The sequence below is a fragment of the Coregonus lavaretus genome, assembly GCF_964263955.1.
Source record: "Coregonus lavaretus genome assembly, chromosome: 36".
Classification (NCBI taxonomy): domain Eukaryota; kingdom Metazoa; phylum Chordata; class Actinopteri; order Salmoniformes; family Salmonidae; genus Coregonus; species Coregonus lavaretus.
Window position 1 is genome coordinate 10,491,571 of NC_140023.1, and position 68,994 is coordinate 10,560,564.

The 68,994-nt window shown below is 41.3% G+C and overlaps 3 protein-coding genes across 8 annotated transcripts in view; 1 reads left to right on the forward strand and 2 right to left on the reverse strand.

Annotated features, from left to right (window-relative positions):
• LOC311110687 (transcription factor COE3-like) overlaps positions 1–15,882 on the reverse strand; it is a gene marked incomplete at both ends in the record, with an annotated part of 79,594 nt that extends 63,712 nt beyond the window's left edge. For all 6 annotated transcript variants that reach the window (XM_084153227.1, XM_084153226.1, XM_084153224.1 and 3 more), the window contains 6 exons: positions 10,981–11,049; positions 12,895–12,968; positions 14,677–14,732; positions 15,013–15,076; positions 15,340–15,496; positions 15,752–15,882. In XM_084153227.1, coding sequence (XP_084009353.1) covers positions 10,981–11,049; positions 12,895–12,968; positions 14,677–14,732; positions 15,013–15,076; positions 15,340–15,496; positions 15,752–15,882 — 551 coding nt within the window. The remainder of the gene's footprint in view (positions 1–10,980; positions 11,050–12,894; positions 12,969–14,676; positions 14,733–15,012; positions 15,077–15,339; positions 15,497–15,751) is intronic.
• A 29,852-nt stretch (positions 15,883–45,734) lies between these two features.
• On the forward strand, positions 45,735–50,634 carry LOC311110753 (serine/threonine-protein phosphatase 2A 55 kDa regulatory subunit B delta isoform-like). The gene is made up of 10 exons (XM_084153314.1): positions 45,735–45,899; positions 46,054–46,128; positions 46,954–47,051; positions 47,223–47,388; positions 47,472–47,584; positions 47,700–47,877; positions 48,121–48,285; positions 48,413–48,582; positions 48,728–48,819; positions 48,961–50,634. Exons 1-10 carry the CDS (start codon positions 45,893–45,895, stop codon positions 49,238–49,240), a joined length of 1,344 nt encoding a protein of 447 aa, XP_084009440.1. The 5' UTR covers positions 45,735–45,892; the 3' UTR covers positions 49,241–50,634.
• A 990-nt stretch (positions 50,635–51,624) lies between these two features.
• Positions 51,625–60,264, reverse strand: LOC311110754 (BCL2/adenovirus E1B 19 kDa protein-interacting protein 3-like). The gene is made up of 6 exons (XM_084153315.1): positions 59,896–60,264; positions 59,364–59,523; positions 58,606–58,666; positions 58,309–58,415; positions 52,623–52,772; positions 51,625–52,307 (listed from the first exon to the last, which is right to left on the reverse strand). Exons 1-6 carry the CDS (start codon positions 59,936–59,938, stop codon positions 52,265–52,267), a joined length of 564 nt encoding a protein of 187 aa, XP_084009441.1. The 5' UTR covers positions 59,939–60,264; the 3' UTR covers positions 51,625–52,264.
• Between the last annotated feature and the right edge of the window lie 8,730 nt (positions 60,265–68,994).

A 68,994-nucleotide genomic window follows, 5' to 3' on the forward strand; every position in this document is an offset into this window, starting at 1 on the left:
TTTCACTCTCCACTGGATACAATGAGATTGTTTTGTCAGGCCAGGTAGACCCTATTCGAATCGACAAGCCATTTCAATAACATAACAAAACATAACAGAGGCATTGAATAAAACATTATCGGTAGCAGAGGTGGCACCACAGGTCCCAGAGTGATGTGGCGTAGTTTTTCCTGATCTGGTAACCTAACCAGGTAAAACTTCTGACCTTATACAGTACTACGTGATTCATCTGTTGTAAACAGTTCTAATATGGGCTATGATGTGACCAGAGTTTTTCTAATCATAGTCACATGTTTTTTTGATTAAACTATTGGAAAACTCCTGAACTTGTGGAGGATGAAAAACCTGTCAAACTGCAGTAAACTTGTACTTGTTCATATGAATTATATTTTAATAAAGAAGGGGGTTTTCTATGCATAGAGAAAGCAACATGATTGGACAATAAAACTCACAGGGATGAGCTTGCTTTATGCAGGTTTACATCGTGTAGTCCTGCCCTATGCAACTGTAGGCCTAATTAAACATTTACTCAGTCTGTCAGCTATTGTGTTTATTGATTAATTCCAGTTAATGATTTTGGATTTGAAAAGTCTAGGTAGCCTAGTCAGCCCAAGTTTGAATGTAAACCTAATTTTATCTCATTCACATTTTCTCACAAACAAATGGGCTATAAATACACAACGTTACTGCTTCGTTTACCCTAGCCAGAGGGACAGGGTGTATAGTAGGCTAGACTATACAGCTGCTATTGACAGTAGCCTACAGTTGATCAGACTGAAAAAGTCTAATTTCCATGCCATCCAGCATGTCAGATCTCTATTGTTTAGATGTATAGGCTGCTACATTTAAGGAAGAGTTTTTGCTTATATCTGTCGGGAGTGATGTGTTATCACGCTTGCTAAATAAATACCAAAAGAAAGTGGTGCCCGGCCTTCACGACCTGCGATTTCCGTTAATCTGATTGGTCAAGACATGCAAAGAGCAGCAGCACTCCGATCTGAAGGACAGATAAATTGTGTGCGAGTTGAAAAATTATGAGGCAAATCTGTCTAAAAAACAGCACTTTGCCCCTCTTTTTAATGCTTTGTGTCAATATATTTTATTAAACTAAATCAAAAGTGCTGTGGCCAATCCCGTCTCACCACACGTTTCCCCGCTCGGTAGTCTATAACAATAGGGGAGTTCTTATATTGAATAGGTTTAGATCTTACAAGGATCCTCTTTGTGTCAGGGTCTATCAGTTCACTTATGAAGGCGCCAAAAGCAGAAGATATGGTCAACAGACTGATAAAGATTACACTCAGGTCAGCCAGTCAGTAATCCCCACAATGATTTGTGAAAACAAAGCCCACAGGTCTATAGCATATACCTCATCACATCAGAGTGATCTGCACGTGCATAGGGGCCGAACATAATACGGTGCGACTTAAACCATACAATGAGCAGAGAAAATAAATATGCTAAGAGCACGACGGTGGACTGGCAAGGCCTCTCGGACTATGTCATCACTCCCTCCGGTCTGTGCAACGCTCCCCATCCAAAGGAAGGGCCAGTGATTATGAGGGCTCAGCTTCCCTCTAAGAAAGCAAACCGGAGCTGCAGTCCAAACAAGGCCAGCGGTGAGGGAGCCGAGCAATGCCAGGCAGCTCGGGTTTAGCGTCGCCTCCGACCTGGCTGGCCCGGTCCCTGCATTAACCCTCAGTCAGCCTCTCCAGGACAAACAAACAACCAGCACTTACACAGGGACAACCAGGGGAGAGATGGTGCCACAATCACTGAGGAGGGAACTCTATTGGATTTGCTTTATCACACAATGTAATGAGTTCCAGACTGGCTGGACCAGGGATGGTAAAATGTGCCATCCTGTCCTGTTGGTCCGGCCTGAGTTTAGCCCCAAACAGATGGGGAGGTATCCCAAAAATGTGCGCTCCCTCAGGGGACATGTGGTTTTCCCCATCATTATATAACTGTAAACTCCTGGATGTCAGAGATTGGGGATAATTTCTTTCAGATGTCCATGGGCCTGCGCCGGGACTCGGACCCGCTGGATGGGAATAGTTATTTTACAGAGGGTCGGGTGGGAGGACTATGACATGGTCTGGAGCTACTAACGCTGCTCTATACTCAACACTGGGCTCTAATAGTGAGGGTGTGGGAGGGGCATGTCTGTGTGTGAGAGTGGGATAACGGGAGAGGCCAATTCATATCAAGCCACAGGAAGTCTTGTCATTGTATTAACATGCAGGAATCAATCTGAAGTGCACATGGCTGAACCCACGCTTAAAGCATTCCATTTCGATTTCAGACAGATTTGACATGACAGTTATACTTCCCCACTGAAATAAAGATCTATGCTAATTCAGAAACGGGGCAGGACTTCTTCAATAAATGACTCCTAATAGAAGTGTTATCCCATTAAACAATTGCCATTGGTTTGTTTCACATGACTAGAGTGGATCGTCGTCTCTCATGACTGGAATGGATCATTGTTTCACATGACTGGAGTGGATAATTGTTTCTGTTGCAGCACTTGATGGTGTACACTAACCATGTTGTCATGGTTTCAAATCAAGAATACATTTTCCTTTCCTCACATATTTCCTCACATATTTATATGGCTCTGGTCCCTGCATGGTAAAGACACAATGCTGTTTTTTCATCCACCGTATCGAATGTGGTGCTGAACAAGCATAGGAGTGTTTTTTATTGTAAATCAATAGTGATCGATCGGCAGCTTGGGTGTTGAATATGGATCAATATTACACCGGGCTGTAGAGGAGATCTGATTTCAATTGGCAAGAGGAGCCAGCAGCAGGTTTCCATCAAGTGGTAATTCAAGACAAGGGAACATAAGACAGATGGATTGATATAGACTAGCCAGGACCTTTCTTGCCACTGAACCAGCACAAGGAAATTTCTGTCATATATCATTAACGCAGTTGGGGCAGGCTGTAAAGGGGGGGGGGGGGGGGGGGGGGGTCAAAAGGACCACACCACTCCACAAGGGAAAGGAGGCTTATTGTAGAATACAATAATATCGGTTAGGAAAATCTAATGTTACGCTTTACAGAAATATAAAAATTATGAGAATCTGACTACGCCACCAAAATAGATGTTGAAGCGTATTGTTTTAAATGCAACAAGATGGTTTTCATTTACAAAGACACATTTTTTACAACAAACTTTTGAACGCATATTGAAATATTTTCATAGCTGTTGTCAAATAATTTCTGTATTGTTTTATTTCAAACAATAACAACTAGCTCCTTAAACAGAATACACATGTTCCCAGACTGAATGGAAGATGTGTATATGTAAAAAGAGGGGGTCATCCTTACATTTATCATATCCACGTGACTCGTGGACAGAGGGCCACAAAAAAAAAACGAGCTATACTTAGAAATAACTTGTCACTTTTAATAAATGACACTGGTTCAGGACTTTCTCTGGGGCTTTTCCCTCAGATCCATCCCAGGCACCCCTGGGGCCATCGTAGCGACCAGAAGACCTGCTCGTTTCCTCGAGGTAACTGATGACCCCATCCCACAATTCCCCATCTTTGTCATGTGACCCCACACCATGGGAGCAGGACCATGTCCAATGCAATCCTCCTCCGACTGCATCCCATCCTAATCTCAGCCATGTCACACTACAAATTGCTACATTCAGAAAATGGAAATAGATTGAGGTGGAGATGGAGGGAGGGATGGAGAGAGAGAGAGAGAGATGGATGGGAGGGGTGGGTGGAGAGAGTGTGCATCGACAACCGGTCCCATTAGAAAAGTAGTGGAGGAAAGAACGACTTGGGAGATCCCAGCGAGGAATCACATCACGGCAAACATATTGATCTGATTTACAAAACCTCCAGCCTAATGCGAAACAAATGGCGTGGGCGTGAACTGGTACTTAACCATAAAACCCAAGCATTACTCCATCTCCGATGAAATACCACATATATCCCTCACCAGGGCCTAATGTGCTGTTTTACGGCCAGCTATGATTGAGGTTCACCCCACAGTTAGTTTGACAATTAGGGGGAACCTAATAAGGATTTAATGGGAGTGAAAACATGCCAAAAGAAAGAAAGGAAATATTTTTTCAAAAGGAAAAAAAGTGTGTAAAAACAGTGTGATGGGTGACCTAAATTTGATTCATAGGATCCGAGGATGTTTGAAAAAGCATTTGCACCATTAACGCATTAAGAAACCAAACGAAGACTAAACAGCTACAGAGTCTAATTATAAAGGACAGCTGTTAAATATTTGAGACAGAGCGACATTTTACTTAGGTTCTATTTAATTTTCAATAAAGTACGATTTTCATTGTGTATTACACTTATAAATTATCTTTCTACAACATCACAATATTTGGTCATTTCCAAATGTTATGCTTGATTGTAATCATCTTTAGGGCAACTTAATGTACAGTGTTACCATGATACTCTACAGAGTTATTGGATGTAATAGGAGACAACGAAACTTGACCGAAGCTGGAAAACACAAACTATCAAAATTGTTACAAAAAATATCACTCATTTTACAAATCAAAAATGTGTGTGTGCTTGCACAGGGGTGCATATGTACACATGCATGTGTGTGTGTGTGTGTGAGGTCCATGTTGCTCTTTGCCCATTCCTTCATCCCATCGCCCCAGCTCTGGCCTTTTTTCTGGCAGCACAGTGAACCAGGGGAGTAAAATGGGGACGAGAGGGGGAGAGAAGGAGAGAATGAGAGGGGGAGATGGGTAGAGAATGAGAGGGGGTGAGGGGAGGAGGGGGAGAGAATGAGAGGGGGTGAGGGGAAGAGAAGGAGAGGGGCCGAGGGGTAGAGAAGGAGAGGGTGAGAGGGACGGAGAGGGGGAGAGAAGGAGAGGGGTAGAGGGGGAGAGAAGGAGAGGGGGAGAGGGGGAGAGGGGGAGAGAATGAGAGGGGGCGAGGGGAAGAGAAGGAGAGGGGGTGAGGGGGAGGGGGAGGGGTGGACAAGGGGGAGGGGTGGAAAAGGGGGAGGGGTTGTCTCCATGGACAGATGGACTGCTCTTTCTCAACACATGTGGAACCATGTTTCGTCTTTCAGTGCAGTCAAGCTGGAGCCGAATCCGTCACTTTGTTGGTCCAGACTAGTTTCTTGTACAGCACACACCTCTCGCTCTCTCTGTCTCACACACTCTCTTTAACACACACACACACACACACACACACATCTCCTGCTCTCTCTGCACAGATGTTAAAGTCATCACCCCTGCTCAGCGCTAGTAAAACATAACACCCCCATCTTCTGTGCTGTTGTCAAGTCTTGCCATTAGCTGATGCCCCTGGGAAATCCTACCCTAGTGAGGTGAGTCTCCCATGGGTACGCCAGGCACCATGTTACCTTCAGACGCCACTCATGTGAACCCAAACATGAGAGCATCATTTGGAAAATATAATTTATACTGTGCGTCTTTGTACAAGTCTTGACATTTACAAACTGTGATAAAACCGACATGAGGGAGGAGGGAATAAGAAACAGAGCAGAATAATTTGAGGTAATGTTTTGCTTAGTGAACAGTATTACCCAATCCTGGATGTTGGAACAGTGGGAAGGAGTTTCTGGCTCCAAGGCTGCACAGAGGGTCTGGGTTTCATTTTTCGGCAAGTGCAGGCCAACAGAGAGCTGCCAAGTACAGGTTTCACTCTCAACACTTCCTGATTTTCCTAATCTGGCTCAAGAGGAGACAGGCTTCACTCAAACATCACTCCAGTCCAGGGTGCGGTGGCCACTTTCTTCTCTCCTTTCTCACAGGGTGTCAAAAAACTCACATCTGTCAAATAAATTACACTGAAAACAGCCGTAAATAAAAAGCGGAGATGGAAATAATGTTGAGGCATGAACATGAAAAGTTTGAGTGTTTGCGGATGTGTGTGTGTGTGTGTACATGCGGATGTGTGTGTGCCTGCATTCATAGTGTGCATGTGTGTGTGGATGTGTGTGTGGATGTTTAGACCCAAAGGCAGCTACTTTAATCGACTGCACAGTTTAGTACGTCAAAACTGTATGCTCACCATCCCCGATCCAAATCCAATTCCTCTACTGAATGATACAAAGAGTCCATGAGAAACACCTCCAGCATTGAACTCAACAACACAACCTGTGCATTGCTCTGCACCTCTGCATTGCATCATTCTCACTTGTGGATGGATGGTGAATTAACACTACATATACGGTGCAATTTTAATTAGCCTCAGCAGATGCAGTGAAAACATGTCATTTACTGTAGGTGGTTCATCAATCAATCAATCATAAACAGACCTCTCTTCACAGGTTATCAAAACACTGCCTCTATGAAGACACACCACTTCTTTTTAATGTGTAATTAAAATGGTCTCTGAAATCGTCTTTGACAGTCCGGGGCTTAGCCAAAAATGTAAATTACATTAAAGGAGACAATTAATATAATTTTGCTTAATGTCCCCTTTTTCTGATTCTCATTTACATAGCGTTTGCAACGCAAAAAGCTGACCTTATAAATACTGGCATTTGTTCATCTTGGGAGTTAATCACGCTTATGCAAAACCCAGATGGGAACACACCACCACATCAATTTTCGTATTTGTTGGTAGAGAGAAGAGAAACCACAAATGAGATGGTCCGACCCAGAGTCTTTTGTTGCTGACAAACAACTCGACAACAAGTGCACTGCACTCCGGGATATGACCTCGTAGGTGTTCCACAAATGAACAATAACGCACAGTAATTTTAAAAGTACAGTGCACTAATGAGCGGCATTAGGCCAAAAGTGTTATTGCATTAACACGTGAACAGGTGCGGAGGCCTTTATAAATGAGCTAAATTAATAAAACCCTCCCACAGCACAACAATGTGTGCTGATGACAACAAAAAAAATAACAAAAAAAAAGTCCATGTCATGAATTATTCAGTGCCTGAGCGGCCTCCAGAGGTCAGTGCTCTTTGACCTTTGTGACAGGAAGTGAAAGGGAGTGCGGTTGAAGCTGGAATAAGCGGAGCTGACATGATTTGGTCTGGTCCGCAGTCCTCCTTTCTGGATGGGAGCGTAAATTGACACGGATGTTAAGCTGTGTGAACATACATTAGATTCAAAATTAATGTATGGGCAGCCTGAGCTCTGAAAACACACTCCCTCCTCTGCTATCCTCACCTAATCTGCTGCATCTCCTCTGTGATACACGCGACCTTTGAACTTTGACATAGAGAATTAGTCATTTTCGCTCCTTTTTTTCCAACAGCATGTTCCTCTTTCTTATTACAAAATCCAGGTGTAAGCCTGGACCATGTATATAATCTTTCACACAGGAGAAGACAAAGTCAATATGCAGGAGAGTGAAGACCGATACCAGGGCAGGAGAGTCATCACAAATTGAATTATGTTTGGCACGCGCTGCTCTACACATACTGTAAATGGGGAAACCAACTAATCAGATATTGGGCACATCATCACTATAACTCTCGAGACTCAAATTACTGCCTGTGTAAACCCACGCCCTCACTCACTTTAAGGCGCCACTAGCTTATAGATGTGACATGCGTTCCACCACTGACTTCATAACGGGAAGATATGATTATAACCATCTGAGAAGTACTGTAGTCATAGCGATAGTGATACAATAAATGCCCAAATTCAATCATTGTCTTTTTGTTTCTGCAAGGGCCAACATAGTTTCCAACATTCTCATTTCCTGATTAAAAGAGAAAAAAAAATATGTATGCATAGACACACAGAACACAATAGACTTTAAATGTACAGTCAGAGCAGAAATAGTCAGCCTTTAGCCAGCAGTTTAGAGATTCCCTTCACACACACACACACACACACACACACAATAGTAACTTTCTTTCCCCAGAAAACAAATATGAATAATGCAATGACATCAAAAGTCACTTGTGAAATATTTAAAGATGCACTATGCAGAAACCTCCATATCCTGGTTGCAAAAATTCTAAAAGGTTTGCCTAATTTCAGTTTATGTGACAAAACAGGCAAGAATAGTGTAGAGAATCATTGTACCATCTAAACTGCTGTGAAATATATTTTCCATAAACAAAAATATTGTATTTTCAGCTGTTTGAAGCTGGTGTACAAAACTGAAAGTAAAAGATGTGAAACAAAACGAGAAGCATAGAAATAGCGCACATAGAACCGATCTATCGCTTCTTAGACTTGCTTTCAATGAGAATGACAGATCTATAACTGACATTTCTATGTGAATATGGTCAGGTCGCCCAAAAAGTTACATATTGCAGCATTAAAGATCCACCAGCATTGAAACTTTGTGACAGCTGTTAGGCTTAAATCTAACTAACTTTTTTAAAGAATTCTTTCCTTTCAAAAAAATTACTGAAAATCTACATCGAACTGGGAGAGAAAATAGGGTAAACAGATGTCTGGCTTGACCACAGGAAAATAGGACACATTTGGAATGATAAGTTTCCCAAACTCAGTCGGATATGCCAGATCCATGGGAACGCCAGTTAATGTCTTGCTAGATGCCAGCTAGCTGTGTGCGCTTTCCCGTCTTACCATCTGGGAAAATGTAACAGCAAGGCAACGCCGTCCATGATTCACTCCAAATCTGTTTCTTAACGGTTGGGCAATGCTACTGTTTCTCTAGGAAATGTGGCAGAGCTGAACTAGATGTTTTATACTGTAATGTAGGCAGATACCTAAGACATGACTGATTTAACAATCAGACCTCTCTCCTGTTTTTCACATTCTAAACTCTCAGCTCTCTTCAATTGAAAGTAATCACTTTTAGCCAGAAGCAACTGCAGCACAGGTGCCACTCACAATTTGCATGAGAAACTGAGAGATGTAACAAGAGAGTCTAACACATTGAGGCTTCATAAAATCTTGCTTATATGTTCACTGAAAATTACTATATCAGGATGATAAACTGGGTGACGTACATGCAGTACAGAACACTTCAGTGATATTGTGTAAACCTCAAAACTCCAGAACTAGCCTTTCTGCAACCCCCCTCTAGTCAGTGTGAAGTCAATGGGAAGTAGTGTGGGTCCGGGAGGGTGAACTGATCTGCTCATAGTTACAGCATGGAGACAATGGGAGGGTCTAATGAGGAACATATGCTTTTGTGATTCAACAGACCGGTTCATTGTGTGAGGAAAGGGATACTCTACTCCCATTCACTCCCGTCACAATGAACATCTGAGCCGGTTGAGTTTACAATATCCATCCGCTTCTCCTTTTTTCCTCTTTGACGTTAATTCTCCATGCATTCATTTTGTCTATTGTACTTATGTTACATGTTTTATCCCACAGAATTAAGAATAATAGAGTGTGAAACTCAACGCAATAAAAGCGGCGAGCAGGGTTGGGTAGGTTTCTTTCTAAATGTAATCTGTTACAGGTACTAGTTACTTGTCAAAAATGTTAATCAGTAACATAATTTTTGGATTAGCCAAACTCAGTAACGTAATCTGATTACTTTCAGTTACTTTTGGATGACTTTCCCTTTAAGAGGCATTAGAAGAAGACTAAAAGGATCCATCAAAGCATTTGGTGTGTCATCATAGTGGTCTCTGACTTGTGGTCAGACTCACTCATGTGGAACAAACTTAAACTTGCACCTTGTTTCAATGCTAAATTGAATGTCATTGAGAAAACAAAAAAGTGCTTTAATGTATTTTTCACAAACATCCTTTCTGAATTTAAAATGAATCCTAGAAGTAATCATCTACTTTTTCAAAAGTGTCTGTAATCTGATTACAATATGTTTTATGGTAACGTAACTGATTACAGTTCCTTTTTTTGTAATCAGTTTACATGTAACTGATTTAATGTAATCAGTTACTCCCCAAAGCTAGCGGCATGGCAGTACTACAAAGCAAACTTAAAAGTAGTGGAAATAAGTGAAATGTTTATCTGTCATACTTTAGGTTTTTGTGTGAACACTGTATCCAATAAATACTAATAAATTACACAATCAGCTTCATAAAAGACATGATGAGAGCCCTTTATAATTATAAGTGTTGCCTTGAGCTGCTCGATATAAATCACATACATAATGGCCACAACATAATGTTACATCCAGTCCTACATAATAGAGGAACACCAGCTCTCTTAGTAGAGAGAGAGAGTTGTCTAGAGAAGCAGTAGCTGTGGTAATCCAGCCAGGCAGGCATTCAGGGCAGCCCCTACTTCCTGATACATGAGAAGCTTCTGGAGTGGCGGCAACAACTGTTCAGCCCTATTTGATTACTAATAAGAGAGTTGTCCCCTCTGTCAGATCCCAGGCATTCTCCGCTAAGCAAACAGTGATTCTGGCTAGTCAAACATTAGCATTGCTGTCTCTCCGCACTCCATGGTGAGAGTTACATGGGCTCAATGCTGAGGATATTCCCTCCTACAGACACGGGGGCACGCACACAAGCACGCATATTCATTTTTCAGCCGTGAGATAGAGGAGTCTGAATAACAGAAATACTTTGTGGAAGGAATGTAAGTAGCCAATATGCAGTTTATGTTCACTGAATATGTTCTCTGAATATCCAAAAACTGTAATATATGTGACATACTGTAATCTAAAGGTTCAGATCAAAGTCACTGGCACAAACTCCTATTATATCACTACAGAGCCCTAACCACCTTTACTCACAATCGTAGCACTGGATAATGACCACTTCAATAGACAAAAAATGGATGAGACAAAAAACATGATAAACCCCTTAGCTAATTAGACGAATACCCTGCATGATGCACCTGTGATTGAACGCCCCTCTCCAGGTGGTGACCGCCCCTCTGAGCACAGGTACCTGGGAAAGACTTCCCTCACCTGCTCACAGAGCAATCAGCCACAGTTCCCGTAGAGTTGACCAGAAGGTTGGAGTCAATCCACCTGGGCACCCAAACACTTGGGAGTTCTAACTCATTCACTACCCAACAGAGCTGAATCTAACACAGATCACAATCAAAGCAGTATGGAGGAGACATGGAGCAGGGGCCTACCTGTCGATGATCACAGGGTCTGACGGAGTCTCGTTCCTGTTGCCACAGCTCTTCTTATCACAACACCGGCTAGGGGAAGAAAGAGTGTGTTTGAGATCACCACAGTGGCTGTTACTGTTTATAAGACCATAGAGTGAACATTAGATCCATAAAAATGTATGCCACCTTCTAAGGTAAAACGTCATTGTGTTAAATTCGAACACAAAAAATAATAGAGAAATAGCGTACACTAAATCTATCCTTTAATGGATGCTGATGGATAATTAAAATGGAAAATTGAGAAAACACATTTTGTGGTACAGCGTTTGCCTTAGCGCTGGAGAAGAGGGAAAGAAAAGTAGAAAGGGGACTGGGCCAGGAGGCAGGGGAGTCACTTTTCACAGCTTCAGCTTTTGTTTACCTCTAATTGCCAAGCTGCTATTTCTGGGGGAGATGCAAGATGCCACCCTCAACCAATATTTCTGCGGGGCATTTATCAATTATGGCCTCAAAAGCACTAATCTATCCTCCACCACATGTTTCCACCATCTTTTCTCTAAACCTACAGTATACCTCCAGTTTTTTGACTGGAGCTTTAATTAAACCTGAAATTAAACACAAATATACCACTGCTTACCATTTGAAATTAAATGAACATGTATACTTGTATAATGGCCACAGGTCTAAATGAGATTGATTAATGCCATATGGCAAGTGAAGACAGACAATGCATTTGAAAAGCTACTGCGAGTCCATTCTATCAGTCAAATCACGTGATGTGCATTTTCCACAACATGCAGACAGGGATAGGTTGAGTGTATTTGATTAATACTGCATATTAGTGCAACAATGTACTTAATGTTTTACCAGAGCGAAAAAGATCAGAAGAATACTCTCATGGAGTAGGCCTATAGGCTACTTATAACCTCATGCCCTCTTTAATGATGATAGCCTCCAGTATGTCTTATTACATTTTGCAGACGCACTTATCCAGAGGGACTTACAGGAGCAATTAGGGTTAAGTGCCTTGCTCAATGGCACAACCACATATTTTTCACCTTGTTGTCTCTGGGATTCGAACCAGCGACATTTTGGTTATTAGCTCAAAGCTCTAGGCTACCTGCCTCCCACTACAGAATGCACTTTCTCTTTGACACTGACAGTAACATTTTATCTAGAGCGCACCATATTCCATGTGTCACAAATAAGTGATGGATGCATGTATAAAATGTTGTATGAGTGATGAGTTTTTTTGTTTGTTTTTAAGGCTAATCATTCTCAGTTCTCGGTCGGTGCACTTGCTCTCAAACAACTTGAACAATGCGCCGGTGAAACAAAAGAAAGGTTAACCGACAGTATCCGAATTCAGTAACTTCTCACAAAGCTCACGCTGAGCTCAACAATAAAAACAAAATACGTTTTTCCTTTTAGTATCAATGACACCGTTGAATAGCAGAGGAACATGAGACCTTGAGATTTGCGTGGTTAAACGACGCTGAAAAGCTCGCTGGTCACTGATGACAGGTGGGATCAACCAAGACCTGACTCCATGATTTGAGGCGCAGACTCACTGGCATCAGACTAATAGATTGACTAAGAGGCCCTGTAGGCTACAACTAGCCGGGTACCAGTCTGTTTGTATTCCACTCCTTGTAGGCTTACTCCGTGTCATATGCCAATACGATAAACAAGTGTGGGGAGAAAATATATAAATGTATAACTGTATACTTCTTCAACATCTTTGAGTTTGTGGAGAAAAAGTCCCGTGTAGCTCAGTTGGTAGAGCATTGCGTTTGCAACGCCAGGGTTGTGGGTTCGATTCCCACGGGGGGCCAGTATGAAAATGTATGCACTCACTAAAAAACTGTAAGTCGCTCTGGATAAGAGCATCTGCTAAATGACTCAAATGTAAAATATAAAAACAACAACACTTACCTGCACATAATTTCGTGTGTAAGAAGACATCTGCACATTTCAGGGTTTTTGTCTTGACCCTCATATATAATTGCCTTTGGAAAAAATAAAGACACAAATGTGTAGCCTACATTAAATATCTGAATACATGAGCAACTGTATATAATCATCTTTACATTAGCCTAAATATAAACGGCATTATGTTTAATAAAATAGAATAATCAAAAATAATTGAGTCCAATATATAACTACGCTATGTTGTTATTGGTGAAAAAAACAAGTGTAATGTTGTACACGTACGAAAATGATAACATGTTACAATGTTTGTCAAATGATAATAGCAGATAATAATACTTATAATAATAATAATAATAATAATAATAATAATAATAATAAGTACTATTATTATTATAACCTAGACATATTTTTGTAATAACAAATTAGCCTATGTGAAGAAGCTTTTTATGGGAAGTTTCAATGAAGTGTCATCAATATGGTTATAATCTGTGGATATTTGGGGGAAAGTGTTAATGGGCAATCTGTTGTTTATTTTGAGCTGCTAACAATGATCTTTCCGTGGATAAAAAGCGGTGTCTGGCAGTACGGTTGAGTAATTTTTAAGCATTGGCTGAAACAGATGGTGTGCAGCTATCAGTTGTGCCGCTCTCGCTCCCTCGGTTCCTCCCTCTCTCTATCTTGAAGAGAGGCACTTTGCTCCCCTTTAGTTAACTAGGCTACCTAGCATATTATACGGCACTGTAACATGCCATATTTTATTTATCATAGCACTTATTTATTAAATGAAGACATTTTGAATGAAAAGTGGGGCTATATGATTAGGAGGAAAGAATACACAATTACACTCTGAAATGTTGACGTTTTATTCTTACTGGGATTGAACCCCACTTTACTTTTTTGATGGCTCTGTTTTTATTTGTTGAGCACCGGGCGATTATCTCTATTGATTTGATTTATGTCGCTATTTGCAGCTGTAGAAACAGAGAAATCCATAAACTGCTTGTTCTGCGTCATTGACTCTGATCATTCGCAGAGGAATTTTCCCTCGGAGTGGTGGAAGCTTTATCGGCTCTATTCCGATGATCTGCTGTAACCCTCGGTAAATTAGTAGTAATAACAACCACCATGGTGGAAAAATATCAGATAAGGCCTCTTACAGATGTGTAATTACCTTAATGTGATGAGATTAGGGGTGTAATTTCGAGAATTCTTATAAGAATGGAAATGTTTCAGCAATACGAGCTATTTCAGAATCTCTTTCCAAACATTAGGCCTAGTTATGTTTAGCCTAATATGGGTCAAGCCTAGCAACATGCCTAAATGTCCCAGATTAGAATAAGGGACTCAACAAGTAAACATGACTGGGCGTACTTGTAACTCCATATCAATAAAATAGCCTACTTTATTATGCAATAGCCTATCATATCTCATATGTAAACAAAACAAGTGTATGTATTATTCTATTGATATACTTTATCCGTATCGGCAGAAGGCACCAGCATTACAAGCCATCAATTTATATTGTATAGGCACACAATTGTAGGCTAAGCTTATGGTAATTTAGTGCTTGATACATTTTTACTTAAGAGTTGCGGAAAAACATGCTATAAGTCTACACGCTATCTATAATGTAATTTCAGTCAATGCATGATTGCATAAAGAAAACACGTTTCATGAATAGGCCTAGCCTATATTATGCATGCGTGAAGAATGCAGGTGAAGTATAGAAGCAATGTCTCTAGTGTAAGCAAGCTGTATGAATATATGAGTAACAGTAGGTTATACCTGCTTCGTCATGGAATCGATTAACCGTATGAAAATATCCTGTTCTGTTCTGACGCCTGGGGGAGAAAAGATACCAAGTTAAGACAGAGGTAGGGCTGTATAGGCTATGTGATGTACATTTGATGACAAAACACAAATTCATTTATTTGTTTTTAACCGAGAGAATTTCTAAAACTATTATCTACATCATACATATTTTTACCTGTAAATAATTATTTAGTAGCAAATCAATTAATTGTAAATTATTATTATTATTATTATTATTATTATTATTATTATTTATAGTCTTTATCTTTTGGGTGATACTGACTTTATGAAAATAATTGTTTCACTCACCATTGCTGTACAACAACTGTACTTTGTAAATGATCCCATTGTTCGTTTTTTCACCGTTTGGTTCCTGAAAACAATCAACAATGAGATGATGGTGAGTTGAAAATAAAGCATCTAACTATCTGATATTTCATCATTTAAAATGTATAATTTGTCAAAAATAAGACTTAGCTCTGACAACCACTCTCCTGTCATCGACGAATGGGGTTTAAAAAATCGATATTGCACGTGACCTGTCTTATTGACCCACATACATCTCTAAATACATAAAGTTAATTTCAAAGTACAGATGATGAAATTCAATAAATTATATTCTCATGAAGCGCTTACTTTATCTTTCTCCACAAAGTCCACATAAGCTGTCCTTTCAATCTCAACGGGTTGACCCTGTCTATCGTACAGTGCCAGGACGAAATGGAAAAAATTGGATTTTCTGAGGTTGGAAGGCGGCTGCTTTTCATAGTGTGCCCGCGCCAAGCCAACACCGCTGCGGGGAGAAAACAAGAGACCATATCGGTTAAGTATCAGACACGGGGGATAGATGATGGAGCTGATGAAAACAGTGAAGATGTGGAATCACGTTTGAGTATGAGAGATTTCTTGATTTGTTACAATAAGGGTAATATGATGTAATGAAAGAGAGGAGAGTCGAAGGGGGGCATTGGGAGACCGTAATTGATACAGGGGAGTGAGGGTCGATATGAGAAATGCATGAGAAAATCAAATGATTTGGCATGCGTACCTTTGGGCGGCTGTATTCGCATCCACCACCCCAGCTGTGTGCATCCATGAGCGGACTGAATTCAGCCCACCCAGCGGTTCCTCCTTCATCGTTGTCCCACCCCGCGATATAGTTTCCTGAATCCCGAACATTTAGAACAATTTACGTGCAAAGAGCCTCCTGTGAAATTGGGTAAATAAACGTCCAAAAGAGTTATCCTTGAGGGTTTACGGGATGTCGTAAGTGCGGTATCAGCCTTGCAAGGGGAAAAAACCCGGTCCACAGGTCTCGCCTCCCTCTTCAGTCCGTCCTGGGTTGCAGCGATGTGAACAATTCTCAAAGTACTCTACTTAGTTCGTGTGGTATCCACAGACTGGAAAAGTGACTTGTTCAACAGACTATGATTTTTTTGTGGCTATTGTTCCTTCTTTTTGTTATGCTTATTGTCAAAAAAAAGTCGATGGTTGTTGTGTGTGTGTGGATGAGGCTCTCAAAGTAGCGACATCCCTAAAGCACCACATCCAAAACCTTCAGAACACTGTTGAATAAACCACTCCTGAAATGGAAAGGTGCAGCTTCACCAAAAGACAAACACACGCAGTAGCTGATCACCGTGGAGGTGTTCCCGGTACGCAGGAGAGGTGGATAAGGGGCCTTTCGCTTCGTGCAGGATGGATGGGAACATGCAAAACTAAGCCCTCTTTCCCCGAGGACTGAAATCTTTCCCGGGAGCCAAAACGCTAAACCCACGGGAGAGGCTCAGTCAGAATATGACGCTCATGGGGCGTAGCTTTTACCATATATGGATCTCTGACGGTTTCTGTCATGCTTTGGCGCTATACTATACGTTTATAGCCTAGAAGCAACCTGAGAACACTCGCTCTACTTTCCTCTTGCAATGTGGTGAGTTGATTTTTTTTCCAATGATATGAATCCAACGAGGTGTGACCATCACACAACATCCATTCACTATATTAAAAAGCTATTCCTGTAATGGTCATTTGTCTATTGTGAACGCTTGCTTAAGTTATGGTACATTATATTTTTCAGAAGATTTGTAATTAAGCATGTTCATGTTTTAATTAGGTTATTTAATTGGGAGTATTATGACACATAAGATTGACATGGCCGGCCGTGAATTCACTAATGTGGGCTAAGCTAACGAAAATATTTAATAGGCCCATATGTTAGGCCTACATAAATCATGTTTTGGATTAAAATATTGAAATTTGTGTCATATTTTTGTTAAATCTCAAATGTAGCCTATCTTTAATCGAAAACGACATCGAATATGAATATCGATAGGAATAAGGCCGAGTAGGTAAACTGAATGTGTTTTAATTAATTCAATTCGATGCAGATATTAAAATATTTGCAACGCCTCGGGATGTCGTTCACTATAATGCAGAGAAAAAGTTTTTAGCAAACAAAATGACAAGAATAATGAAAGTGGATAGTGAGTTTGGAAAATGACCACCACTCATTTAGGTATGTTCCAAATGATATTATGAATCAGGAAAACATAATGACTGCAATTTCATTCCATTTCTATTCCCTGACCTCTAATGTAACCAAGATCCGGATTGTCTTGTATTAAAAATACTCGGGGACAATAAGGTATCGTGTCTTATTTTCATCTCATGACAGTAGACGTCATAAGTAGTATAATGTTTTGATTAATTGGGGGAGAGCCAATGTCCGAGCCATGGCTTCAGAAAACCCTTCACCTTATTGAGGGTGAATATGTGAAGGAGGGGGGAGGGAATGGGGGTAGGAGAGAGGAAGAGATGTATCCTCAGCAATCTATCTGGTGTTGAGGGTTAATAGCTGCTGCCAAAGATAAGTGAATAATAAGCTGTTGCTTTCACCTCTTTCAAGATCTATTGCCACTCCACATAATAAGATATATATCCTTATACATGCGTCAAAATGAAATGTTTTGATAAGCCAAGCAAGTAAATGCCCAATTACCACGTTTTTTTTTTTTTACTGCCATTCTTCTATGAACACATATAAAACAGGCTTGGGAGCAGAACCGAGCAAATGTGTCTGTTCATTTGAGATTGCAAACCTATCTTTCTTTACAGAACTTTGTCCTAGCCATACTGTGTGTTTTTTAACATGGCTTCAGTCGTTTATTAGAACTTAACCCCTAATTACACGCACCAATCCGATTTAAATCTGATTATCAAATTAGGAGCCTTTGAGACAAATCCTCTTAGATCTGATACTGTTGACTGGAGAGGGAAAATGGATCTCCACACCCGTCACGTAGGTAACGATGCTGTCCCGAAAGGGGGCTTTAAACCGTATTTGACAACAAATGCAGCTGCCCCGCTATTTCAGAAGATATTAGAGGAAAATGAATGCAAATCTGTGTTCAGAAGCCATCTGGACGTGGCGAGAGGCAGTCAGCTGCTCCACACACAGGCGAGGAGCCTGAATCCGTCTCGGCTCATTCTCCGGGATCATCTGCATGGTGGGCTTACAGCGTGGAAAATTCGCTCGCCATCATTAAGATAATATTATAGTCACACGTTCCAAAAAAATGATGTTGTTTGTTGATCTCCCATTTCATAACACTGCAAGTTTACGGATGAAGAATCTGATATTTATTTTTGATCTATTATTTCTATCAATCAATTGGTCAACTTGCCACATAGGCTACAACTATTTTCTGCATCGCAAAAAGTTAATTGTGGCATATAGGGGCCTACCACATTGAACGTAAGTGAAGACAAGATTCCTGGATGTGCATAAGTTGTTTTCTCCAAGCATCTTCATCATACACAATGGCCTATATTTTAGATCATATTGAAATTATCTTATTTTTTTATTTTTTATTAGATTACCCAGATATCCCCAAAAGCTAATATGGTGATGAAGCTGAATTTCTTCAGATCATTGGCGCGTGGCTCTTTTGTGCCTTGTGACTAAGACCTCCCGTCTAGAAGGAACGAGTCTCCACAGTATTGATTGTGACGTCTTCTTTTTTGTACGAATTTACCGGGCCAGGCCCTCATGATCTCCGTAAATTTGCATGTAAATGGCGACATCAGCCGATGCGCATGCCACAGGCCAGCGGGCCTCCCAGATGTCATGGCAAAGTCAATCAGACGGCCGCTACCCAGCTGTTCTGAAGACTATGGACTTTAGGACAACTATTATAATCACATTCATTGATTAGTCATCATGATTTAACTTTATTGATTTAACTTTAAGCCACTTTTGTGAACTTTCAGCATTTTTACAATAAAAAATGTATATAGGCCTAATGCACATTTACAAAAGCCATGCACTATTTTGTGATCAAAAAGCCTAGTGTCAAATATAGTAAACAACCCACGTATGAATTTGATTCGAAAGAGAAATATAGTTTAACCAAGATAGCCTATGCATAATAAACTCATTTATTTTACTCAATATTTGTATATTCATCAACTGGTTTCTGAAGGTGAAATAGAAAATTCGTTTCAGAGTTGCAAAGAGTTCACATTTACATCGGCTTGTTTTTTATTGCTTTGTTGGCTAAATAGGTCATACGAATCAAACTCTTTATAGAAATGTCACTTGTAGCATAATTATTTGTCTTAGATTGTGTAGACTTCATGTAGCCTCATCTGTTTAAAAGTCAATCTGATATGACACAAATGAGTAACATAGGCAGATAACATAATAAAAACATAAGTACAATATTATGAAAGACAAGGGAAAATGTACTCATAAGAAAATACACTGAATGGCATAGCGAAAAACGCATTGGGTCTACATCTAAGCCTGCATTTCAGACATTTGAAAACCAAATTCTGAGCAGTTTCCCCCAATTTTTGTAAATAATTAGTTTAGCATAACAACAACAAGTATTGGCTATGCAGCATTTTACAGATAAATTATATGAACATGCACTGAGTGTACAAAACATTAGGAACACCTTCCTAATATTGAGTTGCACCCCCTTTTGCCCTCAGAAAAGCCTCAATTCGTCGGGGCATGGACTCTACAAGGTGTCAAAAGCGTTCCACAGGGATGCTGGCCCATGTTGACTCCAATGCTTCCCACAGTTTTCTCAAGTTGTCTGGATGTCCTTTGGGTGGTGGACCATTGTTGATACACACGGGAAACAGTTGAGCGTGAAAAACCGAGCAGCGTTGCAGTTCTTGACACACTCAAACCAGTGCACCTGACACCTCCTACTAACATACCCCGTTTAAAGGAATTTAAATATTTTGTCCTGCCCATTGGCCCTCTGAATGGCACACAGACACAATCCATGTCTCAATTGTCTCAAGGCTTAAAAAACCTTCTTTAACCTGTTGAAGTGGATTTAACAAGTGACATCAATAAGGGAGCACCTGGATTCACCTGGTCAGTATATGTCATGTTCCTAATGTTTTGTACACTCAGTGTATCTGAAGTCACATGTGGACACGCAAAAGGAGTTGATAGACAGCGCCCCTCGTTGGTTAAAATAGAGATATTCTGTGGATTGGGGGCATCTGTTCTCCTCAGTGATGAAATGAATCGAATATTCATTTTTTACGCCAACAGAATGAGAAGGGTTTGAACCAATGGTCCCGGGCAATTGTATGCAAAGGAAGATGGATTCGATTACATTATTTGTAGGCCTAATAGTTTATCTTCCTTTCTTTGAGTAGCCTCCAAACTATTGCCCTACTGTTTACTACTGAAAAGGGAGGCATCTATAAGGGGAGTTTATTTCGACACAACACCCCAAAATATTTGACAATTTTATTTTACCAAGCGAAAACATGGGCTTTATTCAAGAGCGTAAAATGTGCACTGCAAGTTCGATTGAATCTAAAATCTGAGCAATTTATTGAGACTATTTGAGTGTAAAATCTATTATTATTATTATTATTATTATTATTATATAGCATTTTACAGTGATACAGCGAGTTCATATTTTCGTCACCAACTTGAGTCAGAGTTGTCTTATTAATTGTGTGCAGTGGTGAGTTCTGTCAAGGGCATTGGCCGCGCGCACAATTTGCATTTTCATTCTGCTGGCAATGATGAGAGTTGCTGCACGGTTAGAGCCTCGCGGCGCAGTCTGCGGGCTATTCACATTTAAAAAAAGGCGAGATAAATTAAATAAGAAACCGAGACCACTTCAGGGCTATTAACATCTAAAATATCCCCTGGAAATGGAGGCCAAAAAAACAGCATGACCATTCCCCATTTATACCGTTCTAAAATCCCTTGAAAAATTCCGATCACTAGTATATGCCTAGCCCCTACTTGTGATATTTTCACACAACAAATTGTCACACAAGAAAGTTGTCCTTTCAGTTATTTTGATTTCTTTATTAATAGTAGTGAAGATGATATAGGTACTAGCCTAAATCTGTGTTCAATCATCTGCAATAAACAATGAAAAACTCAAACTTAACCATTTTACATGGCAATTATAACTGCCATTGCCAATCGAGAACATGGACATGCATGCCAGCAAAGCATTTACAGTCCTCGGGCCAAAGAGATGCTGCCATGTATTGGTAGTGTTCCCTCTGAATCTAGAGATCTTTGTTTCGCTCATTGAGCCACTTGATTGACGAGCTGTTCTACGGTGATATTGCCCCACCTACAGGAGTCTGCGAAATTCTCAAGGATTTTAGAGTTTTCAGGGAAGATTCATAAGGCACTCTATGAACGCTCATAATAGGAGGCTATTCTGGTACTCTTTATCACCAGACCAGGGCCTCGTTTCCTAGTTGCGATGTAACTTAAACATCACGATGATTGTACCAGTTGCATCGTTATTTACGAGCCAACGTTTTAAGTGTTTCCCAAACAAGCACATAGAGAGAACGTTCGCTATGTGGGTTGTTAGACCATGTATCGATACTGATAGGATCGAAAGAAAAGCATCGCTGCCCTCGGATCAGCCGCTCTACTCAAATCTTACCTTAACATTATAATTATTTCACAATACTGACGATGGATCAGCTCCTAGAGAGATATTACCACCTATGGCTGCAAATTTTGAGGCGGCTTATTATAATGCTTACCCAATGAATGCACTAAATCACCGATTTGGCACATCATTGAGCACGTTAGGCTACACATCATTAAATATATTGAGACACATTACAGACAGTAGCCTACAAGAAGCAAAATATAACTCAATTGATTGAACATGAGATGTATTTCAATATGAACGAAATAGGCCAATAGCCTAGACATGCTGTTTATATTTTTATGCAGTCATCTCGGTTTTCATTTGAAGCATATTTTTATAAATCGCTTGCTTGTATTAATTGCAAAGACATCGGCAACTTTGTATTTGTAGTCAACTTTGTTGAAGTTATCAGCAGTCACATATAGATGGATAAACCATGTGATTCTAAGTTTAGCAGAGATCTTCTGTGTATAAAGTGACGCGGGAGGGCAAAAAGCACCTAACAACGCCCTTAGCTGTTCTACAAGTGGTCTGAGGCAGGCGTTAGATTAGGTGCGATTTCAAGTGCAATGTTAAATTCGATGGTTTTGGGAAACGGCTCGGAGATTTAAAGATGCTCCTATGGAGGTTTTAAAGATGAATTTAGCCTTAAAATGCTTTTGGGAAACCAGACCCTATAGACTAGACTTGACATAGTAGCTTAATGTAAATCTGGGACACTCAAATTAGTATGATATGTTATATAAGAAAGAAGGTTACTTGGGTGGGTGGGTGTATACTGCAAACATCTAGCAACCGAACTTCTAGCGACCTGCTGTTCAAATCTCATTATGGACAATTTTAGCTAATTAGCAACCACTTACTACATTTTAACTACTTAGCCACTACTTAGCATGTTAGCTAACCCTAACACCTTTAACCTAAATCCTAACCCTAACCCTAACCTTAACCCCTAGCCTAGCTAACATTAGAGAATCCACAAATTAATACATACCATACAAACATAACATATCATACTAATTGGAGTGTCCCGGATTTACATTTACTATGTTACCTCTACCGCTGAGTCCAGGATGCTCTACATGCTTGTTTGGTTAACACTCTTAAAAAGTTAGCTCATAAATAAAGATGCAACTGGTACAATCATCATAATGCTTAAGTTAAAGTGCAATTGGGAAAGGAGGCCCTGGATCACTCATAGATGTGTGAAGGTTTTTAAGAGCAACGTTACTAACTAAGGCTCTGGGAAACAGATCCGCTACTAAAGATACATCGTAAAATGGTTCTACAGATGATCTTAACGCTACGAAGGCTGTGGGAAACGAGGCCCAGGGCCGTGTCGATACTGATAGGATCGAAAGAAAAGCAGCGCTGCTCTCTGATCAGCTTTCTCCATTCAAATCTTACCTTAACATTATAATTATTCCACAATACTGACAACGAATCAGCTCCTAGAGAGATATTACCACATATGGCTGCAAATAGGCTATTGAGTCGGCTTATTATGCTTACCCAATAATAATGCACTAAATCACAGATTGGGCACATTATTGTGCACATGTTGTCACACATCATGAAAGTTACATGTGGTCCTCTGTAGCTCAATTGGTAGAGCATGGCGCTTGTAACGCCAGGGTAGTGGGTTCGATCCCTGGGACCACCCATATGTAAAAATGTATGTACACATGACTGTAAGTCGCTCTGGATAAAAGCGTCTGCTAAATGGCATATTATTACACATTGATGAAAAAAGTACAGACGGTAGCCTACAGGGGCGTTTCTAATATTTGAGGACATTGGGGGCTTAGCCCAAAGCCAGATGGGGATCCCTAGTAGGGGGGTCTAGGCTGGGGGAATCCTCCCCCGTAAAAATACCATTTTAATTTCAACAGCTAAATGCATCAATCTGTTTTTTTTTTAATACATAGATTCATGTGGGTGAACTATCCCTTTAAAATAGGGCTTGAATAAAATCCTGCAGGGGGGTATGTTTCTCAAGTGCAGGGGGTTTGAAAATGTTCATGATATAACAGTTAATTTCTCCAAGTCTCCCCACCTTCAAAAAACATCTAAAGGTGGCTGAGTCTGACTAGTACATAGGCAGATCTGTTGTGTTTATGAGCTATTGAGAGTCCCAGTTGCCATTTCTGCCTAGCAACTTGTTCACACTACTAAAATGAGAAAATAATTTAGTTAATATGCATTTCAATACAGCCTATTCTCGTTTTTATGACTTACAATCAACATGTCCATGACACACACGCCTACCTAGTGAATGCCGACAAAAATGCATAGCCTCTCTTAATTTATTTTCAAAGACACAAGTAGGCATATTAGTTTTCAAATAAGTAGTTGCACCAGCAAAATTGGGAAGAAGTGGAATAATAAAAGTAGTATGAGGAATAACAGTACTGTTCTTGCTGACAAGCACACTGATTTTCCTATAGCCTAATATGATAGCCCATCATAAGGAATAGGAACTGTTCCACTGACTTACATCAGCTAATGTGAAATAAATAAATAAAACAGAATATCTCCTGAAGACAACATTACATAACCTAAATCTACCTAGGACTACACCCTACCCAAATTATGTCTATTTATGTTTTCCCAGTTCCCCCACTAGGATTAAACATATACTCTCTTTCTCCATGTGGCATCTTGAACCAAATTTGTGCCTGTCCAGTTACCAGGTTGTTAACTATTAAGGTAACATGGCTGAACAAGCTTGTTTGTTATTGAACAAATAAGCTAATTAGCAGTCCACCAGTAGCCTAGTTTTAAAATGGCCCTGGACATGGTTTATTTTTCAAATGTTTCCCGCAAATTCACAATAGATAAAAACATCATAGCTCCGGTAAAATTGATTATATCTTTTGAACAGTTTGGGCAAGAGACACACGGTATTCAGTAAAGTAATGGTGAAACCATGATAGTCACAAAGTGGTGGTCAGTTTTTCTCTATGGCATACTGCCAAGCCTGTAAGTGATATGCTGTGATGGGAACTCATATCATATATCATATCATATACAGCCTGCAGTTTCAAAATTCGACCCTCAAAAGTTTCAAGGCTGGACCAAAACAATTCTGGACTCCAGCTCCGGAAGCCTAAGCCTAATTAAGCCACTGGCAGCCTAGTCACAAAATATAACTCAATTGATTGAATATGAAATTGATTTCAATATGATTGAAATAGCCTATATAGGCCCATGAAGCCTATGTATTTTTAATGCAGTCATCTCAGTTTTCATTTGAAGCATAATTTTTTCCTTCACTTGTTTGTAACAATTGTAACAACTTTGTATTTGTAGTCAACTTCGTTCTGAAGTTATTGTCAGTCACAGTCAGAATCAAGATGTTTAGGCTATATTTAGCGATATAGTCTATGAATAAAGTGGAAGGGCAAAAAAGCATCTAACTACACACTTTGTCTGCTCTACAAGTGGTCTGGATCACTCATAGATGTGCAAAGGTTTTTAAGAGCCAGTTACTAACAAAGGCTCTGGGAAACACTTTGGCTACTAAAGATTCATAGTAAGAAGGTTCTAATGATGATCTTAAAACCCTTTCCTGCAGTCAATTACCAAAAGCGCCCCCTTTGGCCTCATGGTGGAATGTTATTAATATTTTTAATAATTTCACAATTAATAAAGATTTTTTTTTTTTACTATGAAAATCCGGTGTTTCTATGTCAAACAGTTTTGTTATATTTCAGTCTTCTGTGATGTAAATAAAGTGTAATATTGGGATGCAAACTCAAAATGTAATACATTTCAACTCTACATCTGACATGGTAAAGGTGTCTTCTTTTTATTAAGCCCTTAACAATGTGTGTGAGGTGTATACTTTTGTTTCAAAGTAGATTTGTTTAAGACTACCAAGAATCACTCTGTGTGACCCTGATTTAGCCCACTGCAGTAAAAGGTTAAAGCCCCCATGCAGTCTTTGTAATTTTATTTTTTAAATCATCACTGTATGTCTAATAAATCACTGTGTGTGTTTATTTAATGAAAATAACTTTATCATGTATTTCTCTGAGCCTCCTTTGGCCCTTGATGCTCAGTCTGATAATGTGGTCATTAGGAAACAAATTTGAAGATTTTTACATACACAGCTCTGATTGGTATATAGGATGGTCTAGAGCAGGGGTGTCAAACTCATTTTAGCTCAGGGGCCACATGGAGGAAAATCTATTCCCAAGTGGGCCGGACCGGTAAAATCATGGTATATATAACTTAAAAACAACAACTTCAGATTGTTTTCTTTGTTTTAATACTATCAACATAAAACATAAAGCTGGAGCCTGAGGACAGTGTGTCCAAAATAGTACAAGCACAACATCACTATTAATCATAAAACACCTGAAGTTTATTTGAAAATTCTAAAGAAAAAGAACACACAAACACACAATGCCTCAGTGATTCACATAACTGTTTCACAGATCACAGAACTATATCAGGGTGTCATTTCTCAGGCAGAAATGTAGATACAAATAATGAAATCCTGTTCCCCAAATAAGTGCAAGAACCACAGAGTCAAGAATAGGTTAAATATACAAATAAAATAAAATCAATTAAAAACAATAGCACATCAACATAAAAACATATAAACATAAAGCTGGAGCCTGAGGACAGTGTGTCCAAAAGCACAACATCACTATTAATCATAAAACACCTCAAGTTATTTGAAATTCTGAGGACAAACAACACACAAACACACAATGCCTCAGTGATTCACATAAGTATATCACAGATCACAGAACTATATCAGGGTGTCTCATGCAGCACTTTAAGTGGGGTTGCATAGTTTATTTGACTCCTGATACCTGGCATCTTTTAGCTTTCACCAGCGCATCAATATCAGGCGTCACATCCTGAGTGGCAGCCAACTTCAGGATGTGATTCAAGTGCTTGTGCGTGAGCCTTGAGTGCAGCTTTGTTTTATTTATGACGTTATCCATCTTTAATGACTTGCAACACAAAGCCTCCTGGTGCAAAATACAGTGAAAAGTCCAAAAATCACGTCCTCCATTTGCAGATTGCACTTTCTCTCTGAACTTTGTCACAACGCCTGGTTTTTTCCCGATAATTGAGGGCGCACCATCTGTAGCCAGGCTGACAGCGCGGGACCAGTCCACTCCGACCCTGTCCAGCGCGCCGACGAGTGCAGTGAAAATATCAGCTGCTGTCGTTGTATCTGTCATCGGCACCAACTCCACAAACTCCTCGGTGACGGTCAATGTGTCATCAACTCCGCGGATGAAAATGGCCAGTTGTGCAACATCTGTAATGTCCGTGCTTTCATCAATTGCAACCGAAAACGCAATAAATGACTTTACTTTTTGCTTCAACTGGCTGTCCAAATCCACTGAAAGGTCGGAAATCCTGTCTGCAACTGTGTTTCTTGTCAGGCTGATATTTGCAAAAGCCTGGTGCTTTTCAGGGCACACAATCTCTGCTGCCTTCATCATGCATGTTTTTACAAATTCACCCTCACTAAATGGTTTTGAAGCCACTGCGATTTCATTAGCAATGAGGTAGCTAGCTTTCACTGCAGCGTCAATGATGTCTCGGCTGTGAGTAAACACAGACTGCTGTTTCTTCAGACCCACCAACAGTTCATTCACCTTCTCTCTTCTCCGCTGTCCTTGAAAGTTGTCATATTTGTCGGCATGAAGACTCACATAGTGGCGACGAAGGTTATATTCTTTCAGCACTGCAACATGCTGTGAACACACCAAACATACAGCTTTCCCATTCAATTCCGTGAATAAATAGAAGGATGCCAATTTTTCTTGGAACACTCTGCACTCTGCGTCCACTTTTCTCTTTTTTGACAGAGACATATTGGGGCAATGAGGGTGCCAAAGCACATAATGTTAAAAGTAGAAGCCGTAATAAATATCGCGGGCAAAACAAAGTAGCTCATCCGGACTGGCTGCACTTGCTTGACCTATTTGCTCTGCCCCGGTATAAACAGTTTGCTTGCTTAACACAATTGCTATTGCGCCATCCAGTGGACACAATTGGAACAGCAGTTTCATTTATTGAAAAATTGCAGCTCATTTTTATACTTTACAAAATCATCTCGCGGGCCGGATTAAACCCGTTTGCGGGCCTGATCCGGCCAGCGGGCCGGACGTTTGACACCCCTGGTCTAGAGCCTACCCTTTACCCAGATGAACAGTCATTGGTCTATTATAATAATCGTGATGTGGGCCAAAAGTTCCATCCCACCTGAACAGGCTGAAATTCCAGGCATTTTGTTCAAACAGCTCTTACACAAAAAGGGCATTATCATAATTTTCACAAGTCTGAGTGTGATTTCGACCTCATAGTGTGGAAATATCAACAAAGACAAAACAGGAAAATCACGTTTTTAACCGCACTAGCCCTTTAACGCTATGAGCCCCACTTGTTTTGAGCCCCACCTGTTTATTTAAAATATATACAGTGGGGAGAACAAGTATTTGATACACTGCCGATTTTGCAGGTTTTCCTACTTACAAAGCATGTAGAGGTCTATAATTTTTATCATAGGTACACTTCAACTGTGAGAGACGGAATCTAAAACAAAAATCCAGAAGATCACATTGTATGATTTTTAAGTAATAATTTGCATTTTATTGCATGACATAAGTATTTGATCACCTACCAACCAGTAAGAATTCCGGCTCTCACAGACCTGTTAGTTTTTCTTTAAGAAGCCCTCCTGTTCTCCACTCATTACCTGTATTAACTGCACCTGTTTGAACTCGTTACCTGTATAAAAGACACCTGTCCACACACTCAATCAAACAGACTCCAACCTCTCCACAATGGCCAAGACCAGAGAGCTGTGTAAGGACATCAGGGATAAAATTGTAGACCTGCACAAGGCTGGGATGTGCTACAGGACAATAGGCAAGCAGCTTGGTGAGAAGGCAACAACTGTTGGCGGAATGAAGGTGAGGGATCAGCCCAGAACTACACGGCAGGACCTGGTCAATGACATGAAGAGAGCTGGGACCACAGTCTCAAAGAAAACCATTAGTAACACACTACGCCGTCATGAATTAAAATCCTTCAGTGCACGCAAGGTCCCCCTGCTCAAGCCAGCGCATGTCCAGGCCCGTCTGAAGTTTGCCAATGACCATCTGGATGATCGAGAGGAGGAATGGGAGAAGGTCATGTGGTCTGATGAGACAAAAATAGAGCTTTTTGGTCTAAACTCCACTCGCCGTCTTTGGAGGAAGAAGAAGGATGAGTACAACCCCAAGAACACCATCCCAACCGTGAAGCATGGAGGTGGAAACATCATTCTTTGGGGATGCTTTTCTGAAAAGGGGACAGGACGACTGCACCGTATTGAGGGGAGGATGGACGGGGCCATGTATCTTGGCCAACAACCTCCTTCCCTCAGTAAGAGCATTGAAGATGGGTCGTGGCTGGGTCTTCCAGCATGACAACGACCCGAAACACACAGCCAGGGCAACTAAGGAGTGGCTCCGTAAGAAGCATCTCAAGGTCCTGGAGTAGCCTAGCCAGTCTCCAGACCTGAACCCAATAGAACATCTTTGGAGGGAGCTGAAAGTCTGTATTGACCAGCGACAGCCCCGAAACCTGAAGGATCTGGAGAAGGTATGGAGGAGTGGGCCAAAATCCCTGCTGCAGTGTGTGCAAACCTGGTCAAGACCTACAGGAAATGTATGATTTCTGTAATTGCAAACAAAGGTTTCTGTACCAAATATTAAGTTCTGCTTTTCTGATGTATCAAATACTTATGTCATGCAATAAAATACAAATGAATTACTTAAAAATCATACAATGTGATTTTCTGGATTTTTGTTTTAGATTCCGTCTCTCACAGTTGAAGTGTACCTATGATAAAAATGACAGACCTCTACATGCTTTGTAAGTAGGAAAACCTGCAAAATTGGCAGTGTATCAAATACTTGTTCTCCCCACTGTATATATATATATTTTTTGGCATTAATACGTATCATATATCAGTTTGAAAACAATGCGCCGTGATTGGCTCAGTGTTCTGTCATTCATGGGGACACTACGTCGCCGCAAAATCTACAAGAGAGCTAGAAAGTTCAAGCCCCCTTGGGTACTTTACATTAGAAGTGCCCATTCAAGAAGGCTCAAGGTCATTGGCCAACGATAAAATGACATAAAATCACATTATATCTACAGTAGCTTTGATTGGACTGATCATGTCAACATCATACTTTCAAAATCTTAGTTGGCAAGCTAGACAAGCAGTCATCATCATGAATCACGTCGACAATCTACTGTCAAATCCTTTTCAATACTTGTCATATGAAGAGAAATCAGTGTTGAACGTATCGGTGTATATGAACGTGTCGGTGCTCATCGGCCATTGGACACAAACATTACACAACAAGTTGGATGGAAATCGCACATTCAACAATGAGTGGTTTGGAAGGAATCAGTGGTTAACTGCAAGCGTGCAAAGCAATCACTATTTTGCTTTCCCTGCCTGCTATTCTGTGGAGAGGGTGTGTGGTCCATGTCTGGGCTTAAGGGTCTCTTTTCCAAGCTTGAAAGGATAAACATTCACACGCAACACACCATGGGCCAGAAAAGGTTGAATGTATTGGCTATGCTGTCAATCCAGCATGACTTCTGCCGCGTTCAAAACAATTGGAAACTTGGAACTAGGAAATCTCAGACTTCAGTGAGTTCAAGACAACTGGGAACTCGGAAAAAAAAGAGCTCCGACTTGGAAAATACGTTTTGAACGGTCATCCAACTCAGAATTCCAAATCGGCCTCTTTCTAGAGCTCCGACCGAAGATCACTGACGTCATGATTCAACCTATTTTCTTTCAGAGTTCCAAGTTGTCTTGAAAGCACCATAAATCCAGAGAATGCCAGACATTGATGACAAAGTTACATGACAAAATTTGCCCACAAGAAGCACCACCTCCAGTTCAAGTGAGCACAGCACAACGGTGAGTCCAAAAATGTATTGTATGCTGCTGCATAAATGATGTAATATGCCAGGGAGATATGTATACAGTAGCTAAGAAAGTAATACTAAGTGTATATTGTGTAGTAAGCTGTTAGTAACCCATGTGCCTCACCCTAATAATTTGGACCCTTTCCCTCTCATAACTTAGCCTACTGTTCTGACTTGGTGGTGCACATGTAGCCTATAGCCTGTTTTAGTGAAATGTCACCATCAAATATTGTAAGAGTTGTCAATGTCTGCTTATATGCCCCCTTTATTTATCCTACGGTTCTGACTTGGTGTACAGGGAGAATACTGTAAGAACGGCACATGTTCTGAATTCTGTTGCTGTACATTTCTAAAGTGCTGAACTAATACTTACATTGACTATGTCTGTCTTAGCTCGCTCATTAATGTCTTAATCGAAATTAAGGATTACCTCTTATCCGCTCATCGTTCCCTTATGCCATAGTTTGGACATCTTAATTGTCAGTAGAAACCACATTTGTTTAAGCAAGTCAGCCATATCAGCTATGTAAAAAAAAAGACAGTAAATGAGGCTGAATGAACTGTTTCGCTGCCAGACAAGCCTCCGCTGATAGCCAGGTTCACTTCTAGTGACCCATACTGTCATCTCCTCTGCACACCCAGTACATTTTCCAAATTGAAATGACTATAAATGTTGTTAGGCCTGTGCAGTGGCGATTTTAGCATGTAAATCTTGGTGGGGCAAAAAACAAAACAATGTATGCCAGTAAAGCCACAACACAACACTATAACGGTAGCAAACGGTGCCCACAAACTGTTATGGCCTACATAAAGCTGTACCAACAGCAGAGCTTTCTTTTCAGCAACATGGAGTGAATCCTGTGTGTGTGTGTGTGTGTGTGTGTGTGTGTGCGCACACGTTTTTGTGTGTGTGAGTGAGTGAATGTTGGACATGCTCACTCAATCAGAGTCACAGTTATGACGGTGGTATGGTAGTCCTGGTGTACAGGCTTGGTGGGCCAATAATTTCCATTCCCAGCATTGTATCCAGACCTCCTTAGGCTTGTTACAACTAACCCTGACCCTTGTAGCCATTAGCTAGCTTCAATTTAGCTACATATTACAACTTTAGCATTGCTAACATATCAAATATACTGTATCTACACACACTGGTTATAAACCTGATATACGTTTGGTGAATCTAACTACAAAGCAGGTGATGTCATCACAAAAACAAATTTGTTTAAAAAAAAAAGTACTTTCTCATCTCAAAATCAGATTTTTGTCAATAAAATCTGCAGTATATCACAAGGTCTTGCTTCTTCGCATGAGGGTTGAGGACTAAACTGAGCATGTGCAGAGTGAGTCACATGATTCTAGCTTGTTCCTTATGGGAGATATAGAGTACCACAGTATGAGTCATAATACCCATAAAACCTAGCAGTCAAACAAGGAAATGGTTCCAATTGTTTTCCCACCATTTATTTTTCCCATAGGGGATTTTAGAAACACTTAAAATTAGAGCTGCGTTTTGTGTAGGCTTACCCTGGTGTGATGTTTTGATAACCGTGTAAATCTCTCTAGGACAAGGTGACTTTTATCAATATATTCGCCTGTATTTACCTCCCCAAAATGAAATGCTAATTAGCTGCTAATGTGGCTATCATAAAGAACTACAAATGCCATGATGATCTGGACGAGACTGCTGAATCGAGGCAAAGGTAAGAATCTCTGGGTTAACGATCTAATGTTAGTAACATTTTGTAATGAATAAATTGGCAAAATGTCTTTAAATTTACAATTCTGTGAGCTGTCTTGTGCAAGTTTTAAATTGACACAATACCTACTAGCAAAGCTGTCAGCTAGAGATGATGTGAAGGAGCTTGCAGGGATTTGTAGGCTTGCATGGTGTCTACTTTGATGCTAATTAGCATTTCCGTACCTGAGAGTAAATAGATCCAAATATATTGATAAAAGTCACCTTGACCAAGAGAGATTTACATGGTTATCAATACGTTATGGCAGGGTAAGCCTACACGAAACACAACCCTTATTTTAAGTGTTTCTAAAATTCCCTATGGGAAAAATGAACGGAGGGAAAACAGTTGGAACCATTTCTCTGTTTGACCGCTAGGTTTTATGGGTATTATGACTACTCCACTGTAGGGCTCTATTGAGAGTGTTACAACTATCCCATATTATGTCTCTGGGAAGCATACTGCATCTGGTGTACATAAAACATAATCTACAGTATAGGTGATCAATTTCAGATACATACTGTACTCACTAGCTCATTTGTTTGGCATTCTCTTTGAACTTGCATAAAGATGATGTCAAATCTAAAACAGGCAAACTCCAACAGTGGGATTTATATGTCAATTCCTGTTGGATTTTATAGTGTTATGACATCAGTGGCGGTCAGTGCTGTTTAAAATGAGGGAGGATTTGTTTTGTTTTTATGAACATGGCCTTATTTCTATTACAGCATATTGGATGACTGTCATTCATATTCCATTCACCCAGCTCAATGTAACATCGATAGGTTTAGGCTACTACATGATGCTAGAATTATTCCTGTATGTCACACTCTGGCTCCGGGACTTGTATTTGAGCCAGGGTGTATTCGTTTTGTTGGGGTTTGTTTTGGTTAGGTTGGGAATAGGGTGTGTTCATTTGGGTGTGTGTGGTTTTGGTTAGTTCTTGTGTAGTCATGTGACTCCCAATCGGAGGTAACGAGTGTCAGCTGTCGGCTCGTTATCTCTGATTGGGAGCCATATTTATCTGTATGTTTTCCTTTGGGTGTTGTGGGTTTTTGTTCCGTTTCGGTCAGTGTAACCGTGGACTTCATGAGTCGTCTTTTGTTTGTAGTTCGAAACTTTAATTAATAAAGTCATGTTTCTTGCACACGCTGCGCCTTGGTCTCCTTCGCTCCTAGACGACCGTGACAGAAAAACCCACCAATCTAGGACCAAGCGGCGTGTCAAGCGGCAACAGGACCAACCTACACAGGATTCATGGACATGGGAGGAGATACTGGATGGAAAGGGTCCTTGGGCACAACCGGGAGAATATCGCCGCCCTCGTGAAGAGCTGGAGGCAGCTAAAGCCGAGAGGAGGCAATATGAGGAGGCAGCACGGAGGCAAGGCTGGAAGCCCGTGAGCACTAGCCAAACATTTCTTGGGGGGGGCCTTAAAGGGAGTGTGGCGAAGTCAGGTAGGAGACCTGCGCCTACTCCCTGTACTTACCGTGGAGAGCGAGAGTACGGGCAGACACCGTGTTACGCAGTAGAGCGCATGGTGTCTCCTGTACGCGTGCATAGCCCGGTTCGGTACATTCCAACTCCACGTATCGGCCGGTCTAGATTGAGCGTTGAGCCGGATGTCATGAAGCCGGCCCAACGCATCAGGCCACCAGTGCGTCTCCTCGGGCCGGCTTACATGGCACCAGCCTTACGCATGGTGTCCCCGGTTCGCCTACATAGCCCGGTGCGGGTTATTCCTCCTTCCCGTACTGGTCGGGCGACGGGGAGCATACAACCAGGTAAGGTTGGGCAGGCTCAGTGCTCAAGGGAGCCAGTAAGCCTGCACGGTCCGGTATTTCCGGCGCCACCTCCCCGCTCCAGCCCAGTACCACCAGTGCCTACACCACGCACCAAGCCTCCTGTGTGTCCCCAGAGTCCTGTGCGTCCTGTTGCTGCTCCCCGCACTAGCCCTGAGATGCGTGTCCTCAGCCCGGGACCACCAGTTCCGGCACCACGCACCAGGCCTATAGTGCGTCTCGGCCGGCCAGAGTCTGCCGTCTGCCCAACGGCGCCTGAACTGCCCGTCTGCCCAACGGCGCTTGAACTGCCCGTCTGCCCAACGGTGCCTGAACTGCCCGTCTGCCCAACGCCGTCTGAACTGTCAGTCTGCCAAGCGCTGCATGAACTGCCCGTCTGTACTGAGCCTGCAAAGCCGCCCGTCTGCCATGAGCCTTCAGAGCCGTCCGCCAGACCGGAGCCGCTAAAGCCTTCCGCCAGACAGGAGCCGCTAGAGCCTTCCTCCAGACAGGATCAGCCAGAGCCTTCCGCCAGACAGGATCAGCCAGAGCCTTCCGCCAGACAGGATCAGCCAGAGCCTTCCGCCAGACAGGACCAGCCAGAGCCGTCAGCCAGCCATGAGCAGCCAGATCCGTCAGCCAGCCATGAGCAGCCAGATCCGTCAGCCAGCCATGAGCAGCCAGATCCGTCAGCCAGCCATGAGCAGCCAGATCCGTCAGCCAGCCATGAGCAGCCAGATCCGTCAGCCAGCCATGAGCAGCCAGATCCGTCAGCCAGCCATGAGCAGCCAGATCCGTCAGCCAGCCATGAGCAGCCAGAGCCAGCCAGCCAGGATCCGCCAGCCAGCCAGGATCCGCCAGAGCCAGCCAGCCAGGATCCGCCATTCAGTCCGGTGCTGCTCCTTAGTCCGGTGCTGCCCCTTAGCTCGGTGCTGCCCCTTAGTCCGGTGCTGCCCCTTAGTCCGGTGCTGCCTCTTAGTCCGGTGCTGCCCCTTAATCCGGTGGGGTTAAGTTGGAGGGTGGTCAGTTGGAGGAGGCTACGAAAGCGGGTAGTGACTATGGTGGGGTGGGGACCACGACCAGAGCCAGAACCACCGCCGAAGAGGTATGCCCACCCAGCCCTCCCTTGGTTAGCCCTAGTTGAGGCGCGGTCGCAGTCCGCGCCTTTAGGGGGGGGTACTGTCACACTCTGGCTCCGGGACTTGTATTTGAGCCAGGGTGTATTCGTTTTGTTGGGGTTTGTTTTGGTTAGGTTGGGAATAGGGTGTGTTCATTTGGGTGTGTGTGGTTTTGGTTAGTTCTTGTGTAGTCATGTGACTCCCAATCGGAGGTAACGAGTGTCAGCTGTCGGCTCGTTATCTCTGATTGGGAGCCATATTTATCTGTATGTTTTCCTTTGGGTGTTGTGGGTTTTTGTTCCGTTTCGGTCAGTGTAACCGTGGACTTCATGAGTCGTCTTTTGTTTGTAGTTCGAAACTTTAATTAATAAAGTCATGTTTCTTGCACACGCTGCGCCTTGGTCTCCTTCGCTCCTAGACGACCGTGACACTGTACCCATCATGAGGTTGCTACAACCTAGCCTATGAATGAAAGTTTACAACCTAGGTGCACATGTCGAGAGAATTTTGAGTAATCAAGGTGACAGACAGTGACACATTCAATACCTCCTTGCACAGTCTTGCCTGCATCGAGCTGATCTAGAGTGTAATCATTAGTCCAACAGTTGCAAACAAGAGTTTCTATTGAATAAATTCAGTTATATTTATCCCCGTTTCGTTTGCTTCCGTTTAAGAAACGTTTTTCAACAGAATCGGCGCAATTAACACCCCTGATCACACGCAAACACAGTTCACTTTCATAGCAGCCACATACAAACAGCTCGTTGTATATATAATTATTCTCGTATCTATCTGCGCACTCTCCTCCTCACCTTTTCCCTTCGCTTGTGAAAAGCTCTCTCTCTCTCTCTCTCTCTCTCTCTCTCTCTCTCTCTCTCTCTCTCTCTCTCTCTCTCATATATATATTTTGGAATTGTTTGAGTCAACTACTCACCACATGTTATGCACTGATAGCTAGCTGTAGCTTATGCTTTCAGTACTAGATTAATTCTCTGATCGTTTATTGGGTGGACAACATGTCAGTTCATGCTGCAAGACCTCTGATAGGTTGGAGGATGCTCTCTGGAAGTTGTCATAATCTCTGTGTAAGTCTATGGAAGGGGGTGAGAACCATGAGCCTCCTAGGATTTGTATTGAAGTCAATGTACCCAGAGGAGGACAGAAGCTAGCTGTCCTCCGGCTACACCATGGTTCAACCCTACAGAGTGCTGCTGAGGCTACTGTAGACCTTCATTGCAAAACAGTGTGTATTAATCAATTATTTTGTGACGTGAATATAGTTAGTATAGTTTTATCTAAAAAGGATAACTTTTTTAATGTTTCACTATTTGTATTTCTATTTTTATGAGATTCACTGAGGAGGATGGTCCTCCCCTTCCTCCTCTGAGGAGCCTCCACTGTATGACATTCAGTATAGTTGTTCACCATCTATTCTTTCTTAATTGTTTTGCACTGACTACCTCGCAATGGCTCTATGCACACTCACTAGACTCTACACACACACACAGCAGTGACTCCACTAGTGACCAGATGGTGTGTGTGTGTGTGCACGTCAGACAGAGATGGAGCATAGTAACATGGAAACTGAGCTCTTTTGCTCTCTCTGTCTCACACACACACACACACACACACACACACACACACACATACACACATGCATATTGACACCACACACACACTCACACAGACACTCACACAGACTCTGTTTATTATATATCCAGATTGCCTAGTCACTTTTACCCCTGCCCATATGTACATACAGTATTACCTCAATTACCATAACTATCTCATACCCCTGCACATTGACTCGGTACTGATACTCCTTGTATATAGCCTGATTGTTGTTTTTATTGTGTTACTATTTCCGGTTGTATTTAGCAAATATTTGTCTTACTTTTTAACTCTGCACTGTTGGGAATGGGCTCGTAAGTAAGCATTAAGGTCTACTACACCTGTTGGTTTCGGCACATTTCACCAATACAATTTGATTTGATTTGATTTTTGATCTGACTAAGAGTGTCCTTTCAATTTTGACTGAGATTCTGAGATTTATTGAATTATTTCACTTTGATAAGAGATAAATCTTGTTCATGCTGATAAAATGTCCTATAGGTCTGGGATACAGAATACAGAAATAGGCCTACACTTTCTAAGGTATATTTGCACTAAAGTAACCATCCCTATAATTCATAAACAGACTTTCCCAAACTCTTTTCATTAATAAATCTAAACTAACCTATGTCTTTTTGTTTGTTGAGTCAATTAGACCATGCCCATTTCAAGCGTATCTTTCTAAAAAATAGAAAGTTATTTCAGAATATTTAGGCAAGTTAGCAGGCTAACTCATTAATCCTGCTTTGTACCCCTCATGTCTGTCTGTCTGTCTTATCTCAAACCACGCGCACACGCACGCACGCACACACACAATCACACACACAAGCACAGGTTGTTTTGGTTGACTATTTTTCTATTATAATATTCATAGCTGTTTCAGCTCAACATCAGCCGTTTTCAAAATGTATGTCACAATACAAAGAATGTGAATGCTGTATCTGGTGCTGTGACATTACATCTTGGATTAAATGGACAGATCTATGTAACATGTGAGGAGAAAGAAACAGTTTCATCACAGAGATCATAAAATGTTGTCGTGAGTAGTCTTTTCTCCCGCACCATAGGAGAGTTCTGCCGCTAAAGGGAAGGATAACAGCATAATGCGCCACGGGTATAAGGTTCCCCTGAGCAACGATGAACGTTTCAACTTGCAGCACATGGGTGTAACTTTAACTGGAATAATGTGGATCAAAGACTGACAAACAAAGTGGGTGGAAATGCTGGAGGAGTGTCTCTGTTCGAGTAAAGGACACGTTCACCAGAGATAAAGAGGGACAGCTTTTATGAAACGCAGATGGAGAAACTGTAATTAATCACTGAGATAGTGTGTTTGTGCTCCTGAAGCTCCTGAATTCAATTAGCAACATTATTAACACTGTATAACATCTGTGACATATTTACATTGGTGTTGTTTAAATTATTTATTGAAGTAAATTCGTGACAAAATAACAGTGCAACTTATTGTACTTTATAGAAAATATTAAAATCTCTTAGCATCAGAAAAGCATGTAGCTACAGTATACTGCCAAACACATTACAGTAATGACAGAGTACAACACTAAGTTCAAACACCTGCAGCCTAAGATTTATCAAAGCTGCATTTCTTCAATAAACAATTCTTGAAATCTATGGCGTACATGAACTCAGAGTGGACCAGTTCAATGTGGAAGTGTAACCTTTACACTGCAATTGAACTTGCACATACATGTGTTATGAAAGGTCCCAGTGGCCCCCTGATCTTCTGACATTGATTTGAAGACTTGCTACTTTATTAGGTACTAAGCCCTTTAAACGTGTCCTGTACTGTGGCATGTTATGAGCCAATGCTTCATTGTCTGGCATTATTGAGAGTCAGGGTACACACAGTCTCCACCATTTCCCCAGAGTGAGGTCATGGCTGTAGGAAGAAGAGAAGATCCAAGTGCAATTGAACCCCTCTTATTTCTTATCTGTTGTTATAACAGAAGGATTCCAATAGGCCAGGGAATGGCCTATTCGGGTATGATTAATTCCAAATTAAAACAAAGATATTTGTTTTAGCTTCACTTGATATATATTCATTTTGATTGTGAAACAAAAAAGAGGTAACTGTCCTATTGAATAATTGTTAACACTAGAAACAAGTTTGCATTTGAAAGTAGGTGAGATGAAACCAAATGTATTGGTTGCTCAATTGCATGTGTGGAATCTGTTCATCTGAACATGTCATAGAAATAATACCATTGTAAAGATTCATTTAAAGAGTGTCTTGATTGGTCCTCCCTGTTTTTGCAAATGTCTTCAATGAGTCAATACAATGTCAGGTACACAAGCAGTTGATGCTTAGAATACATACTGATCCAGTCACATGTGAATTAAGACAGTAAGTTGTTCACATTGTTTTAGGCTGATCTTTCAAAATGGCCTGTATGCTAAAGGAGGGCTACTATGGCTGTAAGGACTGTGAATAGAGCTCGCCAGCTTGTAGTCCTAAAACCAATAAATAAGTTACCTCTAGTTTGTTCAGCCATCTCTATTGGAAAAATTAATTGGGAAAGAATAGGGTTTTGGAATAAATGTCGAAAATAAGGTACGAGGTTAACACAGGCTTAGGAGATCTTATACATTTTGTTCTATGAGATAATAGTAGTCAGTTACCATGACCATTATTAATTATGAAGCCTTCATGTGATTTGTTTTTTTAAATTACGACAAATTCTTCAAAATTCACAAAAAAGTGATGTTAGTTGATTAACATTATCTCATAGAACAAAAGGTATAAGGTCTCCTAAGCCTGTGTTTACCACAGACCTCATTTCGGCGTTTATCCAAAACGGCATTCATTTTCCTCATAGGCTTTGTCCAATAAACCATGGCGGAGTTAGTGCCTACAAAAAGACGCCATTACTAGTTCTTGCTATAGTCAGTGACATAACGCCATCTAGTGGAATACAATATACTAAAGGCAACGACATCCCTTTGTATCTTGTTGAAACTATAGAGTATGACTATACAGTACCATTATAGAGCTTTACAAATGTCTTGTGTGTGATTTAATAAATAAATAAAAAGTAGCCACAAGTGCAGGTAATTATATACCCTACACATAATCTATGTAGCACTTGTGCAACTTTTGTGACTAATTGACCATGTTAGGTATTCTTATATAATAAAAGAAACAAACAAACCGAATATTATCTTACAAGCTGTTATATAGACCCATAGGGCTCTTTAGTAGGTCTGCAGTGAGGACAGTTTTGAAGGCCAATTTAACAAGCCAGACCAAGACCAAATCCGCAGGCCTCATATCTCTCAGTTTCTCCTCTCTGCTTGCAAGAGGAGAGTAGAAGCAACAGCAGAGAAATAATGAGAAAATCACAGAAGCCAAGCAAGAGTCAGTACTGAATAATTGATTGTGTTTGTCTTTTCTGTTGTGTGTGAAGACCGAGGGTTGGGCAGAGCTCATGCACCTGAGCTGACCAGACAGGTCCATTGGATTGTGTCTGAGACTGACCAGGGGAGAGGGGGAGGGGTGGGTGGAATGGAGGAATGGGGCGACATCGAATCCAGAAGGTTTAATTGATCTCTGTGATACTGTATTGTGTGTTATATATGTGAGTTTGAGTGTAGCTGCTCAAGTGACCAGATGCTTCTTCACTGGGGCAAAACACACTGAATATCGTATATGTTAGCCTCTCGACAGACTTTCATACACACAATATCTAGCTTGAGATTTTGATGGCTCATGAAAATAATATACCATAGGTCAAGGTGCTTTAACATGATGATTAAAATATGCATGATACTGATATCACATGCTATTTTCTGATTGCACAACTGTATGGTTTGGTCAAAAAATAAAAGCATGAAATGATGTATGGTTGCATTAATAGATATAATAAATTGGGTGGTTCGAGCCCTGAATGCTGATTGGCTGACAGCCGTAGTATAACAGACTGTATACCACGGGTATGACAAAACATTTATTTTTACTGCTCTAATTACGTTGGTAACCAGTTTATAATAGCAATAAGGCACCTTGGGGGTTTGTGGTATATGGCCAATATACCACGGCTAAGAGCTGTATCCAGGCACTTAAGAACAGCCCTTAGCCGTGGTATATTGGCCATATACAACACCCCCTCGTGCCTTATTGCTTAAATATGAACACCTAAGTGGATCTTATCTGTATGTAGTCATATAATATGAAAAGATACCCACTGACGACTTTTATGAGTGAGACAAGGTTGTTGCTGAGGGGCCTAAGTAACACTACACAGAGAGAAACAATGTCAATCACGGGAGGTTGGTGGAACCTTAATTGAGGAGGGCAGGCTCGTGGTAATGGCTGGAGCGGAATGGGATCAAATACATGTGTTTGATGCCATTCCATTCGCTCCGTTCCAGCCATTATTATGAGCCTTCCTCCCCTCAGCAGCCTCCGGTGATGTCAATATACCTTTATTGTGAGTGTGCCAGTAATGAGGCATATTTTACTGGGGGAAATGGCAACTTCTCCTGAGGCACCATGTCAACTGAATGTGATCCTTGATAAAACAGGAGGCTCACCAATCAATCTCTCTAGGTGGCCCACAGCCAGAGAAAGCCACTGCATCAAGTGTTTGCCTTGCGTCATAGTGACAAGTTAACATACAGGCAGCAGAGTAACCATCCACAAGCAGCCTCTAGCTGTCTTATAATGAATTCCCAAAGGGATGGGGAACTATCGAAGTCAGTGGTGTTACTGGAGGCGCGGAATAAAGTCAACAGCTCTCCTTTAACCCACTGTTCCCCAGGCGCCGATGACGTGGATGTCGATTAAGGCAGCCCCCCGCACCTCTCTGATTCAGAGGGGTTGGGTTAAATGCGGAAGAAACATTCCAGTTGAATGTATTCAGTTGTACAACTGACTAGGTATACCCCTTTCCTTATACCTTAGAGGTTAAGGAACCCCATTTGCGCACACACCCCATGTGCACACAAAGGCTTTGGAAAAAGGAAACATACAATGTACACCGATTATGTACACATTCAATAGAACTATTATAGAAAAATCATAGTAAACATTATTTCTATGAAGGTGTGAAATTGGGGCTTTTCAGTTATGAAACTTAAAACGAGTGGAGATTTTTGAATGAAGAATTAAATTATAAGAACTTAGAATAATGTATCCAAATGTCCAATAGATGTCCCTTGTGCGCCATCTACCACAGTAGGCTATACAGTGCCTTCAGAAAGTATTCACACCCCTTGACCTTGTCCACATTTTGTTGTGTTACAGCCTGAATTTAAAATAGATTAAATTGAGATGTTGTGTCATTGGCCTACACACAATACCCCATAATGTCAAAGTGGAATTCTGTTTTTAGAAATTTGTACAAATTAATTAAAAATGAAAAGCTGAAATGTCTTGAGTCGGTAAGTTTTCAACCTCTTTGTTATGGCAAGCCTAAATAGGTTCAGGAGTAAACATTTGCTTAACAAGTCACATAATAAGTTGCATGGACTCACTTTGTGTGCAATAATAGTGTTTAACATGATTTTTGAATGACTACCTCATCTCTATACAGAGGAGATTGGTGGCACCTTAATTGTGGAGAACGGGCTCATGGTAATGACTGGAGCGGAATTGTATCAAATACATCCAACACATGGTTTCCAGGTGTTTGATGCCATTCCATTTGCTCCGTTATTATGAGCTGTTCTCCCCTCAGCAGCCTCCGCTGTCTCTGCAATCACAATATCTGTAAGGTCCCTCAGTCGAGCAGTGAATTTCAAACACAGATTCAACCACAAAGACCAGGGAGGTTTTCCAATGCCTCGCAAAGAAGGGCACTTATTGGTAGATGGGTACAAATAAAAAAGCATACATTGACTATCCTTTTGAGCATGGTGAAGCTATTAATAACACTTTGGATGGTATATCAATACCCCAAGACACTACAAAATTACAGGCATCCTTCCTAACTCAGTTGCCGGAGAGGAAGGAAACCGCTCAGGGATTTCACCATGAGGCCAATGGTGACTTTAAAATAGTTACTGAGTTGAATGGCTGTGATAGGACAAAACTGAGGTTGGATCAACAACATTCTAGTTACTCCAGAATACTAACCTAAATGACAGAGTGAAAAGAAGGAAGTCTGTACAGAATAAAAATATTCAAAAAAATGCATCCTGTAAAAAGTAAAACTGCAAAGAATGTGACAAATAAATTAACTTTATGTCCTGAATACAAAAGCATTATGTTTGGGGCAAATCCAACACTACACATCACTGAGTACCACTCTTCATATTTTCAAGCATGGTGGTTGCTGCATCATGTTATGTGTATGCTTGTCATCGGCAAGGACTAGGAAGTTTATTAGGATAAAAATAAACAGAATAGAGCTAAGCACAGGCAAAATCCTAGAGGAAAACCTGGTTCAGTCTGCTTTCCAACAGACACTGGGAGACAACTTCACCTTTCAGCAGGACAATAACCTAAAACACAAGGCCAGATTTATACTGGAGTTGCTTACCAAGACAACATTGAATGTTCCTGAGTGGCCTCGTTACAGTTTTGACTTATATCGGCTTGCAAATCTATGACAAGACTTGAAAATGGCTGTCTAGCAACGATCAACAACCAACTTGACAGAACTTGAATTATTTAAAAGAATAATGTGCAAATATTGTACAATCTAGGTGTGCAAATCTCTTCGCTGCCAAAGGTGATTCTAACATGTATTGACTCAGGGGGTTGAATACTTATGTAATGAAGATATATCATTTTTTTGAAATGTTAGAATTTTACTTGCACTTTGACATTAGAGTGTTTTGTGTAGATCGTTGACAAAAAAAATACAATTCAATCAATAATAATCCCACCTTGTAACACAACAACATTTTGAAAAAGTAAAGGGATGTGAATACTTTCTGAAGGTCCTGTATCTCTTCAAATTGTGACTCAAGTTACTAACTTAAGTTACTAAAATGATCAGTTTTGGTAGGCTTAAAGTACACTATATATACAAAAGTATGTGGACACCACTTCAAATTAGTAGATTCAACTATTTCAGCCACAGCCGTTGCTGACAGGTGTATAATATCAAGCACACAGCCATGCAATCTCCATAGACAAACATTGGCAGTAGAATGGCGTTACTGAAGAGTTCAGTGACTTTCAACGTGGCACCGTCATAGGATGCCACCAAGTCAGTTCGACAAATTTCTACCCTGCTAGAGCTGCCCTGGTCAACTAAGTGCTGTTATTGTGAAGTGGAAATGTCTAGGAGTAACAGCGGCTCAGCCACAAAGTGGTAGGCCACACAAGCTCAAAGAAAGGGACCTGAAGCAGGTAGCGCGTAAAAATTGTTTGTCCTCAGTTGCAACACTCACTCGCGAGTTCCAAACTGCCTCTGGAAGCAACATCAGCACAATAACTGTTCGTGGGGAGCTTCATGAAATGGGTTTCCATGGCCAAAAAGCCACACACAAGCCTAAGATCACGCTTCACCATTTGGCAGTCCGACGGATGAATCTGGGTTTGGCGGATGCCAGGAGCAGGATTGCATAGTGCCAACTGTAAAGTTTGGTGGAGGAGGAATAATGGTCTGGGGCTGTTTTTCATTGTTCGGGCTAGGCCCCTTAGTTCCTGTGAAGGGAAATCTTAACGCTACAGCATACAATTACATTCTAGATGATTCTGTGCTTCCAACTTTGTGGCAACAGTTTGGGGAAGACCCTTTCCATTTTCAGCATGACATGACACCTGTGCACAAAGCGAGGTCCATACAGAAATTATTTGTTGAGATCGGTGTGGAAGAACTTGACTGGCCTGCACAGAGCCCTGACCTCAACCCCATCGAACCCCTTCGGGATGAATTGGAAGGCCTACTGCGAGCCTTCCAGCTTTAGGCCCAGCCACTAAGGTAAAACGTAAACAAACCATCTGTGGCAACAAACCATCAGAATCATAACACCCTTCAAAGCAGGATGATACATATGCAAATAAATTATGACTGGTCATTGGTCAGAATAATCAGATCATATTGTGATGTCATGCTGTGGGCCAAAAACTCCATCCCAACTGAACAGGCTAAAATTCCATGTGTAAATTTTTTTCAAAATGCTCTTACACTAAAAGGGCATTATCATTATTTTTACAATTTCAGAGTGTTATTTCAACCTCATTGTGTGGAATTATCATTTAAAAAAACGGAAAATCAATTTGACTGCACTGCCCAATGAATTACTGACTGCCGCCATGTTGACACTGCCGGTGCAACACAGGTAACCACCAGGTGTCACAATAAACACATAAAAAGTTGTTTCTTATAAATATATGTATTTTCCCGCAAATAATATATTATACATTTCATACACATCTTACATTCCATAATATTATTTCAACAAATTATTGTTTATTAAAATGTCTCTAACAGTAGTAGCCAATCACTTGAATTGCTTTAAAGACTCTTTCAACAGGTACGCTTCTTAGGTTACATTTACAACCATACATACTTTACTTTCCACTGCAGTCATCAACATGAGGGGTGAGGATCCATTTGAATTAATCCAGTTTTTCTGTTGTCTCAATTAAATTGCAAGGAGTAGGGCCGAGCCTAAATGTAGACTGACTCAAACATAGACAAAACTGCCTACAGCTGGGGATGAATGAATGGGTGGATGATAGCTGTGGTCTTCTGTAGCTCAATTGGTAGAGCATGGCGCTTGAAACGCCAGGGTAGTGGGTTCGATCCTCGGGACCACCCATACGTAAACATGTGTGCACACATGACTGTAAGTCGCTTTGGATAAGCGTCTGCTAAGTGGCATGTTATTTTTTATTATAACTTAAAGATGCTTGGTGACATGTCGAAATTACGTCATTGTGTTATGCAATATGCGCCATTTTGGATGGAAAAAATCACGGACGATTTCCGTGATCCCTGACTCCTCACTTTGCCTGTGAATGTTGACTATTTTTACCTCACGCAAGTTGCATTGGTTGAATAAGCAGTGCAAGCCGTGTTCAGTAATAGCTAACTCTGCTAAATGAAACAATGGCAGGTAAGCTACTTTTGTAGCCGGGACAGGGTCCCCATACCACTCACTTGCTGCTATGTGGCCTGAATGCAAGTTTTAACTTACACAGCATTTGACTCTAAATGGATTGGTGAACTGACGCTAGCTAAGTAATGATTCCAATATTGTTGTTATGCAGGAGTTGCCGGTGGAAATGATTTTCAGTGGTGTTTCTCACAAGTGAAGGGAGCGATAGATGAAGATGTTGCAGAAGGTGAGTACAGTAACGTTAGCTAGTTAGGTTAACGAGTGAGTTAGCTAACGTTACTAGCGTTTGAGCTAAAATGTGATCAATGATGTGATGCTGTAATCTTATTATTTCGCTAACTACGCCTTTGACTTACTGTCTTTCCACAAACAAAGTCATGACACTGCATGTATATGAGTACCACTGCTGGGCAATGCTGAGTTTGTTTTTCTAACTAGCTAACGTTAGCATGTGAGCTAGCTCTTCTTGCTTGCAAATCAAGTTGGCTAGAATTATTAGCAAGCTGTTTTACCCAAACAACCTCCCCCTGTAACTTATGTCCCGCACATGTATGTAACATATAATAACAATTAGGAAGTCAGAATACGTCTCAATTATTGTAATGTAGGTAGTAAGATAAACGCACTGTCGTAAACTAGCGCGTCATCTTGCTAACTACTGTAGCTAGTTATGTGGGGGCGAGTTTGTCAGTGACGTCAAAGGGCTGCGTCGGGAATATGGCAATTGAACATTCTGAAGCAGTAGGGAGGGAGTCAGTTTGTTTGATTCATTCAAAGTCATAGTCATTTTTCTTGCGTTGACTGATATTGCAACTATTTTCAGGGATGCAAATATTGAAATCCACACGCTGCTCTGTCGGCTACTATGCATAGTGTGTGCACCCATGAAAGTTGCACCATGATTGTTTTTTTTAAATATTGGTTTTGGTGTTATTCTTTACCAGGTGCTGTTCTTTTGCTGATGTGTATCTATTTGATTAGAACAGCCCTTATACATTACACATGATCATGTTCCAGAATCCAGATTTAATGTGACATGTCCTCATTTCAGCTGATATCATCTCAACGGTTGAATTCAACCATTCTGGAGAGTTGCTAGCAACTGGAGACAAGGGAGGCAGAGTTGTCATATTTCAACATGAACAGGAGGTGAATTTTATAATGACAAGCTAAATGTATTTTCATGAACACTGACATACATTTTTGGAGTCAGGTATGATAGGTTGTTATGGAAAGAAAGGCACTGGATGAAATTCTAAATATAAAACATGCTTAATATCCAAGTTTGTCACGCAGTGCACATCTACTTTTCTCTTTCAGTGTAAGAATCGACCACACCTGCGAGGGGAATACAACGTTTATAGCACTTTTCAGAGTCACGAACCTGAATTTGACTACTTGAAAAGTTTAGAAATTGAGGAAAAAATTAACAAAATAAGATGGTTACCCCAACAAAACTCAGCTCACTTTCTACTCTCAACAAATGGTAAGAACATTTTGCTTTAACCTACTAACCTTTTTGTTAGGTTCTCTTCACCCTCAACATACTTTTTTTTTTTTTTTGTACAGACAAAACGATCAAATTGTGGAAAATCGGTGAACGAGACAAGCGGGCTGAGGGTTACAACTTGAAAGACGAAGACGGACGTCTCAGGGATCCCTTTAGAATTACCTCCCTCCGGGTTGGTTTAATGTTGCTTTACCTTTTAAGATTTCAACAGACACTGTACAAGGAAAAACACAGGCTCTGCATGCTTATAGCTTCCTCCCCTGAATAAATCTGTCCTGTGGTTACAGGTACCAGTGCTGATGCCCATGGATCTCATGGTAGAAGCAAGTCCTCGTAGGGTGTTTGCCAACGCTCACACATATCATATTAATTCAATTTCTGTAAATAGCGATCATCAAACGTACCTCTCCGCTGATGATCTAAGAATTAATCTATGGCACTTGGAAATCACAGACCGAAGTTTTAGTATCCTTTTCTGAAAACGTATCAGTCCCCATCATCATGACTTTTAGATGCAAATGTTTGCTTCGTCCAAACTGTCCTCTATTAGCGTATACAGTTCTCAATTTCAGTTTAGATTTAGGTGTGAACACCAAAAGTTTCTTCAATTTCAACTTATTTCAGAAGAGATAGTGAATCGTGCAAGGGAGCCAATGTTTGACGCCTTTAGACCTATTTCAGTTAATTTCCTTAACAGTGTGTTCTCAGACATTGTAGACATCAAGCCTGCCAACATGGAGGAACTGACAGAGGTGATCACAGCGGCTGAGTGCCATCCAAACCAATGCAATGTATTTGTGTACAGCAGTAGCAAAGGCACCATACGCCTCTGTGACATGCGAACAGCAGCACTCTGCGATAGGCACACCAAGTGTGAGTATTCATAGAGCCTTGTTCTCTGCATTCTAAATGATGTTCATTCACAGATAAATTAGTTTAGATTGTCTATTTTCAGGGGTTTTGTCTGTCCTTTTGAATATTTCCACGTTTGTGATTGCAGTCTTTGAGGAGCCTGAGGATCCAAGCAGCAGGTCGTTTTTCTCTGAGATCATCTCGTCCATCTCTGACGTGAAGTTCAGTCACAGCGGGCGCTACATGATGACACGGGACTACCTCTCCGTCAAGGTGTGGGACCTCAACATGGAGAACAGGCCAGTCGAGACGTATCAGGTACCTACATTGCTCTTCCTAGTGATAACACTACCAATAACGGCATCATTTTTAGTGTGGTCCACAATTGTCCAGTTAGGTGTATAGAATAGCTGGAAAGATGCAATTATTTTCCAAATACACTAATCAACATTCTCCCGCTCAGGTTCACGAATACCTTCGCAGCAAGCTTTGCTCGTTGTATGAAAATGATTGCATCTTCGACAAGTTTGAGTGCTGCTGGAACGGTAGCGACAGGTAAGAAACTCTAGCACTTTCTCTGTTTAAGGCATTCTGCAACTACTATGTTGTTATTTGGACAACTTTTCTGCCAATATGTACATTTTTAAGGAGTATCTTTGGAGAATTATAAATTACCCAGGTTCCTTCCTTTCTCAGTGCCATCATGACCGGCTCCTACAACAACTTTTTCCGGATGTTTGACCGGAACACGAGGAAGGACATTACACTGGAGGCCTCCAGGGAGTGCAGCAAACCGCGGGCTACACTCAAACCCCGCAAAGTCTCCACCGGTGGCAAGAGGAAGAAAGATGAAATCAGCGTGGACAGCCTGGACTTCAACAAGAAGATCCTGCACACCGCCTGGCACCCCAAAGAAAACGTCATCGCTGTGGCGGCCACCAACAACCTGTACATTTTCCAGGACAAGATCAACTAAAAAAAGTATTGGGCTCCATCCTGACGACAAGGCTTTACTGTTCCTGGATAGTTAAGCCTAGTGGTTTATCTGTAACAGAAACAAACAGCCCTCTCGTCCTCCTCCTCTTTTTGTTGTGGCAGGAGGTTGATTGGTCGGCCTGTTTTCTTTTGAGTCAGGTTGATTTAGTCTTGGGTGAATCAGTGCCGGGGCCAAGATCGGACCCTGAGAGCCCACCTTGCGTTGAATCAATGGAACGGCACACGCAAGAGGTCAAACTCTTGAACATTGGTGTTTGTGTTGACATTTTCAGCCTTCATTTCATAATCTAACAACCGAACTATGGAAAGCCCTGAAAATGACCTCTTGTCATTGTAACACCCTCATTAAGATTTTTTGGGCTTTCTGAAACATGGATATTTCATGCGTTATAGGCCTACCTGTTAACATTCCCCATTGACCATGCGTTCAGGCTAAAGCACTTGCAACAGGTCGTGAATTTGGAAAGTGGACATCTTCTTTTCTCCACCCACTCCCTCCTATCCCCAATTTATCCCCCAGAAATGGTAACGTTATCTCACTGACTGTATCTATTCAAATACACCTTTATGGTGTCATCCACTTAATAAAAGTAAATAGAACTACAGATGTGTTTTAAAATTGAAATCATGTTTAGAATTGTTTGCATGTTTTTATGTTGTAGTGAGGTGGAAAAAATGTAAAGTCGCACCGCGGTCTTTTGAGTAGTTCTTTCAAGCTATCACTAAAATAACTACTCTTAAGTTTCAGAATCACCATTTGAGACTGACCATGTACAAGTGTCAAGATATGTATTTATGTGTTGCTCTCATTTAAGATACAGGCTGGAAACTTAATGGGAAGAGACGCAAGACAAAGGGATTCTGCAGCCTTAATACCTACGTCTATCAATGACAGCTACCGGTTATGTCCCCAAATGTTTTACAAACCTTATGTGCATTATTTTTTTATTCTATTTTATAGATTTGTCTCATATTACTGCTGCTATTTGCGGCTGTCTGTGAAAACACAAGGTATATAATAGTCAGAGGAAGAGTACTGCACATCATACTGATAGATCTAGTGATATACAGAGTTCCTCCAAAACATGGAAAGTTTATGGTTCTTTGTGTAGTAAGAGCAGGAGATTCAGACAAACCTCTTCTTACATGTGCCCTTTAAATCATTCATTGGGATGCCACTAAAGTCAAAACTGCATACTTTGTTTTCCAAGTTCTATCAATGCAAAAATGATGGTTGAATAGACCTGTACTGATATTAAAAACAGGAACACTGGTAATAAAGCCTATCTCTGTTTAATCATTCTTAACATGGTGGCAGTGTATTCACTTGTTTAATTATGTTGACCAAAGTTAAATAAAATCTAATTGTATTCATCTGCATTATGCCTCCATTACTTTAAATGGGTGAGAATAGTCCTGGAGCTAGATGATACTGTAGATGTCTATTCAATAAGTTGCAGTATTCAGAGAAAATGAGGGAATTCATATGAGTGCTCAAAAAATACAATGTAAGTAGCAAAGATTATTATATGAATGACTTACTGATCATACAAAAATTGGAGACATCTTATTTCACAGTGATATTGACCTATAATTTTCTTTAAAACTGCATGCTAATTACATAACTTGGGATGCTTTAAAACAAGCGCCACTGCAGATGTGGTACCAGGCAATTCTTTGGAGTACCTGAAAGTACCACTTCTTACCATATTCTGTACCAGATATAGTACCAGCTGACACTGTAAAATAAATTACCAAATAAAAACATTTACATTGTTTCGTATTTATAATATACTGTAGTTACGAAAAACAAACAAAACATTTCATCATGATTGTGCTTGAATAGTTTCTACATTTATGGGCCTAATAGTAAAGACATGTATTTTAACGTTAAACATGTATTACCTTTTAATGTGGCATGAACACAACCAGTCATAATGTTTTTATCTGATTGTCAAACAAATCACTTCAAAATTGAGGCTACCTGTGCACGTTCATCCACTCCACTAATTCCAGCATCCAAACAGTGCACTGTGCACCAGCCATTGGATGAATGGAAAGAGACATCTGTTACAAAACACCAAAACGTGTAATGACATTCGGCGATTTTCTTTAGGCCTGCACTCATGTAGCCTGAATTAATTGTGTTGCTAACAAATTGACATTTTTTGTAAAAAGAAAAGTTGGGACACCTGAAAAGGGGCTGAAATACAGGACTCAAATACAAGTGTCTGTTCTGAGCTCATCGGCATGAGGGCCCAGTTGATAATGTTGCAAGTTTGCTAGCCGGCTGAACCCAGTCAATAGAATGTTGCAAGTTTTCTAGTGAAAGCTCAAGACAGACAGAGAGGCAGACAGACAGAAGAGAGATGAATGCAATTGAAAGAACCTGAACCAACTGTCACGGGTTTAAACCATGACAGAGTGGTGGGGGTGTTCATTTCATTTGGAATAAGCTTTTATTTTTGTCTTTACCACTGTAACAGTACACAATAGCATTTTAAACAAATAAATGGTTAAATTAGAGACCCCCCCCAAAGTTGGAATTCACACCCTTCCTTTCACATGTAGCATGAAATTTATTCACATGTAGCATGAAATGTATTCACAACCCCAGCTTTTTTCAAAGAAAATTAGTGCAGGAAATTATTTCACAATTAATATTAATTTACATTAATCATTCCCTTAAGAATAAAAATCAGGCAAACCACAAACTCAATATGCTTAAGAAAACGAGAAACAACAATGCCAATTGGCAGCAGTTCAATATAAAACATCAGCATTCTAAATAGCGAGAGGAACAAGGCACCACAAATCAGTTCCTGATTCAAGACATATCTGGGAGAAAGAAGCAGTCACAGCATTCAGAAGATACAATTTGAGGCAATCAGCTAAAATGGAGAATGCTACATCAACCACTTCTCCTTGGATTCTGAAGTTGCCCCATTTGAAGACATGACAGCTGTATGAGTCACAACAGTGGTGTCATAATGCAGCATCAGCTTCAGTAGGTGCTGTACGTGCTGAGGCGCCTCCCAATGTATATCCTGAGAAGGACAGAATAGCAAAGAAAGGCCATTAAAAATGTTATTTTGATTCAAGTAAAAATGAATCATGGCTGCTCTGAAATATCTATCCATGGCCAGCGGCATGCTTTCACTTAGCCTACTTTTCCTCAACAGGGTAGTGTTTACTTTATTGTATTACAACTCTCTCAAAAGGCATTTCGCTAAAATACAAAACAATTCGACAACCATCTGGGACACCGTACTTTTAGTAATAGTAAAAGGCAGCTTTGCAAGTATTCAATAGACTGCATGTATTTGTACTGTGTTTAAGTTACAAAATGCTCAGTCCCTTACCCCAGGCCAACTGCGAGTATGTGAGAAATGAATAATGAAGGGAGAAAAAGCTTGAGGAAGTCAGGGGAGAGAACACCTCCCTTCTTCATGACGCTGGTCTTCCTGATGCTGAGAGAGGCTGAGTGCCTGGGGTGTTTCAGCAGAAACTCCCTACAAAGACACAACACAGTTACAGTGGCTTGCGAAAGTATTCACCCCCCTTGGCATTTTTTGGGGGGTTGTATCATTTGATTTACACAACATGCCTACCACTTTGAAGATGCAAAATATTTTTTCTTGTGAAACAAAACTTGTGTGCATAACTATTCACCACCCCAAAGTCAATACTTTGTAGAGCCACCTTTTGCAGGCAATTACAGCTGCAAGTCTCTTGGGGTATGTCTCTACAAGTTTGGCACATCTAGCCACTGGGATTTTTGCCAATTCTTCAAGGCAAAACTGCTCCAGCTCCTTCAAGTTTGATGGGTTCTGCTGGTGTACAGCAATCTTTAAGTCATACCACAGATTCTTAATTGGATTGAGGTCTGGGCTTTGACTAGGCCATTCCAAGACATTTAACTGTTTCCCCTTAAACCACTCAAGTGTTGCTTTAGCAGTATGCTGGAAGGTGAACCTCCGTCCCAGTCTCAAATCTCTGGAAGACTGAAACAGGTTTCCCTCAAGAATTTCTCTGTATTTAGCGCCATCCATCATTCCTTCACTCTGACCAGTTTCCCAGTCCCTGCCGATGAAAAACATCCCCACAGCATGATGCTGCCACCACCATGCTTCACTGTGGGGATGGCCGAAAAGCTAAATTTTAGTCTCATCTGACCAGAGTACCTTCTTCCATATGTTTGGGGATTCTCCCACATGCCTTTTGGCGAACACCAAATGTGTTTGCTTATTTTTTTCTTTAAGCAATGGCTTTTTTCTGGCCACTCTTCCATGAAGCCCAGCTCTGTGGAGTGTACGGCTTAAAGTGGTCCTACAGTGGGGGAAAAAAGTATTTAGTCAGCCAACAATCGTGCAAGTTCTCCCACTTAAAAAGATGAGAGAGGCCTGTAATTTTCATCATAGGTACACGTCAACTATGACAGACAAATTGAGATTTTTTCTCTCCAGAAAATCACATTGTAGGATTTTTAATGAATTTATTTGCATATTATGGTGGAAAATAAGTATTTGGTCACCTACAAACAAGCAAGATTTCTGGCTCTCACAGACCTGTAACTTCTTCTTTAAGAGGCTCCTCTGTCCTCCACTCGTTACCTGTATTAATGGCACCTGTTTGAACTTGTTATCAGTATAAAGACACCTGTCCACAACCTCAAACAGTCACACTCCAAACTCCACTATGGCCAAGACCAAAGAGCCGTCAAAGGACACCAGAAACAAAATTGTAGACCTGCACCAGGCTGGGAAGACTGAATCTGCAATAGGTAAGCAGCTTGGTTTGAAGAAATCAACTGTGGGAGCAATTATTAGGAAATGGAAGACATACAAGACCACTGATAATCTCCCTCGATCTGGGGCTCCACGCAAGATCTCACCCCGTGGGGTCAAAATGATCACAAGACCGGTGAGCAAAAATCCCAGAACCACACGGGGGGACCTAGTGAATGACCTGCAGAGAGCTGGGACCAAAGTAACAAAGCCTACCATCAGTAACACACTACGCCGCCAGGGACTCAAATCCTGCAGTGCCAGACGTGTCCCCCTGCTTAAGCCAGTACATGTCCAGGCCCATCTGATGTTTGCTAGAGTGCATTTGGATGATCCAGAAGAGGATTGGGAGAATGTCATATGGTCAGATGAAACCAAAATATAACTTTTTGGTAAAAACTCAACTCGTCGTGTTTGGAGTACAAAGAATGCTGAGTTGCATCCAAAGAACACCATACCTACTGTGAAGCATGGGGGTGGAAACATCATGCTTTGGGGCTGTTTTTCTGCAAAGGGACCAGGACGACTGATCCGTGCAAAGGAAAGAATGAATGGGGCCATGTATCGTGAGATTTTGAGTGAAAACCTCCTTCCATCAGCAAGGGCATTGAAGATGAAACGTGGCTGGGTCTTTCAGCATGACAATGATCCCAAACACACCGCCCGGGCAACGAAGGAGTGGCTTCGTAAGAAGCATTTCAAGGTCCTGGAGTGGCCTAGCCAGTCTCCAGATCTCAACCCCATAGAAAATCTTTGGAGGGAGTTGAAAGTCCGTGTTGCCCAGCGACAGCCCCAAAACATCACTGCTCTAGAGGAGATCTGCATGGAGGAATGGGCCAAAATACCAGCAACAGTGTGTGAAAACCTTGTGAAGACTTACAGAAAACATTTGACCTGTGTCATTGCCAACAAAGGGTATATAACAAAGTATTGAGAAACTTTTGTTATTGACCAAATACTTATTTTCCACCATAATTTGCAAATACATTCATAAAAAATCCTACAATGTGATTTTCTGGAGAAAAAAATTCTCATTTTGTCTGTCATAGTTGACGTGTACCTATGATGAAAATTACAGGCCTCTCTCATCTTTTTAAGTGGGAGAACTTGCACAATTGGTGGCTGACTAAATACTTTTTTCCCCCACTGTATGTACAGATACTCCAATCTCCGCTTTGGAGATTTGCAGGTCCTTCAGGGTTATCTTTGGTCTCTTTGTTGCCCCTCTGATTAATGCCCTCCTTGCCTGGTCCGTGAGTTTTGGTGGCAGGTTTGTTGTGGGCCATATTCTTTCGATTTTTTAATAATGGATTTAATGGTGCTCTGTGGGATGTTCAAAGTTTCTGATATTTTTTTACCCAACCCTGATCTGTACTTCTCCACAACTTTGTCCCTGACCTGTTTGGAGAGCTCCTTGGTCTTCATGGTGCCGCTTGCTTGGTGGTGCCCCTTGCTTAGTGTTGTTGCAGACTCTGGAGCCTTTCAGAACAGGTGTATATATACTGAGATCATGTGACATCATGTGACACTTAGATTGCACACAGGTGGACTTTATTTAACTAATTATGTGACTTCTGAAGGTAATTGGTTGCACCAGATCTTATTTAGGGACTTCATAGCAAAGCGGGTGAATACATATGCACGCACCACTTTTCCGTTATTTATTTTTAACAATTTTTTGAAACAAGTTATTTTTTTAATTTCACTTCACCAATTTGGACTATTTTGTGTATGTCCATTACATGTAATCCAAATAAAAATCCATTTAAATTACAGGTTGTAATGCAACAAAATAGGAAAAACGCCAAGGGGGCTGAATACTTTTGCAAGGCACTGTACAACTGGGTTAGTAAACTTTAGCTTAAATCAGTGATTACAGGGATTTTTCTGCCATTTAAATCCTTGGGTGGGCCACCTAAGCGTATTTTCGCGTTGCCTAAGTCCAAACAGTAGGTATGGAAAAACCCTTTCAGTGTAAACTTAAACGACTAAAACCAGATCTAAAGTATGTTTAAGTGATAAAGCCCTCGAAGCTGCTGTTTGGAGGATATATTGGATATATAAACCGTGCCAATATATCCTCCAAACATCGCCTTCGAGGGCATTATCACTTTTATACAACGGCTTACCAACATATTCAAATAATGATTTACAGTGAGGGAAAAAAGTATTTGATCCCCTGCTGATTTTGTACATTTACCCACTGACAAAGAAATGATCAGTCTATAATTTTAATGGTAGGTTTATTTGAACAGTGAGAGACAGAATAACAACAAAAAAACCAGAAAAACGCATGTCAAAAATGTTATAAATTGATTTGCATTTTAAATTAGGGAAATAAGTATTTAACCCCCTCTCAATCAGAAAGATTTCTGGCTCCCAGGTGTATTTTATACAGGTAACGAGCTCAGATTAGGAGCACATTCTTAAAGGGAGTGCTCCTAATCTCAGCTTGTTACCTGTATAAAAGACACCTGTCCAAAGAAGCAATCAATCAATCAGATTCCAAACTCTCCACCATGGCCAAGACCAAAGAGCTCTCGAAGGATGTCAGGGACAAGATTGTAGACCTACACAAGGCTACAAGACCATCGCCAAGCAGCTTGGTGAGAAGGTGACAACAGTTGGTGCGATTATTCGCAAATAGAAGAAACACAAAAAAACTGTCAATCTCCCTCGGCCTGGGGCTCCATGCAAGATCTCACCTCGTGGAGTTGCAATGATCATGAGAACGGTGAGGAATCAGCCCAGAACTACATGGGAGGATCTTGTCAATGATCTCAAGGCAGCTGGGACCATAGTCACCACGAAAACAATTGGTAACACACTACGCCGTGAAGGACTGAAATCCTGCAGCGCCCGCAAGGTCCCCCTGCTCAAGAAAGCACATATACATGCCCGTCTGAAGTTTGCCAATGAACATCTGAATGATTCAGAGGAGAACTGGGTGAAAGTGTTGTGGTCAGATGAGACCAAAATCGAGGTCTTTGGCATCAACTCAACTCGCCGTGTTTGGAGGAGGAGGAATGCTGCCTATGACCCCAAGAACACCATCCCCACCGTCAAATATGGAGGTGGAAACATTATGCTTTGGGGGTGTTTTTCTGCTAAGGGGACAGGACAACTTCACCGCATCAAAAGGGGCGATGGACAGGGCCATGTACCGTCAAATCTTGGGTGAGAACCTCCTTCCCTCAGCCAGGGCATTGAAAATGGGTCGTGGATGGGTATTCCAGCATGACAATGACCCAAAACACACGGCCAAGGCAACAAAGGAGTGGCTCAAGAAGAAGCACATTAAGGTCCTGGAGTAGCCTAGCCAGTCTCCAGACCTTAATCCCATAGAAAATCTGTGGAGCTGAAGGTTCGAGTTGCCAAACGTTAGCCTCGAAACCTTAATGACTTGGAGAAGATCTGCAAAGAGGAGTGGGACAAAATCCCTCCTGAGATGTGTGCAAACCTGGTGGCCAACTACAAGAAACGTCTGAACTCTGTGATTGCCAACAAGGGTTTTGCCACCAAGTACTAAGTCATGTTTTGCAGAGGGGTCGAATACTTCTTTCCCTCATTAAAATGCAAATCAATTTATAACATTTTTGACATGCGTTTTTCTGGATGTTTTTGTTGTTATTCTGTCTGTTCAAATAAACCTACCATTAAAATTATAGACTGATCATTTCTTTGTCAGTGGGCAAACGTACAAAATCAGCAGGGGATCAAATACTTTTTTCCCTCACTGTACATATTTCCATTAAAAGCGTTATTTTGATTAATTTATTCATACTATTTCATCCTTCCACAAGATATAGTCGCGACACAAATCTAGGGTTGCTACCCAAGCCGGCTGGTCGTTTGTTCTATCGGTTCGGTTGCCAGAGATGGGACCCAGTCGTTCAGTCTTTTTGTTCTTTATCTATGGACACGACCCAGTTGTTCGTTCTAAATGTTCAATTTCCATACTGGCTGGCAATGTTCTCATCCCTTGCTTGCTAGCTAGCCAACTACGGCTAACTTACAGTCCATAAAAATGATGCTGATTCATGATTTCGACTGGCTGAGAAAAGCTGCCTGTCTGTCTGTCTGTCTCATCCCGACTCGTTCATTACTACGGGACAGCTGGAGATCGAATTTGAATATTGAAACAAAGACCCTTCTCTGTACAATTCAGCTGTGCCGACATGTTCTCTCTCTACATTCCATTTCCATCTTCAGCATTATGAACATTGGGCCCTACTGTATATAATTACAGGGTACTACGCACTTTGGTGGGTTGTTCTCAGGACGACTGGACCAGTCCCAGATCCAGTCAGCATTCTTCTTCAGTAGATTCTCTACTTCCCGGATTCTTTCTTGGTTATCTTCCTCAGACTGAAATCAATGTAGAAATGCCTTAGTAAACAACTTTAGAACTTCCCACATTGGAATCATAAACATGTTTGTACTATTCACCTAATGTAAAGTCTGGTATTATCCTGAATTATTACCTTCTGAACGTCACAATACATATAAGAAGAACAACAGAAGACAACCTTACAACCCCTAAGGACCATGTATTTACCTGTGAACTGTTTCCCTCTGAGCCTCTAAACAGAAGAAGAGGTGTCTGTGACCTAAGCGGACTGGAAAGATAGACAATAAAGATGACTCAGGATATCGTTAGAACTTTTTAAATGTGTGTTAGGTAATCTGCTAAGATGGGGTACCAAGGCTTTGCCTGGAAACCAGATGTTGAATTGCATTGAATTGTACGTCGGGCAAAAATGAGCATTTGAATCAGGAAAGTTTCCTCTCACAACCCAAAATGTTTTAAAAAATTAGATTTTAACATACTTTACCGGTTTGCCCGTGCTGTTGGTCCTTTTGGCAGTAGGAATGTGAGACAATATATCCCCAGAAAAGTATAATTACATCAACTTTTCAAAGAGATGGTAGTGCGATCAGATTTCTATCACCTGAAGCATGTGCACAAGATAAAAATACATGCGGGAGAAGCATGCATTCTTGCCGAGCTCCTGCATGTGTTTACATGGTTCTCCCATGTAGGGCTTTGAAAAGTGTATTTAATTATACTCTTTTGTGGATATATTGTCTCACATTCCTACCCCCAAAAGGACCAACTGCACGGGCAACTGGTAAAGTAGTTTAAAATACAATTGTATTCAACATTCTGGCTTGTAGAGGTCATGAGTGGTAACTTCCCTGATACAAACACTAATTTCTGCCTGACATAGAATTCAATACAATTCAATGTCAGGTTTCCAGGGAAACTAAGGCTCAGCTAAGGCTCAGCACAGTAACCATTTCCTTTCCCCATACCTGTCGCATTGTGAACTTCCTCTTGAGGTACTCCTGCTTGACTCGTGTTGGGCGTCAAGTAGTAACTTCTCCAGGTCTACATCAAGAGGGGTTGTTGAGATCTGCTCCTGGCTCCCCTGACTCCCACTGCCAGTGTTATAGTGCAGCTCCACCCAGGAACCTGTGGATACATATTACCCACAGATAGATAGAAACTAGTTTGACAACTTAGCTAACGTTAGTAGCTAGATATTTTCCTTTGTAGCGTTTAGTGTTGAATCTTGCCAGTCAGGAATGAACGGAAGTTTAACGTGATCCAATTCCGTAAGAAATAGATTTTTGGGACTAAGTTAACAGTCATGGGGCTAGTTAGTTAGCTATTATTTGACAAGCTTTAACAATATTCCCCTGACCTGACAACTTCCAGTTGATGCCAACATTAGCTAACTAGGTAGCTAGTTTGTTAGTCAGCTACATAGACTTACATAACAATTATTTGTGGCCAGCTAACGTTAGCTAAAAAAGCTTGTTTGATGTTAGTTACTGTACTTACCCTGCAAGCTCTCCTTATACGGAATTTCCTTCTGAAGCGACATGTTTATTTAAAAAGTGTTTAAATCTACAGATAGAGCTCTGTCGACGAACTATAAAAACGTCTGGTCTTATTTTAATCGATCACACGAGTAAGCGCTAGAAGTTGTTGTGCAACACTACCAGGCAGCAGGAAAACAATGATAACGAAATGTTTTGTTGACAATGGCCAAGTGAAATGTGATTGGCTAGTAACTTATGGGTGGTCGTTGGTGAACATCACGCATGCGCTGCTCACATGTACAGTATGAGCACAGAGTGTGTACTGTCTTTGGTCAGAGAAGAAGAGGTGAAGAGAGAGTCCCAACTCGGCGGAAATTTCGTCTCCCTCCAGTAGGTGGCGTTTTTCCGCCCACCAAGCGATGTGTTTTTGTATGGAGGTCAATGACAGTGTCGAATTTGGTCAACAAAAAATGAATGGCTTATTTGCTGTGTCAGGTTTATTTGATTTAATATACGTTTCGTAATGCTTAGGTTGTTACGAGTGTACTGATATAAGTAGGACACGTGACATCCCCGCAACCTTTAGAGAAAAAAAAAACTTGATATCAGAGTTGTCTCGAGATTCATAGCATGAGGCTAGTAGCATAGCATCTCTCTCCATCTCTCTCTCTGTATCCACCAATCCAAAGAAAGGATAGGCGGGAACTAGTTAGCCCGCCGTGCCGCTTTGTGGACAACGAATCCCATTGTTAGGGCGGAGAGACAAGTATCTTGACATTATATCCAAAATATTTGCTTTGGTACTAGCCTTGGAGCTGGTCGTCATTAGTTACCACAGCCACAACGTCACAAACGTTTACATTTACATTTTAGTCATTTAGCAGACGCTCTTATCCAGAGCGACTTACAGTTAGTGAGTGCATACATTATTCTTTTATATATATATATATATATATATATATATATATATATATATATATATATTTTTTTTTTTTTTTTACTGGCCCCCCGTGGGAATTGAACCCACAACCCTGATGTTGCAAACGCCATGCTCAACCAACTGAGCTACATCCCCCGCCTATTTCTACAATTTATGTTCTTAAAATCAGATTTAAACCTAACTAACCTTAAACTGCTACCCTTATGCCTAACCCAAACCTTAAATTAAGACCAAAAATATGTTTATGATATAGCCAATTATGACTTTGTGGCTGTGGTAACTAGTGGAAACCACTGGGGCTTGAGGCTCGTGGGGCATTTAAGCCCTGAACAGCGCCTGACAGGCAGCTTTGTCTCCCAGGCTGCGTGCCCTCCCCCAAGACCAGAGCCAATCGTATGCAAGGAACAACGAGCCATAGTCAGAGACAGAAAGCTGCAGCATAGAGGAAAAAAAGGTAATGTAGCATCTTTCAAAATTAAGGCAACTATATACTGATATATCACTGATATTATATCAGGCTTATTTATTTTAGATGCACAATCTTTTTGTGTTTTTTAGCTAGCTTGCTAGCAGGGCTACTTAGGAAGCTCACTTGGTTAGCTAGTCTTGTGAGCTAGCTAGCTAATTAGCAAGATAGTCTTGTTAGCTAGCTAGCTGGTTATCTATGTAGGTTGTTAGCTTGCATAACTGATATGTGTATAATTATGAAGGGACACTTCATGTTTTTGGTATAATGTTTACATTTACAGAGCTCCATTCCTGACAGGCTGATCAGATTAGCTTTCAGTCTCAGAGTTTGATCAGATTCAATATCAGCTTCAGAGGCTGATAAATCAGGATGCTGCCTTGTAGGCTGTTTCATGAGCAAGCTCCTTGCAGGGATATTAGCAGTCAAAGTGCCTTATAGGCTGATGCATATCTGATCCAGTGGGTGAGCTCTATTCCTGGCAGGCTGATCAGATTCAATCGCAAATGAACATGCTTGCCAGGCTAATTGCCAGGCTAATTAGTTTACATAGGACTACAGTGATTTGCAATTTGGAAGTAATTGAAAATGTAATTTAGTCCAAAAAGTAGGCAAAAATAAATAGTAAGAAGGGTCTAAAATCCACTTCACTCCAATTCACTTGAGCTGTACACCATTGGCTAATAAGACAAGACAGGGGAAATCTTAGGGATCCATCAGCAAGGCACGCTGTTATAAGAGGAATGGTGTCTCTGAAGCATTGCAGTACAGTAAGTTACGCATCTTATATTGTTTTACATAATATTGTTTCAACGTAATGGTGCAGTCCTTAGTCCCAATGTAAACATAACAGTAGCCTTGCCACATAATGCTGAAGAATGAGGTTGGAGAAATGTTCACCTCTCTCAAATTCATAGTCATAGTAGCCTCGCACGACCACCCTGAACTCGCGAGCTTCCACTCTGTTTCACTTGTGGTTTCAAACTGTGAGCAGAACAGTGGAAGCTCAGGAAATTTCAAGATGGTCTTACTCTTATGTGGCTATAGTCATAAGTCTAGACAGCTCAGAATGGCCATCAGTGACAGCCCGTTGGGAGTTTTGAATGTACTCTGAAGAAGTGGAGGCTGCTGAGGGGAGGGCGGTTCATAATATTTACATTTACGTCATTTAGCAGACGCTCTTATCCAGAGTGACTTACAAATTGGTGCATTCACCTTATAGCCAGTGGGGTAACCACTTTACAATATGGTTTTTTTCTTTCTTTTTTTTTCTTTGGGGTGGGGTAAGGGGGGGTAGAAGGATTACTTTATCCTATCCCAGGTATTCCTTAAAGAGGTGGGGTTTCAAGTGTCTCCGGAAGGTGGTGAGTGACTCCGCTGTCCTGGCGTCGTGAGGGAGCTTGTTCCACAATTGGGGTGCCAGAGCAGCGAACAGTTTTGACTGGGCTGAGCGGGAACTGTGCTTCCGCAGAGGTAGGGGGGCCAGCAGGCCAGAGGTGGATGAACGCAATGCCCTGGTTTGGGTGTAGGGACTGATCAGAGCCTGAAGGTACAGAGGTGCCGTTCCCCTCATAGCTCCGTAGGCAAGCACCATGGTCTTGTAGCAGATGCGAGCTTCAACTGGAAGCCAGTGGAGTGTGCGGAGGAGCGGGGTGACGTGAGAGAACTTGGGAAGGTTGAACACCAGACGGGCTGCGGCATTCGGGATGAGTTGTAGGGGTTTAATGGCACAGGCAGGGAGCCCAGCCAACAGTGAGTTGCAGTAATCCAGACGGGAGATGACAAGTCCCTGGATTAGAACCTGTGCCGCTTCCTTTAGGACCTGTGCCGCTTCCTGGCTCGAATGGAGTCAATGGAATGGTATCAAATATGGTTTCCATGTGGTTGATACCATTCCATTGACTCCATTCCAGCCATTACTATGAACCGTCCTCCCCTCAGCAGCCTCCACTGCTCTGAAGCCGTAAAAAGGTTTATCTGTCATGCAGAGGTTTGTGTGTGTTTGATAGTTGCACAAAAAATAGTTGGAGAAATCCCCCCAAATGAGGAAACGGATACAGATTTGATTGTGACAAGCTTGACTAATTCAGCAGAGGACTGTATGTCAAAGTGGTGCATAAAAGACATGATAAGCGATTTGAGCAGTTGGCGTGATAGTGCTGATTCAAGCCCTCATTGGAAGTTTATTCAACTGTTAAACATGTGCACCAACTTGTCTTCGGAAGTTACACAGCAGTATGTAGAAAGGGGAAAATTGAGAGGCTCCACAACTACAGGAAACAATTGAGTTGTCCAGCATTCAGTCGATTTAGGCTTTGTCAGTGCTGTGCTGATGCTGCAATGTCAATCAGCATGAGGGACAGAATACATGGGTGGATGTTTCAGTAGACTATTATTTTTGAGAAAATCGACAATGTTATTGTCCAACAATACAACGTTATTGTCCATAGAAGGCACATTTACCGTAGATATATTTATCTCTAGATGCATGGACAACTAATTATTATTCCAGCTCAATCTCCATGTTTTTTTAGGTGGTAAAAGTTCTGCCGGAGGGGGAGTGGTTCCAGAATGAGAGCAGAGGGGGAGAGGAGGCTGAGAGGGGCGCAAGGTGAGCCTTCCTTGGGGAACATAGGACCAACCAAGAGGAGCAACCACAGGAGTACTCCATCCAGAAGTAGGTCATCTTGTTCTGTGGAACCTCTTGGCCTCCTTGACTTGTGGCTGTCCTATGAGCTTAAAAGTGCTCACGCCAAACTTTTTATTGTTTTATTGCCTTGTAAAAAAAAAAATCATATTATATGGACCATCAGTGATTAACTGTCTACCACCACTGATGTTCTCCACAGGCCAGCCTATTATGCAGACTCTGACGGCCGGGTCCGAGGGGGGGTGGGAAGGGAAGAAGAGGAGGAGGAGGAAACAGAATCATGGATACTACCAGTAGCTTCAACCTGAGGGGCAAGAGAATATGCCACAGTGGAATGTGAGTGCTGATCAATCTTGCAAATGAGATTTGTACACTTGGTAAATGTAAAGTTGTTTTCCTGTCTTTCAGAGGCATCTCCCCTGAGGAGAAGAGAGGAGGCTGTGGGCTCTGGAACTGGGGCTCTGTTCAAGACCCTATGGCCATGGGGTGAGTACCACATAAAAAAAGTCCCTCTTAAGAAATTAAACAAAATTTGCAGGAGCTGTAGGTAGACTGGACTTCTGTAGACCCCTGTTAGAACTCCGGAGCCCCAGGCTCAGCACAATAGAGGAGCTCTAGCTTTGGGTATGGAGTGACTTAAGGGACAAAATGCACACAAAATGCAAACCTCAATAATACTAAATGTTCTTATTTTAATTAAAGACCCTAAAGAGGGATTAAGAATGACACATGCAGTTATCCATTCTAATCTTAATAAAGGACATGTGGCCAACTAAGAGAAGAAATCTCGCACACAAATACAACAGCATAGAAGAGAGCAGTGAGACATACACAATGAAAGGGGAGAGAGAAGGGAAATATAGTCTTGTAAAGCACAATGATTGTAAAGAACATTGAGTTTTCTGTCCTTTGGACTGTTAAAAAAGGGCTATGTGATTTCCCTTATTGAAAAATGATTTGTCAGCAGAATCACAAACAGCCAATAACAGGTTGCCGGTGTCTGAAAGCAAGTAGATAGTGTGAGCAGTAAAGTTGAGAGAAGCTATAGCCAGTCAGACTCCTGAATCATCAATTCCAATTGAACATACAAGGAGCCATAGGGAGTGTAAAGTGCTGGAGAGAGTGTTCAAGTGTTCGAGCTTCAGTGTGGAAGGGAGCTGGAAAGTGTTGAAGTCTTGCAGCAGATATACAGTGCCTTCGGAAAGTATTCAGACCCCTTGACTTTTTCCACATATTGTTACGTTACAGCCTTATTCTAAAATTGATTAACTTGTTTTTTTCCCCTCATCAATCTACACACAATACCCCATAATGACAAAGCAAAAACAGGTTTTTATAAATTTTTGCAAAGTCATTACAAATAAAAAAACAGAAATATCACATTTACATAATTATTCAGACCCTTTACTCAGCACTTTGTTGAAGCACCTTTGGCAGCGATTACAGCATTGAGTCTTCTTGTGTATGACACTGATAGAGCATGGCGTTTGCAATGCCAGGGTTGTGGGTTCGATTCCCTCGGGGGGCCAGTATAAAAAAAAAAAATGTATTCACTAACTGTAAGTCGCTCTGGATAAGAGCGTCTGCTAAATGACTAAAATGTAAATGTAAATGTACAAGCTTGGCACACCTCTATTTGGGGAGTTTCTCCCATTCTTCTCTGCAGATCCTCTCAAGCTCTGTCAGGTTGGATGGGGAGCGTTGCTGCACAGCTATTTTCAGGTCTCTCGAGAGATGTTGGATCAGGTTCATGTCTGGGCTCTGGCTGGGCCACTCAAGGACATTCAGAGACTTGTCCCAAAGCCAATCTTGCGTTGTCGTGGCTGTGTGCTTAGGGTCATTGATCTGTGGGAAGGTGAACCTCTGCCCCAGTCTGAGGTCGTGAGCGCTCTGGAGCAGGTTTTCATCAAGGATCTCTCTGTACTTTGCTCTGTTCATTTTTGCCTCGATCCTGACTAGCCTCCCAGTCCCTGCCGCTGAAAAACATCCCCACAGCATGATGCTGCCACCACGTCTGCTCCTCCAGACGTGACGCTTGGCATTCAGGCCAAATAGTTCAATCTTGGTATCATCAGAACAGAGATGGTTGTCCTTCTGGAAGTTTCTCCCATCTTCACAGAGGAACTCTAGAGCTCTGTCAGAGTGATCATCGGGTTCTTGGTCACCTCTGACCAAGGCCCTTCTCCCCCGATTGCTCAGTTTGGCTGGGCAGCCAGCTCTAGGAAGAGTCTTGGTGTTTCCAAACTTCTTCCATTTAAGATGAAGGCCACTGTGTTCTTGGGGATCTTCAATGATGCAGAAATGTTTTGGGTCCCTTCCCCAGATCTGTGCCTCGACACAATCCTGTCTCGGAGCATCTACGGACAATTCCTTCAACCTCATGGCTTGGTTTTTGCTCTGACATGCACTAACAACTGTGGTACCTTATATAGACCGTTATGTGCCTTTCCAAATCATGTCCAATCAATTGAATTTACTACAGGTGGACTCCAATCAAGTTGTAGAAACATCTTAAGGATGATCAATGGAAACAGGAGCTCATTTTCGAGTCTCATAGCAAAGGATCCTTATGTAAATATGGTATTTTTGTTTTTAATTTTTAATACATTTGCTAAAATTTCTAAAAAACTGTTTTCGCTTTGTCATTATGGGGTATTGTGTGTAGATTGCTGAGGAATTTGTTTTATTTAATCAATTTTAGAATAAGGCTATAATGTAACAAAATGTGGAAAACGTCAACAGGTCTGAATACTTTCCAAAGACACTGTACAGGCGCTGTTCAGTGCTTAAATGCCCCACGACTTGAGTCACCTCTAGAGATGCACAATGAGGTTGGGTATTAATTAATTAAATCCCAATGAAATGCATTGTGAGCAATGATGTATATGGTGGAAAATGGTGGAAAATTCTGATTGGTCTTGCTCAAAACCCCATATGTAAATAATCAGTGTCTTCTTTTCATGACTCTTCGGACGAGCTCATAGAGACCATTTGGATTAATAGATTCACAATTTATATAAATAGTTGAATCCTTAATAAATTTGCAATAAAATGCAAATGAATTACTTAAAAATCATACAATGTGATTTCTGGATTTTTGTTTTAGATTCCGTCTCTCACAGTTGAAGTGTCCCTATGATAAAAATTACAGACCTCTACATGCTTTGTAAGTAGGAAAACCTGCAAAATCGGCAGTGTATCAAATAGTTGTTCTCCCCACTGTATATGGAAAAGAAGAGAAGAAGATTAGAAGAACATTGCCATAAGATATCCTTGAAGGCAGTTCAGTATTTTGTCTGTCTGCAGGTGGCAGTGAAGGTCCATTGTAAATTCCTGGTCCTGATGTTAAATTCTCCCCCTCTCTGTGGGGCTTTTTGTTTCGATTAATGTCATGAATGGACAGATAATGTACTGTGCCTCGAGTCTGAAAGGCACTAGAATAAAGACAAACTTCATTTGAACAACTTGTGAACTGTGGTTTTGTTTATATATAGGGAGCTGTCATTACAATTGGATGCCAGCTACCTCAAGGTACTGGCTCTTGGCAGGATAAGATGGTTGAAGTTAGGCTTTTTTCTTATTAGTGAGGACTAGCTTATTACAAATTGCCCCCAGGTAGAAGCTGTTAGAATCAATAGTCATTGTAATGTGGACTAGCCGCAAGGAGATAAATTGATTGAAATTAAAATTAAATGTGGCTATAACTTCAACCAATGGGGAACTTCATTATGGGGTATTGTGTGTAGATCAACCCTAGCAAGTATCCAGTTCTGTTTGGCATTTATTCAAGCATCTCCCTGCCCACCACACACGCTCCACACTGATTGTGGGACATGTGGGATTAAGAAGTAAGAGGTGGTAGTGGATGGAGGAGGGTGTGGGCACAAGTGAGATAGGAGCATATTGGAAATGAACAGAGAACCATTGAGAGAGAATAGTCAGAGTGGAAGAGATGGAGAGAAAATTAAGATAAAATAGGGAAATAGTAGTGGAGATAAGAGAGTAGTAGTAGAAGTGATAGTAGTAGTAGTAGTAGCAGTAATAGTAGTAGTAACACTAGCAGTAGTAGCAGTAGTAGTAGAAGTAGTAGTAGCAATTGTAGTAGCAGTAGTATTAGTGATAGTAGTAGTAGTTACTTTTGGTAACATCGCTAATAGACCAGTCACTAACTAGAGGTAAGAGACAGAACTAGTCTGTTTGGTAACATCGCTAATAGACCAGACACTAACTAGAGGTAAGAGACAGAACTAGTCTGTTTGGTAACATCGCTAATAGACCAGACACTAACTAGAGGTAAGAGACAGAACTAGTCTGTTTGGTAACATCGCTAATAGACCAGACACTAACTAGAGGTAAGAGACAGAACTAGTCTATTTGGTAACATCGCTAATAGACCAGACACTAACTACATTTTTACATTTTTTGTAATTTAGCAGACGCTCTTATCCAGAGCGACTTGACAGAACTAGTCTGTTTGGTAACATCGCTAATAGACCAGACACTAACTACATTTTTACATTTTTAGTAATTTAGCAGACGCTCTTCTCCAGAGCGACTTGACAGAACTAGTCTGTTTGGTAACATCGCTAATAGACCAGACACTAACTAAAGTCTATTAATCTAAAGTGGAAGTTGGGAGAGTTATATTTGAGTGTTTCAGTGAAACGTGAGGGAGGCCCCGCTCTCTCGCTTTCCCAGATGCTTAGTTAATTTCATTCCGATCTCTTTTGCATTATTGTAGTCTTTTCTGTAGCCTGTCAACTATGTGTCTGTCAATCCCTGTTCTCTCCTCTCCGCACAGGCCATACAAACGCTTCACAGGGCGTGGCTGCTGCCACTCTAATCTGGTGGTCCCTGCGCGCACGACCCACGTGGAGTTCCAGGTCTCCGGTAGCCTCTGGAACTGCCGTTCTGCGGCCAACAAGGCAGAGTTCATCTCAGCCTATGCCACCCTCCAGTCCCTCGACTTCTTGGCGCTGACGGAAACATGGATTACCACAGAAAACACTGCTACTCCTACTGCTCTTTCCTCGCCTGATCATGTGTTCTTGCATACCCCGAG

Coding starts and splice junctions, on each gene's coding strand:
- LOC311110753 (XM_084153314.1), top strand. Junction 48,583..48,727: donor GGCCAGTCGAGACGTATCAG/GTACCTACATTG, acceptor TCTCCCGCTCAG/GTTCACGAATACCTTCGCAG. Junction 48,820..48,960: donor TGCTGGAACGGTAGCGACAG/GTAAGAAACTCT, acceptor TTCCTTTCTCAG/TGCCATCATGACCGGCTCCT.
- LOC311110754 (XM_084153315.1), bottom strand. CDS start 59,938: ATGTCGCTTCAGAAGGAAATTCCGTATAAGGAGAGCTTGCAGG. Junction 58,667..59,363: donor GGAAGTTCACAATGCGACAG/GTATGGGGAAAG, acceptor CTATCTTTCCAG/TCCGCTTAGGTCACAGACAC. Junction 58,416..58,605: donor CAGAGGGAAACAGTTCACAG/GTAAATACATGG, acceptor CATTGATTTCAG/TCTGAGGAAGATAACCAAGA.